The sequence below is a fragment of the Humulus lupulus genome, chromosome X, assembly GCF_963169125.1.
Source record: "Humulus lupulus chromosome X, drHumLupu1.1, whole genome shotgun sequence".
Taxonomy (NCBI): Eukaryota; Viridiplantae; Streptophyta; class Magnoliopsida; order Rosales; family Cannabaceae; genus Humulus; species Humulus lupulus.
The window spans coordinates 242634760-242706848 of record NC_084802.1 but is presented as its reverse complement, the minus strand read 5'-3'; the positions used below and the strand labels follow the sequence as shown (position 1 = coordinate 242706848).

General features: G+C 41.7%; 1 protein-coding gene and 1 non-coding gene across 2 annotated transcripts; one reads left to right on the top strand and one right to left on the bottom strand.

The window, feature by feature from the left end:
• Nucleotides 1-34264: 34264 nt before the first annotated feature.
• Nucleotides 34265-35275, bottom strand: LOC133806894 (uncharacterized). Its single transcript, XM_062244991.1, has 2 exons — nt 34789-35275; nt 34265-34482 (listed from the first exon to the last, which is right to left on the bottom strand). The coding sequence occupies exons 1-2, from the start codon at nt 35273-35275 to the stop codon at nt 34265-34267; spliced, it is 705 nt and encodes a 234-aa protein (XP_062100975.1).
• A 1014-nt stretch (nt 35276-36289) lies between these two features.
• LOC133807758 (small nucleolar RNA R71) lies at nt 36290-36396 on the top strand. The gene has a single exon (XR_009879654.1). It is a non-coding gene; the product is annotated as a small nucleolar RNA R71 (small nucleolar RNA).
• Nucleotides 36397-72089: the final 35693 nt, after the last annotated feature.

Sequence of the window (72089 nt, the reverse complement as noted above, 5' to 3'; positions counted from 1 at the left end):
ATGGGAAATGTTCGTGAAGGAATTCTACGAGCAGTTCTATGCTGGTCGTGTTCACCCAACTGAAGCTAACCAGCTGGTCGAAATACACCAGAAGGAGGGAGAATCCTTAAAGGAGTACGTCCAACGTTTTATGCGAGAAGCAGCTAGATCTAAAATAGTTGGCGATGAAGGGAAAATGATGGCCCTTACTGCTGGAGTGAAGCGCCACTTTCCCCTCTGGAACAGTTTAAGGAAGAATGGGGTAAAGAGTACCCAGGAATTCATTGATCCAGCAGATCAGTACATTAAGCTCGAAGAGGCAATTTCCAACGAAGGGAAGTCGCCTGCGAAAGACAAGGGACCAAAGAAAGATCCCGCTAAAGCTGCCAACGGGTCGGATAAACCCAATGGCAATGACAAAGGCAACAGGAATGATAAAAATGGTGGAAAGAGGGCAAACAATTAGCCATCGACATATGAGAATAAGCGCCCTAAGGGCAACAGATACGAGCCAAGATTCACCAACTATACGACCCTTGTCGAGAGTAGAGCAGAGGTGTACCAAGCGATCAGGTCTAATGTCCCTTACAAGCGACCAACGCCGATAAGGAAGGATATCTCTAAGAGGGACACAACAAATTTTTTTGTTTCCACAACGACTATGGTCATGACATCAATGAGTGTAACCAGTTGAAAGATGAGATTGAGTTCCTTATCAAATAGGGACACTTGAGGAGATACATATGAGCCACGGGAGGTTCTTAGCGAGAGGCTCAAGGAGGCAACGAGCAGGCGCCTGTACGCCAACGCTCCCACCTTTACAGCCAGCTCCCGTGGCAGGTACATTTTTAACCATTTGTGGCGGCCCACACCTTACAGGAGATAGTGGGAACGCAAGGGAATGATACGCTCGAACCTTACACCACGACCAGGATATCGAGATGCTAAATGTGGAGGAGCGAACTCCCAAAAAATCTCGAACAGATAACTTTCTCTGAGCTTGACGCTTAGCATGTTCGATTTCCTCATTTGGACCCTCTGGTCGTGGACGTCCAGATAGCCAACATGATGGTCAAAAAGGTGTTAGTTGACACAAGGAGCTCAGTAAATATCTTGTACAAGTCTTCATTAGAGAGAATGAAGTTGTCAGTGAAAGACCTGGAGCCATGCAACCAAACCATTTAGGGTTTTTCTGGCGAAGGGCTCGTGCCAATAGGGTCAATTAGGCTTCTGGTTACAGCAAGAACTGCACCTGTGAATAGGACATTACTCACTACTTTTATAGTAGTTGATTGTCCTTCCGCATACAATGCTGTAATTGGAAGACCTATTCTGGTCGACCTGCGAGCAGTAACCTCGGTTTGTCACCTTTCCATGAAATTTCCAACTGACACAGGGGTAGGATGTGTATTGGGAAACCAAAGAGAAGCGAGGGAATGCTATAATTCCTCAATTACTAAGGCAAATAGAGGTGGATCGAGGGAAGTCGCTGGAAAAGAGTTGCAGTTTGCCGATGAAACACCAGCCCGATCAGGTGAGCACGTCACCAAATAGGGTGTTGCCCAAAGTGAGGATAGGGATTTAGATCCTCGCTTTGGGGATTTTGATGAAGAAGTAGGACCAATCGAGGACCTCAAAGAGATCCAACTCGATGAGGCAGATCTGACCAGGGTTGTGAAAGTCGGTAAAAACTTAGAGACAACAATAAAGCAAAAATTGGTAGAATTTTTGAAAAAAACCAGGAGGTCTTTGCCTGGTTGCATAAAGACATGGTTGGAATTGACCCAGCAGTTATAAGCCATGTCCTGAACATAGATAAAAGCTTTCCACCAGTGCAACAGAAAAGAAGGCTACTCGACAAAGATAGATCGAAGGCTCTAAAGGAAGAAGTCGAGAAGCTAAAGGAGAACGGATTCATCAGGGTAGCGTTTTATCCATCGTGGGTCTCTAATCCCGTACTAGTACCCAAGCCAAATGGAAAATGGAGAACATGCATGGATTTCACAGACCTTAATAAAGCCTGCCCAAAAGATTTTTTCCCGCCCCCAAGGATCGACTAGCTCGTCGATGCCACTTCAGGGCATGAGATCCTATCATTCAAGGATGCATACTCTGGGAACAATCAGATCAGTATACACCCACCTGATGAGGATCACTCTAGCTTTCGAACTGATACATGGCTTTACTGTTACAAATTAATGCCCTTCGGTTTGAAAAACGCTGGTGCGACTAGTCAATCACATGTTCAAAGAACTGATCGGTACAAACATGGAAGTATATGTTGATTCCATGTTGGTTAAGTCAAAAAAGGCAGAAGAACACATAGGGGACCTGGAAGAGTGCTTCAACGTCTTGAACAAATATCAGATGAAGCTGAATCCCCTCAAGTGTTCCTTCAGAGTTGGATTAGGGAAATTTTTGGGATTTATAGTAAACTCACGAGGTATTGAAGCTAATCTTGAAAAGATCAAGGCCCTGGTCGATATGAAATCGCCAACAAAGATAAAAGATGTTCAAAGTTAGCCGAGAGGATCGCCACTCTAAGTAGGTTTATCTCCAAATCGATGGACAAGTGTGTCCCATTTTTTAATCTACTTAGGGGCAATAAGAAATTTGAATGGCCGGAGGAGTGCGAGCAGGATTTTTAGGCTTTAAAGTCTCATATGTCGCAGCCACCAATTCTATCTAAGCTGGTTGAAAGAGAAACTTTGTTAATCTATTTGGCGGTCACAGAATATGCTGCTAGTGCTGTTTTGGTAAGAGAGGAGGAAAATGCGCAAAAAGTTGTACATTATATAAGCAAAAGGCTAATAGGAGCAGAACTGTGGTATCCGCCCATTGAAAAATTAGCCTACTACTTGATCTTAGACTCCAGAAAACTGCGGCCATACTTTCAAGCTTACCCCATCACAGTGTTAACAAACCAGCCCCTATAGCAAGTTCTGCAAAAACCAAAAGCCGCTGGTTGATTATTAAAATAGGCAGTCGAGCTTGGGCAGTTTGAAATTTCTTACTCACCACAAGCAGTAGTAAAAGGACAAGCTCTAGCCGACTTTGTCGCAGAGCTCACTGGGCTTCCCGGCAGTGAACAGACAGAAGAGCCTGAGCCTCAAAGCCAAATTCTTGCTTGGAAGTTGTTTACATACGGCTCTTTCAATGAGCACCATGCGGGAGCCGAAGTAATTTTGATAATGCCTGAAGGACATCGATTCCACTACGCAATCAGATTTGACTTCACAGCATCCAATAACAAAGCTGAGTATGAAGCGCTGCTCGCAGGTTTACGATTAGCCAGGGACATGAACATAAAGTCAATTGAAATCTATAGCGAATCCTAGTTGGTGGTTAATCAAATTAATGGAGAATATCAAGCCAGGGGTCTGAAGATGGTTGCTTACTTGAACAAAGCAAAGGATTTGTTGGCACAGTTTGAAAGATATACTCTCCAGCAAGTACCTCGCTACCAGAACTCAAACGCTGGTGCTTTGGACAAATTAGCAAGTGCAAAGGATGCTGACACCCTGAATATAGTGCCTGTTGAGCGGTTGTCCGCACCAAGCATCAAAGCAGAAGAAGCCTCTCTGGTAATTTAGCCAGCAAATACATGGATGGCACCTTTCATTGAGTACTTGATGCACGGAGTGTTGCTGACGGACAGAAACAAAGCAAGATCCCTCCAGAGGCAGGCTGCTCAGTTTATTATGGTCGATGAAATTCTATATAGAAGAAGGTACTCAATGCCACTCTTAAGGTGTGTCTCAAAAGAAAAGGCCAAAGAATTAATGCGAGAAGTCCATGAAGGTTTCTGTGGAGATCACACTGGGGGGCAAAGTTTATCAAAGAAGATCCTAAGGCAAGGATACTTCTGGCCAACAATGAACAAAGATTATGTGGATTTTTTTGAAATGCGACAAGTGTCAAAGATTCTCCAAGATACCACGAGCATCACCTAATGAGCTAAAGCAGATGCAAAGCCCGTGGCCATTCGCAGTGTGGGGAATAGATTTAATTGGGTCTTTACCCACAGGAAAAGGCAACGTCAAATATGCCGTGGTCGCTGTTGATTACTTCATGAAGTGGGCCGAAGCTGAGCCACTTGCAACCATAATGACTAATAAAGTGTTGGATTTCGTGGTCAAGAACATAGTATGTTGATATGGATTGCCAAGAAAAATTATCTCAAACAACGGCACGCAGTTTGATAGTGATCTGTTCACAGATTTTTGCGAAAGGCATCCGCAGTTCGATAGTGGTCTGTTCACAGATTTTTGCGAAAAGCTTTTCTTCAGTAGCTCATCCGCAGGCAAACGACCAAGTTGAGGATGTCAACAAGACACTAAAGGATACTCTGAAGAAAAGGCTTGCAGAAGCAAAGGGGGCCTGGCCAGAACAATTGCATGAAGTCCTCTGGTTGTACAGAATGTCACATCGGACAGCAACAGGTCATACTCCATTTTCCTTGGCTTATGGATATGAGGCTATGTTGCCTGTTGAATTAGATCCGCCATCACATCGACGGATGGCATACAACCAAGACACTAATAGCCAGTTATTAATGGAATCTTTGGATTTGGTCGATGAAATGCACGAGCAAGCCCAACTCCGAGTAGCAGCTTACCAACAAAAGGTCGCCCGGTATTTCAACTCTAAAATACGTGAAAGAAAATTTAATGTGGGAGATCTGGTACTAAGAAGAGTTTTCCTTAACACTCGCGATCAAGCTGCTGGAGTACTTGGACCTAACTGGGAAGGACCATATCAAATCGAAGAAGTCCTCCATCCAGGCACTTATAAACTTGCTCGCTTAAATGGAGATCTCATTCCTCGCTATTGGAATGGAGAACACATGTGCAAGTACTATCAATAAAAAATTCTTCTTAAAGAATTGGCTTGTATTAAATTTACTTTTTACAAGTTTATGAACAAGGGTTAGTCAATCATGTGACTGATCGCTTATAAGTGTAAGATCATATTTTGATCACTCGTACAAACACGATTGTCCAGCTATTACGAGAAATAAAAGGGACTGTGCGCAACCAGTCAATCTTGCCAATTATTGTATTCATTACAAGTATTTTCTCATTACGTGTGTTTTTTTGCTATATTATTGTTTTTCATATATCTTTATTATGAGTAGTAATGTTCGAACAGGCCTAGGTCAAGGCAAGTGACCGAGGACCTAAAGCTCCTCAATCACTTAGGGAGCATATAAGGTATCTAGCAAGCAAAGCATATCGATAAGTATATGTAAACATACGAGCAAAATAAGTGAAAGCATGCTACGGTACTTAGAGTATTTTTCAAAATTTTGTTTAAATTTTGTTAAATCAAACCAAAGTGCTATGCTAAGTTCGGTCATGAAAACATATGTTATAATGAAAATATTATAATATCAAAAGAGAAATCCTTTACACCGCGAACAGTTACTGCTCGGATGTAATTGTCTGTTAAAAGGAAAAGCTGCCCGTGCAGCAATAAAAATATAAGTTGTCTTGACATCACGAACCGTAGTTCTTGTGTCTTAAATTACAAAGTTAAATAAAAAACATAAAAATTATGAAGCAGGAGGATCTTGAGGAGTTTGCTGGTCGACGGAGGCCCCAATTTCCTCTACTACGCCGTCGATGCTCGTAGCCAAGGAGATTTCAGGGGAACTTGGAACATTCGCTCTCTCCTCCTCTTCCAGGCGAGCAACACACTTTGCCAACTCAACCTCCCTTATAGGGTCAGGTAGATAAGTAAAGTCAGCCTTGGGGTTGCTTTTCCAGAACATGTAGAAGCACTGGAACGCCACTCCCTCGTACTTCTCCAAGTTGCACACGTTGGTCTCCTCAATGTCAGCAACCTCCTTGCGGTTGATTTCCAACTCCGATTGAAGTTTGTGGGCTTCTCGGTAGTTTATCAGCGAGGCTTCCTTGTACTTGTCTTTGGAGGCAGTAATTTTGGCAACAGAGTCCTCCTTCTTCTTCAATTCCTCCTCAAGCTTGGCGATCTTAGCCTCAGTTGCTCGCAACTCTTCAGCATGCTTGGCCTTAACCACCTTGTGCTGCTCGACTAGCCTAAAATCAGCTGCCTTGATCTCTTCAGCCTGCTTGGTGACCACCTCCTCCGAGTGACACCAACTGGTACTCACGGTCAGAATCCCCTGCGATCAGAAAATAAAAGTAAAAAGGCTATTAGTATTTATTGGAGAGATGAACAATCAAACCAAAATGGAAGCAACAACTTATAGTGAGTAGTTTGTTCAGCCCATGGCTGAGGAGCTGGTCGACCGGCATGATAGGAGCATTGCTGAAGGATTCCAAGCTACGCTGGTGTCTGGACAGTTTCTTCAGCCTGTCACTGGTCGAAGTGCAAGCGGAGTTCAAGATTGCTTCGACCAGAGTTTTATTTGGCTGGGTAGTAGGACTTGGGTTGGCAGAAGATGGAGGATTCTAGTCGGTGGTCGCTAGAGGAGTCTAGTCGGTAGGACCTAGAGGGGGATTTGTCTCTTTGGTAGGAGTTGGTGCAGGAGGGTCTTCCGTTCGAGCCCTCTTTATAGATGGGTCACTGCAGCCTTCTCCTGGCTAGCGCTTGTTCAATTTTTTCCTACTCACAGGAGTGGCGGTGGTAGGATTGGTGTATAGGTTGAAAGCTCTCTCGGTAGGCATATCTGCAAGGAAGGAAACATACGAACAATTAGGCAATATAATTATAGGTGTTGGCTAAATCAAAGAAATGAGAGCAAAGAAATTATAAGTAAAATACCCGAGCTACAACTACTGGTCGCTACATTATTTACTGTACTACTGCTACACTCACTCTCTGGCTTGAAGAAGTCTGAATTTAAATTAGGTGTGTATTTAAAGTTGCTGTCCTCGTCAAATAAATGATAGGGAATGGGTTGTCTAAGAGTGAGAAGTTAGTACTGTTCTCATCCGAAGACTCTAGAGTAGGCTTAGGATGCTCAGAAGCCTTTTGCTTGCCCTTTCCTGGTGGAGCAGGGATAGCAGCTACTCGTGGGGTGTTGGAAGGTTCCCTGATAGTCCCCCCCATTGTCATCCTCCTCAGAGGTTGTGACACATCTTGGTGCCACTCGAGAACTTCTTCACCGACAACACTCCTCGCAGTTGATTCCCTCACATCTTGGTGAGGCGCCAGAAGGCCAACCAGCCTTAGATTATTCTCCGTGACCAGCTCTTTGATGTTTTTTTTATATTGGTCATGTTGGCCAGGGATGTTGCTCGTATCTCCATCTCTGGAGTAGGAGCTAGTCGGTGCCATGGACTTAAATAACACTAAGGTTCAGTGTGCAGAAAAGTTGAAGGAAATGAATGACCAGTGAATAAATAACTTACCTCCTTCAGTGAAGGCCAGATTATTGGTGACCAGATCCAGTGTTAAAAAGTACTCCTGGAAGTACTTTCCCATGTTGGACTTGTGGGTGATCTCACTCAGGAAAGTGCGAGCAGATTCCTAGTGGTAAAAGTGGAAGAACCCCGTGTTGTTGTGATTGGGGTTGGACTTGAGATCAAAGAAATAATTGATCTTATGTGGCATAGGAATGGGCCACTTCTTATGGCTATACAAGATATAGAGACCAGAAAGCACTCTATATCCGTTTGGGGTAATTTGGAAGGGAGCGACCTCGAAATAGTTGGCCACCCCCTAAAAAAATGGATGAAGAGGCAAGGTTGCCCCTGCCTCAATGTGGTGTCTCAACCAGGCACTAAAGGTGCCCCCAGGTAGGTTTGCCTGTTGGTCAATTGTAGGCTTAATTAAGGTTATCCCAGGAAGTCCGTAATTCTTGAGATAATTCCCCACCATCCTAGCTGTAATGTTGCTAGGAGGTACCACGTACCATTCGACCTCTGATCGAAGGACATCCCGAGGTTGGGCTTTTGTTTGGATTCTTGGCTGTGAAGTATTTTCAGGTTGAGGGTTGGTCGAAGGATTTTCAGCCCGAGGAGCAGGCTGTTTGGCAGGAGGAGAGGTTGTTTTCTTTTTCTTTTGAGCAGTGGATTTTACTCGACCCATATCTGTTGGACTAGACGAAGGTTTATTTAAAGGGTTATGAGAAAAAGGAATTTCCGGGATTAGCAGCAAAGGCTGTTCTTGATCTTCAAGTAACTGTGCGAGGAAGTCATCGTCGATCGGCCTCTCACCTCCCCATGGGTCGTGCATGAAAATCTGTGAACAGAGAAGGGGAGATGAGAATCTACAGCCAAAAGACCAAGATAGTGGAAAAGTTGGAACATTCTAACAAAAACACTAAATTCTATGCGAACAGTTTGGAAAACGGATTAAAAAGCAGAAGTGAAAAGTTTTTCAGGAAAAACTTCTTGACTCTGAACGGGCGGGAAAAACCCAGTTTTTTCTGCATGCTTAAAAATCAAAATTTTACTTCGCTTTTACGCCCTAAATCAATAATCCTAACTCCAAAGCCAATTCTTGGGCCTCCTGTAGTGTTTTTTTCCTTATCTTATTGTGCTCATATCTACCTACCCATTTACCAAAATGTTTTTTTCCAAGAACATGCAAGAACTCAAAGGCCGAAACAGATATAAAACAAATATGGCATTTTAGCGACTGAAAAGTTTGAGAAGCTTACTTGAATAAAGATTGGAGCAAATGTCCAAGACGCTAAGTGGCTGGGCAGAAATTCTGTGAGTCATCAAGATCGTCTGAGTTTCTGGGTTTTTTTCGCTCTGTTCTTCAGTGTTCTTGAGGAGAAAGTGAAAGGTAAAAAGTAAAAAATGATTTTGAGGAGTTATTTATATTGGTCGTAGTGCAGTTACCAAGGTAATGATGAGAGGTTATTTTTCATGGCACGGGAAAATGTGATAGCCATCCAACACCTTTTTGGGAAATTGCAGAGATATGATTGGTTGCCTTTTTCGAGAAGGCATGGACGGCTCTGACAGATTTGACAAGGCATATGAAAAGTCGATTGTCTAAGTTTACTTTATGCTGGTCATAGTAAAATAAACTTGGGGGGGGGGGGGCAAATATTTACCCAAAAAATGGCCTCTGATGACGTGGCAGGATTGACCTACACACGGCAAGCACGTGGTGGCTTTAAGTAGATGCATCCTGCTTGGCCCTCGACCAGAAAGTTGTTGGTTTGTCAAGCGTCATACTTATATGCGACCAGCCTGATCGCATACTTCCTTTTACTTCCTTTATTCATGCAAATCTATAATTATGCATTAATTGTAATTTTTTTTATTACCCAGATACGCCAGTCTTAATGGTAATTAAGGCCCATCAACCCATGTAATCTTCTTGAGCCTATAAATAAGAATGAAAGGGCTCAAGGAAGGGGGACTTTTGGACTTTTGATCTTTGAATTCTGAGAGAAAAATATAGTGCGATTATTCACCAAAGTTGTAATTTCCCTGAAGGCTTGTGAAACTCGTGAACCCTTAGTTCATTGATCACAACATTGGAATTCTACATCAATAAGAACACTAAGTGGACGTAGGTCATTACCATCCAATTGGGGCCGAACAACTATAAATCGTTTGTGTTATTTATTTTTCCATTTGATTTTTCTTCTTGATTTCATCTCATTTCATATCGTTTATCTGACTTTGTGTCATTGACCAATTTGAGAGTCAACAATATAGATTGTAATTAGATTGTACTATCCATAAAGGTTTAAAGAATTTGAAACAAAGAAACCTATCTAATATATATAATTACTCTAATTATCAGATTTTTAGTAATAGAAACTCAACAATTGACCAAAATTTCATTGAACATAAACAAAATCAAATAAAAGACTTACCCACTCAATATTAAAAAATAAGAGAGACTTCAATCTGAATTTAGGAATTTCAAATTTATCCAAACCCTACACAAATACACAAATTAAAATTCAAGACAAATCAATATATTTTAGAGAAAGCATTTACATATTTACTAAATCAAAACCATTATTTATATAAAAAAAAAAGGAAATAAACAAGTATACATACCTACTGCATTGCTGCTACGGTACTGCCGTTGCGTTCTCTTCCCATTGCAGCAGGCGCTATTGTCTAAAACTCCAAGAGAAGGTGGCACTGTCACCGAGAACCCCAGGAGCAAGCGGTGCCGTCGCTGAGGACCCCAGGTCCAGTCGCCTTCATCGAGAACCCCAGTTGCTGTCGTGAGCCTTCTCCTTCGTCACTGACCACCATAACCTCCGTGGCCGACCCTGCCGTCGAGAGAATCGACTGCCCTTTGCACCTTCTCCTCCTTGTGCTTAGAAACCCTAAGCTCCAAATCTATTTCTTCCTTTCTTTAATTTTTATTGCTGAGAAAAAATGACTTCTCTCCCCCCCCCCCCCCCCCCCCCCCCAATTCGAACCCAATAAGTATTTCCCGCAATTTTACTTAATATGTTTTAGGGCACACTATGGGAGCCCTAAATACTCTTTTAGGATACCTAAAGTTAGCCCTTAAAAGTCACCATTGAAATCCACTATTAAATTTCTTTCTTAGGTTTTTTTAGGACACACATATTTTATTAGGACACTCATTGCGTGTCCTAAAATGTATTTTTTAAGGACTCTCAACGAGTGTCCTAAAATCTCTTGAAGTCTTTTTTAGAACTTGCATTTAGGTGCGTTTTCTAAAAAGGTGATCTGTAAAGGGTATTTTGTAGTAGTGATTCCACTAGAAATTCATAGTTGAACTCTCAAAACTACAATCTTATATTATTAGAAGCTATAACTATAAATTCGTCCATTGATTTAGTCATTTGCATGAGTTATGACCCTCTGCTAGTTGTTCATAATTAGAGCTAGGTCTTAATGTTCGTTAACCTCTCTAATTATGTTTTTATCAATTAGTTCCATTGATCCTCTAATGAACATATTCTATAAATTTAATTACAGAATGAAATTTCTTTTCTTTAACAGAAATTGAGCGCTCTATGTTCACGCCCCGAATCAACACTAAAAGGAACAACTAATCTACTTTCATTTAAGTAAGGGTCAGATTCCATATCCGTGAAGTATGTTCCCAGCCACTTGTAGATCTATGACTCCAAGATATCAGGAATTAAGTCGTAGGAATATTGAACCTTACTCGATAAGTCGAAAGTCATAAAAGCACAAATACGAGTTCATTACTTACTTTAGAATTGAGGTCAAGTAGCAAATGACCATCGAATGGTGAATGTTGAACTTCTATATTTTAATGGAGATTATCAGAAGTTCTTTCCTTCATCGTGCCCCAGTCTAATACAATCTATATTGTATGCGGTACCTCTATCTCTTTATGTCGCTACACTTAACTATTTGGATAAACTGCTCTGTCTTAAATAGAAGATAGACCGTACTCATAATCTTTATTAAATAAAGCTCCCACTTTATTTAGCGATTACAGACAATTTTTATATTATTAGCTTGAATTAAATCCTCTTGTATATATATCATTACACATATACTTAATCCAAGACCACATCAATAATATTGGATCATAATGATAAATGACATGTATAATTAAATACAAATATGAGTGCAAAATATTAACTTTATTTAATTAACAGTAATCGTTCATACAGAAATACGCTTTAAGGGCATAAATCCCAACAGATAATACTCCCAGCCACAACAAGAAAAACACCTATGAACAAGACAAACACCTATGAACAAGACAATTTTGGCGACATTCATGGTCATCGATTGTCCTTCGACTTATAATGCAGTGATTGGAAGACCCAAATTGGTAAATATCCAAGCGGTCATGTCAATATGGCATTTGGCCATGAAGTTCTCGACAGATTCAAGAGAAGGATGTGTGTTTGGGAACCAAAGGAGAGCTCGGGAGTGTTATAGCTCCTCCATTACAAAAGAAAAGAAAGGTGGTGAGTGCACCACCATGATTTTTTCGAGCAACCCCGGTATTGATGAATGAAAGTTGCAAGTATTCTGCAATACCAATGAGCTACACGCCCAATAAGGTGATCAAGTCACCAAATAGGGTGTTTCCCAAAACGAGGGAGAAGAGATAGATCCTCTGTAACGTCCCAAAAATGCTAATAAGGTTTAGTGCCTTGATTAGTGTGCTGGGAGGGCCTAATTGGATATATGTGTGTAACTAATTGATTAAATGTGTGATTACGTGGCGTACATGATTTACATGATAATATGGATATATATATATGTTGGGGTTTTATGCCCAAATTAAAACCCAATTTTTTTGTAATATCAGTTATTATCAATAAAAGAACAGAAATCATTTTTTGACTTGGTCAATCACTTTGCTCACATGTTTTATTTTCATGATTATTTGTTTAATATAAACATCTATTAAATCCCGAGCATATAGCTAATCGTATTTATAGTGACGTAATCATAGTGGAATATAAATATGATTATATGTTTAAAAATAAGTTAGTCCTAAGATTAGTCAGTGCACATGATTTACACTGACTTGCCAATCTACGATATGATCTATTTACACATTGCAGTGTTATGTTCTTTCTAGAACATTAGCAAAGTAAATAAGATTGGATGTATTTGTTACACCAGACTGGACCGATATTGACAGTTGATAGGATAAGTAAACATACCGTTATTATCTATTCTACTCATCTCAATTATGAGTGGTTAGTATTCTAACTGATTGTATTATTTGAGTTCTTTGACTTGTTCGTTATAAGCTCACCCTACGAACAAGCCCATACTTACATCTTGGGAACTCGGTAGTATAATTGAGTGGGAGTGTTAATCATTGATATGAACATCTATAGTTTCTGATGAAGAAGTGAAATGATGGTTTCCTTTTAGATTGGTTCAAGGTTCTGAATGATAGATATCTCATTTCAGTAATTAATATTAGTTTACTGAAATATCATTTACAAGGAACTAAGTGTTTTAAGGATAAACACAATGAGGGGTAAAACAGTATTTTAGCCCCATCTCATTATAGTCAGTCTATAAAGGGTTGAGTGACATTTATGGTTGTAACAATGGAAAATTAATAACGTATCTATATTGCTTATAGAGCATTCTATGAATCCAAGAGTGCAATTCTGAGTCTTTAGTGGAGTCACGAGGAATTAATAAGTTAGTAAATTTATTTGTTAAATTTATGATAACTTGTTGGAGCTTGATTTCATAGGCCCATGGTCGCCACTGTACATTGGATAAAACCATCTAGATAGTCTCAATTAATTAATTTAATTATCAATTAGAATTATCAAAGTTGATGAAGTCAATTTTGGATAGTTTCACAGAGTTATGTCATTTAGAGAAGAAAAGATAAATTATGGTAGATTTATTAATTAAGATAAATTGATATCTAAATTAAAAAATAAATTTAAATCAATGTTCAAATTTTAAATAATTAATTTGATAAAGGATTTAATTAATTATCAATAGAAAATAATACAAGCCTTGATTTTAAGTCCAATGGGCTTATAATTAAAAGGGAAATTTCACAGGCCTATGACCCATGATAATTTCGACCTAGGGCTGACTATTGACTATTATTTTATTGATTTTTTAATTAAATAAATGACCTAATTGAGTCTATAAAAGGAATGCTAAGTGAGAGTTGAAAATAGATTACAAAAAGACTACCTGACTGAAAATCAGAAGATTTAGTAGGTTTTAGATTCTCTCTACAACATAAGTCCTTTTCTAGGCCTTTTTTCTCTTCTTCTCTTTGTATCTATCTCATGTGTTGAGAATTTTCCACCATAGTCTAGGTGATTCTAAGGATAATTTGGAAGGCTATGAAGAAAATTGAAGAATAGTTCAGTTTCTTGGTGATACCCTACGATAGAAATGATACAAGGGTTAGAGAAACTGAAGGAATGACTCTATCATTCTGCTGCTTATAGTGTAAGTCTTCTTATCATTATTTCTGTTTGAATTCAATTTTAGAAACATGTTTTAGGTTTTCTTATATTAATTTGTTTACTATAAGATCTACATGAAAATAAACAAGATCCTGTATAAGTTTCCCAACAATATATGCATGTTTATGAGTATTAAAATATGCATGTGGTCCCGTTCTTGTTAATAAGGGCATATTTGTAATTTTGGCCTGTTGAGGGCATAAATGTGATTATAGGTATTAAATGATTGAGACCACATTATTATGCGGATGTATTTGCAGTATTCGGCTCGAGGCGATCCTAGTGAGCGGATTAGCGGAATAGTCACAACAGGGTCTAATACCCGACTCGGGGTGAGCCTACGGGAATTTTGGGGACATAGTGTGTAATTGGGAATTATTGGTGAACGGACAATTATTTGGTGATTAGTTGGGTATGTCGGGACTAATTTTGAATTTGTAGGACGACTCGAGGAATTAGCAGGGATCGGGGCTAATGGCCGTTTTGCCCTTAAGGGCAGTAAAGGACTGAAGTAATACTAGGGGTATTTTGATCTTTGTACCATGGGTTATGTCACGACCCGAGCCCTAGGCTGTGGAAGATTTGTAATATCCATAACTTGGGTGGTCAAAGGTCAAACTTTGACCCTCGTTGAAAAATAGTCTTTATAAATGATCATTTAATTTATATTAAATCGTACTATAATTATAAGTTAAAATAATGAAATAACTCCTATAAATAGACATAAAAATATTAGTAATAAAAGTATGATCATTTATCATTATACATAAAACAATAATATTCCCACAGTTATGTAATCACCAAATAGTTAAATTTAATAAGTCATAAACACCCAAAATAATACTTAGCATCCACCATTCCTCATCCCTAACTATTTCATAGCTCATTCAGATATACCGATCATTAGAGTCGAAGTCGAATACATATATAATGCTCAACAGATAAGACAATGACACAAAATAGAAATAGGCTAAACACATTGGCCCCATCGATAATTCATCTTTTCCACATTCGCGCCACTAGGCTCCTGGAATGGGAGAGATAGGGGTGAGCTTATAAAGCCCAGTAGGAAAACAACTAATAACATAGGACCTAAAAGTTTAATACAACCCCTGCATGGTTAGCTTTGAAAACAAAACATACATCATCATGTATAAACCAAAATAAAGAAACCACAAATAATCATAAGAGCACAGCTAAAAGTGCACATCACACCGTCCACTAGATCCCTAGTTCCCGATACCCGACATAGAAAATCCGACATCCTAAACCGGGTAGCCGGACCTGATAACCACCACAAGGGGGAGGCTCAGAACACTTCCTGTATATAGATGCTAGGTCTTTACACCTACAGGTGAGTGAACACCTGATCTACCTATGATGACACAGAGACTAGGTCGTGAAACAACAACGTGCACCAATCATGATCACTATGGCTCTCATCGGTATAACCAAATGCAGGTAAACATGAAAAGAAAGAAACATATTCCCTTTATATTTTAGAAAATTGGGCAGCATAACAGCTGCCTTTGAATAAACCCAAAAATCATAACTTGCATAAATAAGTGAACAAAAATATATATTTGGCACTCAGTGCCCTTAGAATAGATCAGAAAACATGCAGGTTAAGTTTTCAATTTTTCAAACATTTTATAAATCTCAAAATGGGAATATGTTGAATGTAATTTAATACGAGTAAAATAAGTCCAATAGTCCAGTTGAGTCCCTACCTCTTTAGATACCTCCTTAGAATTTAATCCGAGCCCAAAGCGACGCTCCTAAGCTTAACGATGATCTTAGAATGATTTAGTCCGATTTTAATATCACGTTTTTCCTACGTGCACCAAATGAGCAAACGATTATCATCATAGCATTCCTTATTCAAAATTGTGTCCAATGACATATAATATGACCATATTTAAAATTTCAAGTTCCGGAACCTCACCCAAGCGGTGCACAATAGCGGTTGGTGGCGGTTCCGGAAACGTCGATGAATATATGCATGGCATATATCAAAACGATCATCTCAATGAGTACATCACGAAAGTACAGCTCCTTCGCCCAAATGACCTCCGGTGTTGCCGGAAAATGCTTCCAAAGGGGCGGAGATACCCAAAATCTCGTCGGAGAAAAACAGCGAGTTGACTGGAATGGTTTAGTGGGTTTTGTTCCTCTCTTCACACTGGTTCCAAAGGTACCAACCACTTTCCAAGTGGTGGTCGGAGTTGGCCGGAAAACACAGTCAAAGTTGACGGACCAAAACTTTGACTGACTATTCCGAACAACTTACGGTGAGTTGGGCGGTGCCGCTTGGTGGTTGAGGTCGCTGGAGCAAGGCGAATCCAATGAGTCGCCGCATGTCAAAAATGGTGGTTGCCGGAGGTTGGGTCTTAGTGGTGGTGGTGGTGTGTTGCTATGGAGAGAAGAGAGAAAGAAGAGAAGAGAAAAGAAAGAGAAGAGAGAGAGGGCAGTCGGGGAAAGAGAAAGAAAAGAAAGAAAAGGAAAAGAAAAAAAAAAAAGGAAGAGTCCATTGACTCTTTTCACTTAAGTGGGTCCCACCCATTAAAATATATATATATCTTTTTTTTTTTCTCAGTCTTTACAGGTTATACTTAGGAAACTCTAGGAAACAGCGAGAACCACCAGGACAGTCTCTCTCTCCATCACTTTCACTCTCTCTCTCTCTCTCTAAGGCTTGGGGATTTGAAGAGAAATCTTAGAATTTGTGCTGGAAGTTGTGGATTCAGCTGGGATAAAGATTAAAACTTAGTGTTTGGAAAAATTGATTATTCATCGGTTTTTTAAAGCTAAAATTTTCAAAAGACTAAACGCGAACTAAGTTTGAGAAATCTCTAAAACCCTAGATATAACCAGGTCTGAGTCCTGATTCCTAACAAGTACAATGCTATTAAGCTTATAAAAAAAACCTGGACATAACCAGGCCCGATGTTTGATTCTTAACAGGTATGACGCAAATAAGCGAGAAACATCTTGGATACAACTAAGATATTGATAAAATCTATCTCGATCTAAAGTCAACCCCTAAGATTTTGAATGTATAAGAATCTAAGGATTCATAAACACGACCTAAGCCTGAAGGCAATTGTTTTGGTCCCAAGGGACTTAATTACAAAAGCTTGAAAATAAAAATGAAAGTAGTAAGTCACCGAGGCTCGTTAGCCCGCTCCAGAGAAGTCACCTCCTCGCCATCTCCCTCAACAACTTTAGAGGCTTCAGCGGTCTCCGAGGGTTCCTGTGAGAACCGACTCTTGAACCTCGCAAGATATGGTTCCCACAGCTCGGGTTGCATAAAGGAGAAGTTCCCATCCTATTTGAAAGCCCAAAAATGATAAAGCATCTCCTCCATTTGAGTTGATGACTTCGCAACTTCCTCATTGGCCTTGGCCTCAACCTCGTTCAGCTTCTTCTTGAGTTCTTCATTTTCGGCCTGAAGCTGGTCCACGCGACGGCTCACCTCCACGATCTGATTCTGGGAGGCAGACAGGGCGGCTTTTACAGATCGCTTGCGCTCCTAGGAGGAAACCAGGGCAGCTTTGGCGGTCTGCTCTCCCTCTTGAGAAGCACTCAGGGCATCTCGGAGCTCCTAATCCCTGGCTTTAACTCAAGAAATTCCTCGAAATTGAGCCAGGACAGATTGCAAAAGAATGAGGAAAGTCAAGAATAGTTTATAAAAAAAGCTAAGAAAGGAAAAGTTAGGAGAGTGAGAAGGACTCACAGTGAGGTTCATCCCCATGGTCGATTCGAGGACGTCTTCAGAAGTACGCTTTTCTATAGCCCTTAATTCTCTAGCATTGGCTCTGTAAGCATGGCCAACCATATGGCTTGCCATCTCGTACACAGTACCCCGAAACATCTCTGGGATCTTGTCCAGATCGAGTGGCTTGGCCGAGATTTGGATGGTGGGAGCCTCACCTTTTGATCACTTAAGGATTTGAGGGAGGTTCGTGTCGAGGAAGAGGAAGAGGAACTTGGTAAACCATGACTGTTGTTACCGGAGCTGGGGGAAGTTTCTTTTGTGGCTGCTCTCGGGTGGAGCTGGCACCTTTGTCTTTAGCTGGAGACTTGGTGGTACCCCCACTATTCGGAACTGTTTTCTTTGTCACTCTGGGCCTCTTCACCATGGGACCAGCTTCGGTCCCACCAGTTGTAACATCCCAAATTTCCTAATAGGGCTTAGTGCCTGGATTAGGGGGTTGGGAGGCAATAATTGAGTTATTATGTGAATTATATTATAATATAATCATGCTTGTATGTTAGAGATATTAAATATGTGTATGTGAGCCCGTTTCTTATAAGAAGGGTATTTTAGTAATTTGACCCGTTTCGGGTATAAATGCAAATATGTGTTTGTGTGATTGAGACCACATTATTATGTGGATATATTTGGGTTACTCGGCGAGAGGCGATCCCGATGAGCAAGTTAGCAGGAAAGTCACAACGGGGTCTTAATACTCGGTTCGGGGTGAGCTTACGGGTATTCTAGTAATTTAGTACATTACCGGGAATTAGTAGGTAATGGGAATTTATTGGTAACCGTGTGAGAATATTGGAAGTAGCAGGAATTATAGGATGCAAATTGTCGATAGCGGGATTTAAGGCAAAGGACAAAATTGCCCTTGTCAGCACTTATTGAATAGGCTAAGGGCAAGGGGAAAATTAGTCAATTCCACTTGGGGTTTAGGACTTAGTTGGCTGAATTATGTTGAGAAGGTTTGAGAAATTACAGGGAATTAAAAAGAAAAGACTTCAGCAACCCTCTCTTTCTCTCTCACGTTCTCTTTATGCTCCATGGGTGTTTGAGTAGTTTTTGGAAAATTGAATAGGAAAGCTTGGGAAATCAAGGTGTTAGGCTTGGGGAAAAATAGAGGCTAGGCTCAAGTGTTTCATCAAAGCTGAGGGAAGAATTATGAAATGAAATTGTATGGTTAGTTTTGCCGAATATTTAGAGTAAGGATGTCTATGCATGCTTGATAATTGAGAGGTTGGGTTTGGTAAGTTTGATGAGCTTTACTGTGATAATTAGTTGAGTTTTATTGGTGAGAATGAGTATATATGTTGTGGGAATTGAATTGGAGGTGTGGGACAGATTTGGTTAAGTTTTGGCTGGGTTCGGTTGAAGAAAAACCCAGAAATTTCTGGGTTAGTGGGGGCGCGCCGCGGCTCTTTTATGGTGAGTCGCGGCCTATGAAGGGAGTTTCGAGCTAGCAAGGCTCGGAGACAGGGGCGGGCCGCGGCTCGGGTGTGAGGGGTCGCGGCCCTTAAGGGGAATTTTGGCTTAAATGGGATTTTTAGATTGGGAACCTAACCATTTGGGCTCGGGATCGATTCTACTTCCCTGCTAAGTGGAATTCGATGTCCCAAAGGCTAAGAATTGGTCTGGAAGCTTTTATCTACCTGCTATTGATGGAACTTCCTCATTACGGTTGTGACTAGGTTTTCACTAAAGGCTTGAATCGGGGATCATACTCAAAGGGCCATCGTTAGTAACTCAAATACGGACCAAAGGTAAGAAAACTACACCTGTTATGTGAATGCGTGATTAGAGCTTGGTCAAGGTGATGAACATGATTATAATTATGCTTGTGAATATCAGATTAGGTACATTGTAACGTGCATAATTATGATTATGCTTATGACTGCTATGTGAATGTATTATAATGCATTGTGATTGTTGATAAGTATGCTATATGAAACATGTGACTGTCTGTTATGACTGTGAAGCTTAGTTTATAAACTAGGGTATTATTAGGGTGTTAAGTGGGGATCAACTTATTAGTTGAGAATATGATGGGCTCTAGGAGACCCGCCTTATTAGTTGAGAATCCCAACGCTTCAACTTATAAGTTAGAGGCACGTGGTGGCTTGACTTATAAGTCAAGGGCTTAAGGAACTTAGTTTATAAGCTAAGATTGGCATAATGCACGTGGAGTGCAGGCCACCATGGCTGGGCCACCCTGGGAGTGCGACATGCACTTGACTGGCTCGGATGCCAACAATTTGAAAGAAAGTGCAACATGCACTTGTGTGACTCTATGGTCTCCAATTGGGTTTGATGAATGTACTGGTTTCAGTTATTACTGTTTGATGGTTGTTTTATTCAATGAACTATTGATTATGTTTTCTTGCTGAGTCTTCTGGCTCACAGGTGCTTTGTGGTGTAGGTAAAGGTAAGGAGAAGCTCAACCAGCCATAAGTCGGAGGGCATTAGCAGTGGTATGTACATATGCAATCCGCTCGACCACCACAGCCGAGATGCTAAGAGGAACTAGGGTTAAACCCAACTTTTGCCGCCTAGGTCGGCTTATTATGTAATCTGAGTATTGTAATTAGTTTTTAACCTGATGTTTTTGGGATCCCATGTAAAGAACTTGTTTTTAACTTAATGGTAATGTTTGTGAGATGATCAAAAGTTTTAATACTCAAACCTTAGTGGCTTAATCGTATGTTTAGTCCAAATGACTTGCTAGCAAGTCCAGCACTGGTTTTAAAGCACACCTGGTAATGGATCCTAATTAGCAGGGCGTTACAACTTGGTATTAAAGCAGCCAAGGTTTAAGGGTTCCTAACGTTGGACTGGGCATGTACATGTTGGGGTTTTATGCCCTAATTAAAACCCAAATTCTTTGTAATCTCATTTTATTATCAATAAAAGAATAGAAATCATTTTTTGACTTGGTCAATCACTTTGCTCACATGTTTTATTTTCATGATTATTTGTTAATTATAAACTTCTATTAAATCCTGAGCATATAGCTAATCTTATTTATAGTGACGTAATCACAGTGGAATATAAATATGATTATATGTTCAAAATAAGTTAGTCTTAAGATTAGTCAGTGCACTGGATTTACACTGACTTGCCAATCTACGATATGATCTACTTACACATTACAGTGTTATGTTCTTTCCAGAACATTAGCAAAGTACATAAGATCGGATGTATATGTTACATTGGATAGGACCGATATTGACAGTTGATAAGATAAGTAAACATGCCGTTATTATCTATTCTAGTCATATCATATAGTTGACCATAGGTCAATTCAATCTCAATTCTGAGTGGTTAGTATTATAACTGATTGTATTATTTGAGTTCTTTGACTTGTTCGTTACCAGCTTACCCTACGGACTAGCCCATACTTACATCTTGGGAACTCGGTAGTATAATTGAGTGGGAGTGTTAATCATAGATATGAACATCTATAGCTTCTGATGAAGAAGTGAAACGATGGTTTCCTTTTAGTTTGGTTCAAGGTGATAAATGATAGAGATCTCATTTCAGTAATTAAATTAGTTTACTGAAATATCATTTACAAGGAACTAAGTGTTTTAAGGATAAAATACAATGAGGGGTAAAACGATATTTTAGTCCTATCTCATTGTAGACCGTCTATAGAGGATTGAGTGACAATTATGGTTGTAACAATGGATAATTAATAGCATATCTATATTTGTTATAGAGCGTTCTATGAATTCAAGAGTGCAATTCCAAGTCTATAGTGGAGTCACGATGAATTAATAAGTTAGTAAATTTATTTGTTAGATTTATGATAACTTATTGGAGCTTGATTTCATAGGCCCATGGTCCCCATTGTACCTTGGATAAAATCATCTAGATAGTCTCAATTAATTGATCTAATCATCAATTAGAATTATCAAAGTTGACCATGTCAATTTTTGATAGTTTCACAGAGTTGTGTAATTTTGAGAAGAAAAGAGAAATTATGGCATATTTATTAATTAAGATAAATTGGTATCTAAATTAATAAATAGGTTTAAATCAAGGTTCAAATTATAAATAATTAATTTGATAAAGGATTTAAATAATTATTTAATTAATTAAATCAATAGAAAATAATACAGGCCTTGATTTTAAGTCCAATGGGCTTATAATCAAATGGGAAATTTCACGGGCCTATAGCCCATGATAATTTTGACCTAGGGCTTCAAAATGGCTATTATTTTATTGATTTTTTAATTAAATTAAATGGCCTAATTGAGTCTATAAAATGAGTGCTTAGAGAGAAGTAAAAAAAAAGAAGTTTGATAAGTCACAAGTCAGATTTTCTAATAGTTTTAGATTCTCTCTAAACACAAGTCCTTTTCTAAGCCTCTTTGTTATTTTCTCTTCTTCTCTCTATATCTATCTCATGTGTTGAGAATTGCCCACACTAGTCTAGGTGGTTCTAAGGATACATTGGAAGATTGTGAAGAAAATAGAAGATCGGTTCAGTTTCTTGATAATACTCTGGACAGAGAGGATACAAGAGTTAGAGAAACTGAAGGAAGGACTCTTAATTCCGCTGCGTATACTGTAAGTATTATATTATTTGTTTCTCTTTGAATTCAATTTAGAAACATGTTTTAGGCTATCTCGTGTTAATTTGTTTAATATTAGATATACATGAAAATAAATAAAGATCCTGTATAAGCTAATCCAACAGTACATTCACTGCTAAAGACAAGCTTGACTCAGGGTTGGGTAACTATTAATATAGCTATGTGTATATCTGTTTAAATGAGTCATATGTGATTTATCTGCTAGTTTAAATAAGAAGCATGAGTTTTCCTGATAGGGCCTGGCCCTTGACTATTGTATGTAGGTTGAGAACATGTTTATTAGCACGATAGATATTTGTAAATGCTGTAGGATCGCTTATTAGCGTCATTGAATTCGCTGAATGCCAGAAATGCTTATTAGCGCTGTTGTATGCGTACCCTGGATAAAGGATGCTTATTAGCGCCATAGTGTGTTCAAGGAAAATGTTTATTAGCATTGTTAAGTGGCTATGCATGCCAAAGAATATGCTTATCAGCATCTTGTTTAGGTGTTACCATGAATTTCTCTGCTTATTAGCATGATTGTTGAATGTGAAATATTGGGGGATGCTTATTAGCATTGTCAATGCATGTGGATGCTTATTCGATCAGTTTTCAACCGTGGGTTGATGTGGGATACTGTTATTACTGCCTGATAAGCTGAGTCATTGATTGCAGATAGACTTGGAAGTATGCTTCCAGGGCAATCCAATGAGCCAGCCAGCGCTGGGAATCAGGCCGAACGTAATGATCAGGGTCAGAACCCTCTGCCAGCCCCTGAGAACTGGCAGTAGGTGCTTGCAGACTTGCAAGCTCAACTATAGAGGCAGAATGAAGAGATACTACGATTGAGGCAACAGCAGGTTCCGACTGGGAACGCTGCTTCAGGGGCTCCAACTGCTGTTTCAGTGCCGGTCGTACAGCAACAGACAGAGTTGGAGAACCGTTGGGAATTGGTATATGAGCGGTTTAGGAAGCAACACCCTTCGGTATTCGAGGGTGGCGCAGATCCACTTAAGGCAGAGCAGTGGATGGTTATGATTACATCCATCTTGGACTTCATGAGAGTTGTGGGCAATGAAAGGGTGGCCTGTGCCACGTACATGTTTCAGGAGGATGCTCGAATTTGGTGGGAGGTGGTGTCCCAGACTAGAAATGTAACTACAATGGGTTGGGAAGAGTTTAAAACCCCCTTCAATGAAAAGTATTACAATGAGGCCGTTAAAGCTGCAAAGGCCGAGGAATTTAGTAAACTTTTGTAAGGAAATATGTCAGTGACTGAGTATGCCCTGAAATTCAACAGGTTAGCCAAGTTTGCTCCAGACTTGGTGCCCATTGATGGGACAAGGAAGGAAAGATTCCTTCAGGGGCTACAACCTATGATAGCCCATGATGTCAGAATTACCACTGTACCTGGAGTGACAACTTATGCTCAGGTAGTGGAGAGAGCCCTTACTGCGGAGGGTACTGAGAATAAGATCTGGCGTGATAATGCAGCCATGAGGGATATAAGGAGGACGGGACCTCCCTTTTCAGGAGTCGGTAGGGGCGGAGGCCCCAGTGACCAGAAAAGAAAGACCCCGGATACTAGTTTGGCTCCTAGACCTGATAGGAGGCCACAGGGTGCACAGATTGGCCGCCAGGGCGGCAATGAGAACTAGAAGACATATCTAGAGTGTGCCAGATGCAGGAGACGTCATCTGGGTGAGTGTCGGGTGAAGGCCTGTTTTTTATGTGGACTTGTGGGGCATCTTAAGAAGGATTGCCCAAGACTGAAGAAAGAAGAACTTAAGAAGCCAGATAGCGCGACTCCGGCTTGAGTATTTGCATTGACACAAGCTGAGGCTGAGGCTAGGTCTTCAGTGGTCACAGGTCAGCTTTCTAGTGCTGGCATATCTTATTCTGTGTTGATTGATTCTGGTGCTACACAATCATATGTATCTAGTAGGATTGTTGATAGTTTGTGCAGGCCCTGTAAGTTTTATGCTATGGGATTTGGAACATTATTACCCACTGAGGAGTTGGTGGTTTCCAGGAGGTGGGTTAGGTCTTTACCAGTGATGGTAGATGGTAGGGAATTATCGGTTGACTTGATAGAGTTAGCCATGACTGATTTTGACATGATTTTGGGGATGGATTGGTTAACTAGATATGGAGCAACCATTGATTGTAAGAAGAAGATGGTAACTTTTGAACTTGAGGGTGAGGAACCTTTTGTACTTGTTGGCACTGTGCATGGACCCTGAATGCCTATGATTTCAATATTAAGGGCTAGAGACCTATTACAGAAAGGTTGCATAGGATTCCTAGCTAGTGTGGTGGATACCACGTAGGTCATGCCAGTGGGACCATCAGAGACTAGGTTGGTCTGTGAATTTCTGGACGTGTTTCCAGAAGATCTACCAGGATTGCCGCCGTATAGAGAGATTGACTTTGTTATTGAGTTGGCACCAGGAACAGAGCCAGTGTCTAGGGCACCTTACAGAATGGCCCCAGCTGAGTTGAGGGAACTCAAGGTACAGTTACAGGAGTTGTTGGATCTAGGTTTTATTAGACCCAGTTTCTCACCATGGGGTGCGCCGGTGTTATTTGTGAAGAAGAAGGGCAGTTCGCTAAGGATGTGTATAGACTATAGAGAACTAAATAAGTTGACCATCAAGAACAAGTATCCTCTACCAAGGATAGATGACTTATTTGATCAACTGCAAGGTAAAATGGTATTCTCAAAGATAGATCTTCGATCTGGTTATCACTAGTTGAGAATTAAGGATGAAGACATACTTAAGGCAGCTTTCCGTACTAGATACATGCACTATGAGTTTCTTGTTATGTCATTTGGTTTGACTAACGCTCCGGCAGCTTTTATGGACCTAATGAATAGAGTGTTCAAGGACTATCTAGATCAGTTTGTGATCGTTTTTATTGATGATATCTTGATTTACTCACAGTCAGAGGAGGAGCATGAGCAACATCTCAGGTTAGTCTTGCAGAGACTGAGAGAACACAAGTTATTTGCGAAGTTTAAAAAGTGTGAGTTCTGGTTATTGCAAGTGACATTCTTGGGTCATATTGTTAGTAGAGATGGGATCAAGGTGGACCCATCTAAGATTGAAGCTGTTAAGAATTGGCCAAGGCCAAGGAATGCCTTGGAGATTAGAAGCTTCCTTGGGTTGGCAGGCTATTATAGGAAATTCGTGGAAGGATTCTCCAGAATATCATCTCCATTGAAGGCATTAACACGTAAGAACTAGAATTTTACATGGTCAGATAAATGTGAGAATAACTTCTAGGAGTTGAAGCGACGTTTGATTACTGCTCCAGTCTTGAGTCTTCCGACTAGTCAGGGGAAATTTATGGTTTACTGTGATGCCTCAAGGCAAGGGCTAGGCTGTGTCCTTATGCAGGCAGAGAAGGCGATTGCCTATGCATCACGACAGTTAAAGGATTATGAGCAGAGGTATCCAACTCACGATTTGGAATTGGCCGCAGTGGTCTTTGCATTGAAGGTATGGAGGCATTACCTGTATGGGGAGAAGTGTGAGATATATACAGACCACAAGAGCCTCAAGTACTTCTTTACATAGAAGGATTTGAATATGAGACAGAGGTGGTGGTTGGAACTGGTGAAAGACTATGACTGCGATATTCTCTATCATCCAGGTAAAGCCAATGTGGTGGCTGATGCCCTAAGTCAGAGAGGTCTAGGGCAGTTGTATAGTGTGAGACAGATATCCAAGGAATTAGTAGAGGATATGACCAGATCAGGGATTGAGTTAGTAGTGGGCCAGTTAGCCAACACTACCCTGCAGTCTACTCTCCTAGACAGGATAAAGGAGAGTCAGTTACAAGAGCCACAGTTGGTGAAGGTTAGAGAGGATGTTCTAGCTGGAGCAGCTAGGGATTATCTATATCTGATATGGGCCTGCTAAGATACAAGGGTCGGATTTGTGTTCCGATGGATGTTGTTATTAGACGAGAGATTCTAGATGAATCTCATACCACCCCGTATTCCTTGCTTCCCGGTACCACCAAGATGTATCAAGACTTAAGAACTTTGTATTGGTGGCCGGGGATGAAGGGTGATGTAACTGAATATGTAGCCAAGTGTCTGACGTGTCAGCAGATCAAAGCTGAACATTAGAGACCTGTAGGATTATTACAACCCTTAGACATTCCAGAGTGGAAGTGGGAAGACATCGCAATGGATTTTGTGGTGGGATTGCCTAAGATAGTGGGTCAACATGATTCAGTATGGGTGATAGTGGACAGATACACCAAATCAACTCACTTTTTACCAGTGAGGACAACTTATACTGTTGACCAGTATGCGGATCTCTATGTTAAAGAGATAGTACGTCTTCATGGAGCTCCAAGGTCGATCGTGTCAGATCGAGATCCTACTTTTACTTCCAAGTTCTGGGGAAGTTTGCAGAAGGCAATGGGCACGCAACTAAAGTTCAGTACAACGTATCATCCTTAGACCGATGGTCAGTCTGAGAGGACTATCTAGATACTGGAGGACATGCTGAGAGCATGTGTACTGGATTTTGAGGGGTCTTGGAGTAAGTATTTACCCCTGATAGAGTTTTCCTACAACAACAGCTATCAGGCGACCATAGGAGTGGCTCCTTATGAGATGTTGTATGGTAGGAAGTACAGATCACCTATTCATTGGGATGAGTTGGGTGAGCACAGATACTTGGGTCCTGAGGCAGTTCAGAGGACCAATGAAGCTATAGAAAAGATCAGAGCTCGAATGCTCGCATCGCAAAGTAGACAGAGAAGTTATGCGAATCCAAAGCGTAGGAACGTGGAGTTCTAGGTGGGAGACTATGTCTTCCTTAGAGTCTCACCGTTCAAAGGGGTGAGAAGATTTGGCAAGAAGGGCAAGCTGAGCCCTAGATTCGTAGGACCATTTGAGATCCTGGAAAGGATCGGTCAGGTAGCCTATAGGTTGGCATTACCTCCGGCATTGTCAGCTGTGCACAACGTGTTTCATATCTCGATGCTACGGAAGTATTTTTCTGATGAGACTCATGTGCTGAGTTATGATGATCTGGAGCTGCAGTCAGATTTGTCCTTCGAGGAGCAGCCAGTCCATATATTAGACAGGAAGGACAAGGTCCTGAGGAATGAAGTTATACCTTTGGTGAAGGTATTATGGAGGAACAACAAGGTTGAGGAGGAGACCTGGGAGTTGGAGTCAACTATGTGGGATCAGTATCCCGAGCTGTTCAGGTAAAATTTCGAGGATGAAATTCCTATAAGGAGGGGATAGTTGTAACATCCCAAATTTCCTAATAGGGCTTAGTGCCTGGATTAGGGGGTCGGGAGGCAATAATTGAGATATTATGTGAATTATATTATAATATAATCATGCTTGTATGTTAGAGATATTAAATATGTGTATGTGGGCCCGTTTCTTATAAGAAGGGTATTTTAGTAATTTGACCTGTTTGGGTATAAATGCAAATATGTGTTTGTGTGATTGAGACCACATTATTATGTGGATATATTTGGGTTACTCGGCGAGAGGCGATCTCGACGAGCAAGTTAGTGGGAAAGTCACAACGGGGTCTTAATACTCGGTTCGGGGTGAGCTTACGGGTATTCTAGTAATTTAGTACATTACCGGGAATTAGTAGGTAATGGGAATTTATTGGTAACCGTGTGAGAATATTGGAAGTAGCGGGAATTATAGGATGCAAATTGTGGATAGTGGGATTTAAGGCAAAGGACAAAATTGCCCTTGTCAGCACTTGTTGAATAGGCTAAGGGCAAGGGGAAAATTAGTCAATTCCACTTGGGGTTTAGGACTTGGTTGGCTGAATTATGTTGAGAAGGTTTGAGAAATTATAGGGAATTAAAAAGAAAAGACTTCAGCATCCCTCTCTTTCTCTCTCACGTTCTCTTTATGCTCCATGGGTGTTTGAGTAGTTTTTGGAAAATTGAATAGGAAAGCTTGGGAAATCAAGGTGTTAGGCTTGGGGAAAAATAGAGGCTAGGCTCAAGTGTTTCATCACAGCTGAGGGAAGAATTCTGAACTGAAATTGTGTGGTTAGTTTTGCCGAATATTTAGAGTAAGGATGTCTATGCATGCTTGATAATTGAGAGGCTGGGTTTGGTAAGTTTGATGAGCTTTACTGTGATAATTAGTTGAGTTTTATTGGCGAGAATGAGTATATATGTTGTGGGAATTGAATTGGAGGTGTGGGACGGATTTGGTTAAGTTTTGGCTGGGTTCGGTTGAAGAAAAACCCAAAAATTTCTGGGTTAGTGGGGGTGCGCCGCGACTCTTTTATGGTGAGTCGCGACCTGGGAAGGGAGTTTCGAGCCAGCAGGGCTCGGAGACAGGGGCGGGCCGTGGCGCTTCAGGGGTGTGCCGCGGCGCGCATTGGATTCCAGGGAGGCCGAGCCTCTGGATTTAGAGGCGGGCTGCGGCTCGGGTGTGAGGGGTCGCGGACCTTAAGGGGAATTTTGGCTTAAATGGGATTTTTAGATTGGGAACCTAACCATTTGGGCTCGGGATCGATTCTACTTCCCTGCTAAGTGGAATTCGATGTCCCAAAGGCTAAGAATTGGTCTGGAAGCTTTTATCTACCTGCTGTTGATGGAACTTCCTCATTACGGTTGTGACTAGGTTTTCACTAAAGGCTTGAATCGGGGATCATACTCAAAGGGCCATCGTTAGTAACTCAAATACGGACCAAAGGTAAGAAAACTACACCTGTTATGTGAATGCGTGATTAGGGCTTGGTCAAGGTGATGAACATGATTATAATTATGCTTGTGAATATCAGATTAGGTACATTGTAACGTGCATAATTATGATTATGCTTATGACTGCTATGTGAATGTATTATAATGCATTGTGATTGTTGATAAGTATGCTATATGAAACATGTGACTGTCTGTTATGACTGTGAAGCTTAGTTTATAAACTAGGGTATTATTAGGGTGTTAAGTGGGGATCAACTTATTAGTTGAGAATATGATGGGCTCTAGGAGACTCGCCTTATTAGTTGAGAATCCCAAGGCTTCAACTTATAAGTTGGAGGCACGTGGTGGCTTGACTTATAAGTCAAGGGCTTAAGGAACTTAGTTTATAAGCTAAGATTGGCATAATGCACGTGGAGTGCAAGCCACCATGGCTAGGCCTCCCTGGGAGTGTGACATGCACTTGACTGGCTCGGATGCCAACAATTTGAAAGAAAGTACAACATGCACTTGTGTGACTCTATGGTCTCCAATTGGTTTTGATGAATGTACTGGTTTCAGTTATTACTGTTTGATGGTTGTTTTATTCAGTGAACTGTTGATTATGTTTTCTTGCTGAGTCTTCTGGTTCACAAGTGCTTTGTGGTGCAGGTAAAGGTAAGGAGAAGCTCAACCAGCCATGAGTCGGAGGGCATTAGCAATGGTATGTACATATGCAGTCTGCTCGACCACCACGACCGAGATGCTCAAAGGAACTAGGGTTAAACCCAACTTTTGCCTCCTAGGTCGGCTTATTATGTAATATGAGTATTGTAATTAGTTTTTAAACTGATGTTTTTAGGATCCCATGTAAAGAACTTGTTTTTAACTTTATGGTAATGTTTATGAGATGATCAAAAGTTTTAATATCCAAACCTTAGTGGCTTAATCGCATGTTTAGTCCAAATGACTTGCTAGCAAGTCCAGCATTGGCTTTAAAGCACACCTGGTAATGGACCCTAATTAGCAGGGCGTTACACCAGCCTTAAAAGCACCCCTCAAACCCGCGGCTTATGGCAGCTCCATCTCTTCACCTGAAAAAGAGCGAACAGAGGATTCAGATTCAAGAAGTAATTATTCAAAGTATAATAAACACATTAAAAATAGCAAGAACCCTACTATGATTAGCTCAGTGTTATTGACCGGGCTAGTCACAACCTCTAACTCTTGGATTAATGGAGGTGGGGGAGAATCTAAAATTATGACCTCCTGGGTCCTAGGGGGTTCAGGTCCTTCCTCGGGGATGGACACATCTTCATACTTCCTAAAATCAGGGGCATATGCACCCTGACACAGGGAAGGACATGTCCTATGGTTTGTCCCATACTCTTCAAAAATAGTGGGCCTAAAATTGAGAGTGTTGTCAACCACGATGGTACCTTTGGGGTAGCTGTGGTCATAGTGTACCACCAAATTTTCCACACACTGGAGGAGGGTTATGTTTAGATCTGGATCGGTAGGATGGCGACTAACGAGCTGGTTAGGGTTGAATCGAATTAGTCTATAACTGGCAGCAGCCCAATCTTACTCTCTGTATGGGTATGGGTTACCTTGGCCGAGGGTCGGCTGCTACCCCAGACGTAGCTTGTTCTGGGTCAAGCCCCTGATTATCCCCAAGAGCTCGCCTTTTTCGCACCAACGGTTCCACATATTCCTCCTCTTGGATGTCTTCATCGGCTGGCAAGGCTTCTTGAGGAGGGGGAGCTTGGGGATGATAGTATGAGGAACTTGGGTCCTGAGAGCCAGCGTTTGGACCTTGCTGATAAGGTTTCAGGTCACCATGGTGGCATCATTCACAACCTGACGATAGACTTTCTCCCTCGAAGGAAAACTAGATAAGGTCTCATATTGACCCCAAGGGTCTCAGATCGCCCTGTCCTCGCAAATATAGCTGCATAAGGAAAGAACTCAGTTAGAATAAAAAAATGTGTGAAAGTGATAAAAAGTTCACGTGCTGAATTCATAAAGATAGAAGACTTACGAGGACTGTTGAAGTATCGGTGTTCGCAATTCTTGAACCTGTTTGACATAAATAACAAGTCTTTATAGTCATTTGGGTGGTTTGGGAGGTTGATGGCGGATTTTGAGTTGGGAAAATGAGTGACGTAGTGAAAACTGTCACCTCACCCCTTCTGGCAGGGACTGGCTTTGGGGCAAAAGAACTACATGATGTCTGCCGGAGTGGGGACCTCCCACTAGTGCCTCAGAAACAAATACTTTAACCCTGCCAAAAGTCTGTATGAGTTTGGTGGGAGCTGGAATGGAACCAATTTGACGTAGTTCAAGAAGTCTGCAAAATACTGGTCCAAGGGGAGGAAGGTACCTGCCTTCAGGTGCTCATCACTCCAAGCTCCGTAGTCATCTTGGAAAGGGGCGCAGCTCCGCTCTCCTTCCAGCGCAGGTTGGGCATGGAGGTCTTCAGCTCCTATCTCAATCCCATGACTCAGAAGGATCTTGTTAACTTTCCCTTGAGTTGTGATTCGGGATAATATGTGGTCAGCCTCGAAGAATGCATTGGGGTCGACCATGATTTCCCTCTTCACCACAGGGCTGAAATGAGGGATGGGAGAGTCAGAGGCGACCTGCTTGCCCTTTTCTTTGCTCTGAGCAGAGGAGTTCACAATGTTTTTCTTTGCGGGGGCCATAATTTAGATCGCCTGATGACAAAGTGGCCTATTAGTGGTGACCTAAGATGATTACTAGCTATGGTTGTGGAGGTATGGAAGTCTGAGGGTTTAAGTGGTTTACTTTTGGGATTTGAAAATTTATACGAGCTAAGCTGTGTCCTAGCCTCAATGCGTGGTTCCATGCATGGTCCTAGGCCATGCACTTTGATTTCCTAAAATTCCTTGATACTTCGGGATTCACGTGTCAGACTCGTCAGACCCACTACTTTTCTTTTGAAAGTGGTCTAATGCAAAACTGCTTAAGGAATCGTAACCTTTAAGCTACCTAGGACCAAACCTAAAAGCCCTTTGGCTTATACACCCCAAAAAGCTATTCAAATCGATTTACTAGTAGAGTTTTCTTTGAAAAACCCATAAAATTTGCCTAGTTTTATGAAATCCTTATTTCTAAATAAGCCTGGTATCGTTCATTTAGCCTAAACCGATCCCTTTTTCCTATTTACAAATAGACGTAACCTAAACGACATTGAGCAAATAATGTTTTTCACTGTAAAAAAAAAAACTCACTGGAAAGCAAAGAATGGAAAAATTCAAACCAGGTGAGGAATACTTACAGTTGATATGATCGGTTCAAAGAAAGTGTCGAAACATCCACAAGAAATCCTTGAAAGCTTCTGAGAATCCGAACAGCGATGAAGGGTTTTTGAGAGAAGTTGGAGAAGAAAAAGGGAAATTTTTTATTTGAAAAGGAAACTTTTTGAATGCAAAGGTGGTGAGGGTTCACAGCTGATTACCTTATTTATGCGTAAACTACGAGAATTAATTCAAGCCATCTAATTGGGTTAGCTCGAGATTCAAAGGCCAAGATTAAATGAACCATACGATGACAAAAAGTTGCAGGAAAGTTGTCAAAGTCCTCGAAACCCGAATAGACGCCATTATAGGCAGCCACGTGTCCAATACTCGAGTAGTGGGCAGGCACAATTTTACATGGCAGAAGCCTAAAAGGCCCTACTGTGCATGTCATAAAGTGAAAACATCAAGCACAAGCAGGAGCTTTGGGGGAAAATGTTGTACCCTAAAATTAGCACGAGTTCAATTACTCAGCTCGGGTACAACTGGCTGATGAATATGTGGAAAAATAGCCAAGTAGGATATTTGGTTACCAATGATGTGAGCAGCTCGAGACTTAATCCAGTTCATACACGATGTATAGGTTATTATCAAACTGTCTCTCACGATAACTATTGAGTTCGAGACCTATAATGGCCAGATCCAAATTTTGGCGCTCTAAGCTTAATACGAGCTAAGGTTCATATAGTCTTTGAACACGAGCTAGGGTGAGATATTCAGCTCATGGAAACCTGGATAGAACACATACTGAAGGATGCCAAGAGATTTGGAGGCTCCTTATACGCTCATTAATGCTCAAGCTGTATTGCATATCTACCATTTATTATCCGAGATAGCAGGAGTATATTCTATATTGTTATCAAATCATATCCCAATGTAAATGAGAATAATCTGTATTAAATGTATACCTTATTTATTCACATTGTTACCCAAACCTGATCAGTGTACACTATTACCTTATTCCCAATGAGATATGGCCTAAACTTATCATAAGCGAACACAATGGCCAGGAGCTCATTTTCTGTAGTTGCATAATTAACCTGAGCATCATTCAAAGTACAACTCGCATAATAAATCGTTCTAAACACCTTGTCAATTCGTTGCCCCAACACTGCTCCTACTACATAGTCACTTGGATCACACATTAACTCAAATGGAAATTCCCAATTAGGTGCAACGACCATCGGCGTTGAAGTCACTTTCTCTTTAAGTGCCTTGAAATCATGACGACACTTCTCATCAAATTCAAAAGGTACTCCATTCATTAACAATGTAGATAGGGGTTTTTAAAACTTGGAGAAATCTTTAATGAATCTCCTATAAAACTCCGCATGACCAAGAAAACTTCTCACTCCTTTAACTAAGACCGGAGGTGGTAAATTCTCTATTGTTGATATCTTTGCCCGATCTACCTTAATTCCCTTACTTGAGATCTTATGTCCTAAAACAATTCCTTCATTTACCATAAAGTGGCACTTCTCCTAATTCAAGACTAAGTGTGATTCATCACATCTTTTCAGAACTAGCTTCAAATTGGCCAAACAGTTATCAAAAGAAGAACCATAAAAAAAAAAAAAAAAAAAAAATCATCCATAAAGATCTCAATACCCTTTTCAACCATGTCAGAAAAAATAGCCATCATACACCTTTGGAATGTTGTACGTGCATTACAAAGTCCAAATGACATTCTTCTAAACACAAAAGTACAATACGGGCATGTAAACATGGTCTTCTCTTGATCCTCAGGTGCAATGGAAATTTGGTGGTATCCTAAATACCCATCCAAGAAACAATAATAACTATAGCCCGCCAACCTATCCAACATTTGATCAATAAAAAACAAAGGAAAATGATCTTTTCTAGTGGCCTTATTCAATTTACGGTAATCTAAGCATATCCTCCAACCTGTCACAGTACGAGTCGTAATCAATTCATTATTCTCATTCTTAACAACTGTCATTCCTCCCTTCTTTGGAACTACTTGCACTGGACTCACCCATGCACTATCTGATATTTGGTAAATTACTCCAGCATATAACCACTTAAGAACTTCTTTCTTTACCACTTCCTTCATTGTTGGATTTAATCTTCTCTAAGCATTAATTGTCGGTTTAGCATCATCTTCCATCAAAATTCTATGCATCATAGTCGATGGGCTTATTCCCTTTATGTCAGCTAGAGTCCATCCAATAGCAGTCTTATGAACTCTTAATACCCTTAATAACTTCTCCACCTCTACCTCAGTAAGAGATGTAGATACTATAACTGGAAGGGTTTCCTTTTCTCCAAGATATACATAGCATAAATTCTCTGAAAAAGCATTCAATTATAGAATAGGAGGGTTCTCAATGGACAGTAGTGGTCTCTAAGGCCCTTGACCATGTTCTTCAAACCTGTTCTCTCTCAACAGTCCATATGATTGTATCCAATTCAAATAAATCACTGCCTCCTCACAATCCTCTTCATCTACATTATCGACTATAAGACTCAACTCAAGTGGATCTTCTACTTGCTTCTGACTTGCCACTGCTCCATCTATCACATCGATCGACTAGCAACTGTGACTAGCCTTGGGATAAATCATGGCCTTGAATACATTGAATACTACTTTATCACCTTGTACTCTCAAATGTAATTCTCCTTTTTTCACATCTATTAAAGCTTGCCTAGTTGCTACAAATTGTTTCCCCATAATAATTGAGACATTCTCATCCTCCTCCATATCAAGAACAATAAAATCTGCCAGAAAAATAAACATATCCACCTTTACCAACACATCTTCTATAATACCTCTTGGGTGCTTGACTGATCTATCTACCAGCTGTAATGTCATTGTCGTGGGCCTCGCTTCTCCCAATCCAAGTCTGCGAAATACTGACAATGGCATCAAATTTATACTTGCCCTCAAATCACACAACACATGCTTGCATTCAAACTCCCCAATGGTGCATGGTATAGTAAAACTACCAGGATCTCTTATCTTTTGTTGGAGCATTCTTTGCAAAATAGCACTACACTCTTCAGTCAATGCTGCAGTTTCATATTCTCCCATCTTCCTCTTGTTAGACAGAATCTCCTTCATAAACTTTACATATTTAGGCATCTATTCTAGTGCTTCAGCGAGATAATATGTAGCTTTTTGAACACCTCTAAAAACTTTGCAAAATGTTTATCTAAATTCTGCTTATGAAGTCTCTGTGGATACAGAATCTTTATATGATGCTCAATGCTCACTGGTGGTACCACTTCTTTCTCTGCTAAGCCTTTAGTAACCTTCTCTTCACTATAATTATTCTCTACTATGCCTTGTTCCTTTTTCTCCTGACTCATCTCCTCTCACTGATTTCTCTTTGGGTCCTCGTACTGTGTTCCACTTCTCAAGGTGATGACTTGGCATTGTTCTTTAGGATTCACCTCAGTAGTGCTAGGAAAATTTCTTTGTGCTCTATTTGTCATCAATGTAGCCAACTGCCCTATTTGAGTTTCCAAACTCCTTATAGATGCCCTTGTCTCTGTCATGGATTGGTTCAGTGCATCAAGTTGTGTTTCAGGTTGTTTCATGGGCATTGGCTGTTGTGGTGGTCTATTTTGTGGTTGATAAAAGCCTGATGGAGGTTGTTGATAAGATTGTGGAGTGGGTTGATTATTTTTCCAAGAAAAATTTGGGTGGTTCTTCCAACCTTAATTGTATGACATGGAAAAAGGGTTATTGTTTTGTCTTTGGTAATTTCCTATAGCTTGCACTTCTTCCATGGGCATGTTATTCATATCTAGGATAGAGCATTGCTTTAGTGGATGGCCACTACCACCTGCCTCGCATAAATTCAGTACTTGCATGGCTTGGGATGGAAGATTGGTCTGTTGTAATTGATTTGTTAAAGCTGCCACTTGTGTCGTAAACATGGAAATAACATCCAATTCAATCATACCAACCACCTTCTTTGGCTGTCCCCTTTCAGTTGGCCACTGGTAGTTATTCATTGCCATCTCCTCTAGCAATTCATAAGCTTCATTAGCACTTTTTCTCATGAACGCACCTCCTGCTGCAACATCTATTATGGTACGAGTAGTACCGTTCAACCCATTATAAAAGTTATGGACTAGCATCCACTTCTCTGTACCATGATGTGGGAAATTCCTTAACAACTCTTTAAATCTCTCCCATGCATCATATAACGATTCCCCTTCTGTCTGGTAGAAATTATTAATTTCCCCTCTCAATTTTGCAACTTTTGCTGGAGGGAAAAACTTTGCTAAGAACTTCTGGGATAACTCCTCCCATGTTGTGATTGAATTATCTTGCAGCAAAATTAGCCAACTCTTTGCTCAGTCTCGTAGAGAAAATGGCAATGATCTCAATCTGATTGCATCATCACTTACCCCATTCATCTTAAATGTTGCACATAGCTCAAGGAAATTGGCTATGTCCAAATTAGGATCTTCAGTAGGCAACCCCCCAAATTGAACAGTAGACTACACCATTTGTAGTATTGCTGGCTTGATCTCAAAATTATTCACAATAATAGTGGGGTGTCTGATGCATGAATGCACTCCCGTGACAGTAGGATGTACATAGTCTCTAAGCGTCCTTGGTCCTCGTTCCACTGGGACCTCTACAATATTTGGAATATTATTAATATTAGATACATTGTTTGCTACATTTCCTTGATTCTCAGCCATGGCAAAATCTAGCCTTCTCTTTATCTTTCGATTTTGTCTGCAAGTTCTTTCAATTTCAAGATCTACTGGTATTAATTCATTTTGTCTACTTCGTTGCATATACCAATGATTCCTAAAAACAAAATACATCCACAAACCAAGTACTAAAATAAAAACCAATTTAGAATAAAAATAAACTATATTGATATTAATAATACAGTCCCCGACAACGGCGCCAAAAACTTGTTGTGAAAATTATGTACTACACAAGTATACGTAACCGTAACAAAATAGTAAGTAGAGTATCATTCCCATGAGGACTGTTACTAATTAGCAAAATTTAATCTTTATTTCTAATTGACTGATGAATAATAAATTCCAAATTTATAAAACTAAAACAATAAAATAGAACAATAAAGAATTCAATACTAAATATTAATTCAATAAGCAATCTCCATTGTGATAACAGATTGCGATTGTAAATTATATTCTTACTAGGACTTATAATGCTCTACAATAAGCAATCTCCTACATCTTTGTGGTAAACTGATGTAACGCCCTACTACCTTAGAGCCGTTACTAAGTGAGTTTATAAAGTGCAATTAACTTGCTAAGCGAGGTTTTTAGAACAAAAGTGTGATTAAACAGGAAGTCAAGGCTGTAATCTTTAAAAGTACTCAATTTCATTAAAATTCAAGAGTTTAACATTCGGGATCCCAAAACGAGGTTTGTAAAATATTTACAATTCAAAATAGGTTTACAGATGACTAATTATCAAAAACATAGTTTAATACAGCCATTTCTCAAAATGCCCCCAACCAAAGCAGTCGGGCAGGCCAAACATGTACGCGCCGCCCCCACGCTCTCCGTACTCATGGCTGGTTGACTTTCTCTTTGCCCTTACCTGCAACACAAAGCACCCGTGAGCCGAAGCCCAGCAAGAAAACTCATACAGCACATAACATATGCATATCATGCAATCATTATAGCAGATAACTCATATCTACTCAAACAGTCCATAAGATTTAAACACACATACACGGCCATGCCGTCCCAGAAGCGTTACCAAAACCTGGGATCTCGGTCTACACCATAAGGATATCCCATGTATCCATTGGGATCTCACCCTACCACAAGCACTCCATGTGTAAGTGGTATTTCCGGCCCCACTGCCATTCTTGGCCCTTCACCGTTCCCGGCTCCTTTTCCGTTTATTCTGCTATAACCACATTTAGCATTCTCAAACAACAATCAAACATATAATATTTCATTTAAAGCTACATCTTAGCAATGATACATCTTAGGCCCGCGCCTTGCAACAATACTATAGGCCCAAGCCCTGCTCTACGGGTGCTACAGTTTTCTTACCTGTATCCCGAGCTTTTTGATGCACCAAGGTCACAAGCACGGTCCTCTATCACGAGCCTCTCCAAAATCCTAGTCACAACACATATAAAACACTTTTAATACTAACCAATCCCAAATCCACTTCCCGGAACCAATCCCGTACTCTCGGGACCTCTAATTCCCTAAAACAATGCATTGGGCCATCCCTCGAGTCCCCGGGCAAAAGCCCTAAAAATACAATATTTGGCTGTCAAAAATGGCCTAGGGCCGCGACACTCCCATCAAGGGACGCGGCGCCCAGAGGCTTCCCCCTAATCCTGATGCATGCCTGAGCTGCGGCACCAAAGAACAGGGCCGCGGCGCCCCCTACGCGAACCCAGATTTCTGGGTTTTCTCCTGCATTTTTCTCGAGCCAAAACAACTCCAATTCAACCCAAACAAGTACCTAAGCCCCAAAATCAATTTAAAACCCCAATTGAACCCTTTAACAACCTATAAACATAAAAAACAAACTCAATTACACAATCACACCCAAAATCAATTCTTGAGTTTCAAGTTCCTGAAACTTAAACCATGGCTTCCAAGACTTAAACCAGAGCTTGAAAACTATAAATCATGCCTCTAAAGCCTTAAACCACGTCAGATACGAAATTTAAACATGTTAGAACTCTTACCTCAATCAAGAATCTGGCTTGAACTCTTCTCAATTCCAGCCTCCAACTTCTTTCCTCTTGATTAACCTAACTGAATTTCCAAGTAAAACCAACCATATCTCTTTTAAATTCCCACACTCAATCTCTGAAAATTTAGACTTAAGTTTAACAAAAACAGAGCAAAATTCTTACCTTTGAACAATCCTAGCTTAAATCTGGTTTTGGTTGCCTCAAACTCCTTTGAGTTCCCTCCTAGGTTTCAAGTTCCAGCCCTCCTTCTTGCTTCCCTTCCTTTCTAGCCTTTTCTTCAAATTCAGTATAAACCAAAATGATAAGGTGTAGAACGTGAATCCTTTTTCCCTCAGTTGAACCTTATCTAACCCTTGCCTAATGACCACTTTACCCTTCCATAAGAATTCCTTCCTAACTAAACCTCAAGGGCACTCTTGTCCTTTCACCTATATTACAATTCTACCATTTTTCCATCTGAACTTGTTACTCTCAGCAGTTACTAATGGTTACTCAGGTTACTCAACCACCAATAACCATTAACCTCTAATTCTCAAATTTTCAAGATTCCCAAAGTACCCCCTAGGCTCCTCCCGAGCCAGGTATAAAATCCCGTTGTGACTTTTAAGTTAACTAGCTCTCTAGGACCGTTTCGGCACGTGTATCACATTAATATCACCACACTCACGTGGTACAATCACATAATACAATTATCACATTTATGCCCTCAGCGGGCTAAAATTACCAATTTACCCCTATCATGCAAACGGGGTCCACATGCATATTTATACCACCTAAACATGCATTCTAATCACATACTCATTTGAATTCATATATTGTCATGTTAATTCACTTATTGCCCTCCAGGCACGCTAATCAAGGTCCTAAACCTTATTGGCAACTTGGGGTGTTACAACTAACATATTGCATGCATTAAACATGTGCTACACAAATCATACAGGTACTCTCGTCCGATATAAATCTTGATTATTTGACTATAGCATATTTATCCTTCGCTTATCAGATCTCAGGTTAAAATCATATAAATCATGTAATTAGTGGCCAATTAATCACAAGCATTAAACACAAGACAAATAATTCACAATATTGATAAGAAATTCATACAATCTTCATTAGATAATCATAAGGTTTCAAGAGAATCCATTAACACCCTAAATAATAAAATTAGTTCATGCTAGACATAATTAAATCCATAAAACTAAATATAAACATCACTACACGAGAAAGTAAAAGAAAAAGAAGAAAAAGAATGTTAGAAATAGTTGATCTCCAATCTTTCGCCTCCATAGAGTGTTCCTTGAGTCTCTCCTTAGGGTTCCTCCTCCAGAAATCATCATAATATTGCTTAAATAGTAGTTTGTGCTTTGATCATGAAATTCCACTTTTGCCCCTGCTTAAAATGCCCTAATCTACACTTTAATTGCTCAGGCACCGTGACCCTCTAATGAAGCATTGCGACTAGTGTCCAAGAACCAAAGTTCGCCTCGTCTCTAACTCAACATTCCTCGCGGCTCAAATTCCTCAGGTAATAGCGTCGTGGCTCCAAAAGGTTGCATTGCAGCCCTTTTTTGCCCAGAACCATCAAGTCTCTATTTCATTGAAGCGTCGCACCTCTAATGCCGATTTTCTCCAGTTTACTTCTTTTTGGGGCCAAACACAGTCTTTTCATCAATTCTTCCACAAATCCTGAAATATTAACAAACAAAGGCAACGAAAGCGTCATACTGCACAAACATAACTAAATAAGCTCAAAAATTCCATAAAATAACCCTCTAAAATACTATAAGAATTACTCTATCTGTGGCACTCCCTCCAAAGGGTCGCGACACTCCAACTATTAGAGAGAATTTCCTAAAAAAAATTCCCATTTAGATCCGCGATGCCACGATGGTCTGAGGGCAAACCCACCCTCGAAGAAACTCATATGCGTCGTGGCACTCATCCAAGGAGTCGCGACGCTACTGCGACAACCGAGAAATTAGGTTTTTTTTCATGCATTTTCAAACAACCAATCCAACTCTAAGCCAATTTCCAGCCAAACTTTCACAACCAAATGACTATAGACTAATCCTATAACCTCAATATAGCATCAAAATACACTTAAAACAATTAAAACACACAAAATTCCAAAATTACCAATGAGCTAAAACCTTGAAAACTTACCCCAAAAATCCAAAAATCCAAGCCTACTTCAGAGTTTCGAGCTTAATTCCAAGCTGTAGAACAGTTGCTAGGACATTTCCACTATCAACAACAACACATAAATCCCCTAGAGGCACCAAACCCTCCATGGTTTAGCTTAACCACAAAACAACCAAAAACAGATCAAATAAAATTAAAAACAAAGCCAGTGAATTTTTTACCTCTTCTGAATTTCGAAAACTCAAGTGTGTGCAAGGTTGAGTAGCTCCTAATCCTCCAATCAGTCCCAATTTTCCTCTTGAAACTTCAGAAATCTTCAAAAATTGATTGCTCAATGTTTTTGGGTACAAGGCCCCTTGGGAGAAATTAGAGAAGGGAGAGAGAGAGTGTTTTACCCATGAATCACCTGCTGGTGCCTTCTAGACTTAGCCAATTTCACCACACAATGGGTCAAAAAGACCACTTTACCCCTTCCTTAAAAACTCCCATTAATTAACCCACAAGGGCATTTTGGTCATTTAGCTTAATTTCCAACTAAACCTCAAATTATACTCCCAGTCTCCAAATTAATCAACCAATTCATCAAATACAATTTATTTCCCATCAAATACTCTCATTTATCAATAAATCCCGATATGTGTAAAATTACTAAAATACCCCTTGGCTCACCCTAAGCAGGGTATTTATCCATGTTGTGACTTTTCCACTAAATTGCTCGAAAGGATCGACTCGTGCTGAATATTACAAATATATCCGCATAATAATGCGGTCTCAAGCACATAGCCTATAAAATTATAGTTATACCCTCAACGGGTCAAAATTACAAAAATACCCCTTTTTTAACAAAAGCATGTCTTTAAGTACATTTAATACACATAAACATGCATAAACAGTCATATCATATTATAACTAACATAATCATATATATATAATTATAATCACATAATTTTCAATTATGCCCTCCTGACACACTAATAATCCTTATTAGGATTCTTGAGACGCTACAGGCAGCTTAGAGATGAGATTGAGAATCTCATCAAGCTGGAGCATCTTCACCAGTATGCTAGAGCCAGAGCACGCCCAAGTCAGGCTCTGGCCATAGGTCTATGATTATTGGTTGAAAATGTCATTTTATTGATATTAAATATTAAAATAAATTAAGTTTTAATTAATATTTTCATGAATTTTATATGATATATTTAATTTTAATTAATATATTGAAAACATTTAATTTTAATTTAATTTATGTTATTTTGTAGGAAATAAAATGTGTTTTGGTATTTTGAAATGAAGAGAAAAGAAAATAATTGAATCTGAAAAAGAAGGAAAAATGGCAAAAGTGAAAGGAAAAGGCCCATTTCTTATTCAGTAAAGCCCAGGCCCATTTAGCTCTAATCCGGCCTGCCTGCTTCACCAGCAACTCCCCAGCGCGCACTTGGCATTGCCTCAGGCTGACACGCGGCACCTCCAGCTCCAGCCGTCCGACCTGCCAGCTCGACTCGCGCCCTGACTCCTTGACCTAGACCTGCATCCGCGACCCAATAGCTGCCCGTCCTATTTCCTTCCTTCTCTTCGGCCCAACAACCCAACCCACACGCATAGGCCTCATTCTTTTTCCTTTGCAACCTATCCCACCTACCAGTCAAGTCAAATGACTTTTCTCCTTTTTTTTTTGTCAAATTGAAATCCCATCATCTCTAATGCCCCAATTTTCTCACACTCAACCTTCATGCACAACAAAGGCCAAATAGAACAATTATCACAAGAGTAAAAAGTAATACTATTGATAATAAATATGATTTTAATATCAATATTATTATTATATTGTGTAACCCCAAACTTTTCTTTATTTATTTTTAGTCCTTTCTAGGCTCTATAAACAGGAGCTCTTTTTATTAGTTTGATATGTAATTTCTAGGTATCAAAACTCTACCAAATTTTAGTCTCATTTCTCATATTTTCACTCTAGAATTTTATGAGAATGTCTAGCATAATAGGCTAACCTTCTTAGGAAGGTTAGGATGATCCTATATGCACTATGGCTTTATTTTGTATTTTTTATTCACCATGTGCTTAAATTTTATATATTTGAGTGATTTATTTTCTTTCATCTCTATTTCTTTATCTTGTTATCTTTATTTATGTTTACTAATGGTATATGGATTTTGTCAAGAACTTTCTATGTATTATCAAATTAGTAAAAATAATATAGATAATATATTTATCATTTTCTCCATCCCATTCATATATGTTTGCTTTTGCTAAAATCTATATAGAATTACTCACACTCTTTCTATGTATTTTATAAATAGTAAAATTAATATTTGTGTTAGGTTTTATGTCCAATCTTTTATTGCGTTATTGCCAATGGTATAGTGTCATTTTTAGATTTCTCATAAGATTTATCTTATCCTTCCATGGTAAAGAATATTAATTACTTAAATACATTTTGTGAAATATATTTGTGCTTTGATGTTAAATCTTCCAAATGAATAGTTGGGATGTGAACTATTTATTTGTGTATTTTTTGTGAATTAAAGATCCAAATAAATAAGTATGCATATTTGTGATTCTTGCTCCTTCCTACTTATTACCTTTTGTTACATCAAATTTTCTCCTATCTTTATTTATAATCTTTAAATCTCAAAAACACAAAAATATCACTTGTTCTAATTTTCTCATATTATTTATGTCTAAACTTTATTTATTGATTAACTTTATTTCTTTGCCTCCTTGTGGAATCGTCCGCCTGATCTATACTACAACCACCGCTTAATGGATGCACGTTTTGGGCATTAATCAGTTTGCCTCCATAGTGGGTGGCAACTCCCCAGGCACCAGGCCAACTTCCTTTCAAACCAGAACAACAGATAGCCGAAGGACCTCCTTCGAATAACGGGTGAGTAGGGACTATCTTCGACGGACTCCATCTGGGGGAACATCGAGGGGCTCGTATAATCATTACGTGCGAGCCTTAAACAGTGATAATGAAGTGTTGGCATTACCCTAGCTGCTAGCACAGATGCCACAGATGACAAATCAGGTCATCACCTTCTCTGAGGAAGATGCTCATTGTTTACCGAGTTTTTCAGAAACGAATAACTAACGGAATAATAAAAAGATAAGAACTGTAGAAATGCTGAAATGTAACTAAACAAACAGTGTTTTTACGTGGTTCAGGCGTTAACAAGCCCTAGTCCACGAGTCGATGTTATTATACTTGGAAAAGGTTACAGTAAGATGGCTGGTGCACAAGAACTTCACACACTCACAGTGTTTCTCTCTGGTTCTCTTGAAGAAGATGAAGCTAGAGAGATTTTAGTAGAGTTTTTGCTATATCATTTGTTTGTCCCCCTTCTTGTAAAATGAAGGGGTCTTTATAGCTAGGGTTTTGGATTGGGGTTTTTCTCTACGTACATGAGTCTTAATTACACCAGCCATAAATAGGGATACAATTACTGTAGTAGCATGGCTACAAGACTCTATGTGGGTATATTTACGTGAAAGTATGGGGAACACACAAAGTCAGCCGTCTTTTCCAAGTTGTCAGCGGAACAGTGGGCGAAAAGGTACCCTTAGGCGTGCTGGGATGTGTGCGGCTTTGACCTGACGGGCGTGTCAGGCGGGATCCTGTGTCAGGCGGATATCATTCTAAATATGCCTCCTCCAGGACTCGACCGTTTGGCTTTGTTCCGTGCGAGGCACGGAACTGCTTCCGCGGAGATCACTCGAAGAGCTTCTCCTGGAAGGAGCTTCCCCGAAGGATACCCCTTCGGGAGTCCGGGAGAGTTGACGAGTTTCCGTATTGTATTTGCTTGGAAGAGTAATCCGGACACTAAGCGGGAGAGGCGAAGCCTTTCTGTTCATCCGCGAGCTCTGGTCACCTACCGTGAAAGACATCGATAATTCCGCTTCCCCGAGGTCATCAATCTAAACGCTATCCGGAAATCTGGATAACATTTACCCCCCAAGGTCACGGAGCTTTGAGAGATCCGGGAGCTTGTACAATCGGTTTCTTAGATTAGGCGAGGGGGCACCTTCTGTGTTCCCGGAAGGGTTCCTTTTTCCCGCCTGAGTGTTAGTATGAAAAAGAAAGGGAATTTCTTCTGTTTGAGATCAAGTACTCAAGTGCGGCAAGGACCACGTGTCATTCTGGGAATGGTTCTGCGACCAAGACGTGTGCGTGAGGCGACTGGTTGAGTATGCGTGCGTCAGTCATCTGACTAATGATTTGACGGTTTTTAATGGTACTCTGGGCCCGAGGTGGTGTAATGATGGGAAATAAATACTTTATTCCCATCCGAGGAGTCATAAATAGGATCGTCGCTTCCTCTCCAGCCGTTGGATCTGATGCACACGGAATGGGAAGATCGGGACCGTCCACTTGAGGAATTCGAAACGGCCTCTTCCCTGCTATAAAAACGAGGGAAAGGACCTTTCTTCCTCTTTACGCTTTCAGATTCTCCATCTTTAGGATTTTCAGATTCCCAAACCTTCGAACTCTCAGGCTTCCTAGCTTACGTTCCCCCGAACTTGCCATTTCTTTTGGTAAGTATCTGGAAACTTTTCTTTTTGATTTGGCAGTGGGTTTATTCCCCGAAGTTCCTGGTTTGAATCGCCGTTCGTCTTTGCAGCTTTTACCTCTCGCGATCGTGCTGTGCAGTGATCCAGTTACTCCTTCAACCTCCAACTACCTGAATATCAATAAGTATTTCTACTTTGCTCTTTTCTCCCAAACCTTAGGTTGTTGGTAGTTGTTAGAGTAGAGGTTTCTGCCATTATTGCTTATGTGCATGTGTGAATAGGGCTTTGGTAGGCATGTGATTGATTGTGAGTCGATAAGTAGCCTTTTCTGCATGCTTTGGCGATTTGCGTGTGGAAAGTCGTCCCTTGTTTTGCTGTTTTAGGGCATAAGCATGAACGCCTTTAGGGTGTCTTTCTCTGGGAACACACTTCTTTTGGTGGGCTTAGGCTCGGGGTCTGAGCCTGGTTCCTTGTTGCCCTTCGGGTGGCATGGTGCCAATCCCTCGGTAAGCTCGGTGGGAGCCTCTCCAAGCAGTTTTCGGGGAGGGTCTCCCCGACGCCTTTGATACCACTAGGGTATGACAAGGGTGCTGACTGCTTAGAGTGTTTTCTTCTTTCTTTTCTTTTGTCCAGTGACGAACATCTCAAAGGAACAACTCCTTGCTGCGGGGGAGGCAGATTCTGCCCAAGAGAAGGGCTCTCCTGTCGCTGGTGGAAAGGGGAAAGGAAAGGCGAAAGTGGTCGCGGCTAGCCCACCAACCTCCAATAGTTCCATCTGGGAGATGGACCAAAAACCGAACCTTTTCAGGAATTATGGCATGCTGGAGCTGTATTCCTCTGAGGCAGGCCTGAAGAACATCCCAGGTCTGATGTGGCACCGTCTGTCGGTGCTGGGCGAGTCAGCTAGCCAGAGTCACGAGGGCTTTGGTGCCTGGAGCTGGGCACACATAGTGTGTGGGGCGCACTTGCCCCTAAGGAGTTACTTCGCCAATTTCTGTGTGAAGGCGGGGATTGCCCCCTTCCAGTTAATTCCTCCCAGCTACAAGCTCTTAGCAGGGTGGTTCATCTTTTGCAAGTCCCGGAGACTGGAAGCTCCTACCCCGGAGGAGGTGCTGTACTTTTACGGGTTGAAGTCTCAGCCTATGAGGGGTCATTCAGACAAGGTGGGGTTTTACAGGCTAGAAAGGCACCCGGACGTGATGTGCCCCACTTGTCATACCGCGAGGGTTCCAGACCTCCGGGAATACTGGTTCCTGACGACTGGCTTCCCGCTGAAGAGGGTGCCAGCCCTATCTTTGGACTTCAAAATCCCTGGTAAGCGCTCCTTCCTCTCCTTTTCTACTTTGTTTCTTTGCGCTTGATTTGCCTTTTGGGAGGATCTCTAACGCTTGTATTTGATTTTTGCAGAAGTCGTTCCGCGGACACCTCGCTCCGCGGAGATGATAAGGAGGTCCAAGTTCTACGAAGGGCTTTCTGAGGAAGAGTTGAAAGTGGAGGGACTTGTGACCTCCGAATCGTTGAGGGAGTATGGGCTACTTGCCTCCTTCCAAAACATTGAGCCAGTGAGTGGCAGGGGGCAAACTCAGGTGTCAGCTGATATCCGGGAGCAGATTTCCCTGGAGCTGTCTAAGGTGATCACCCAAGCAGCTCGGGACGAAAATACTCTATCTCCTAGTTGGGCGGAGAGGTTCCCCGACCCCCAGCCGGAGGAAGAGGAGATCGAGGCTCGCCACGCCGCGGCTTACCCTAACGAAGGGGCTCCGGGGGCTAGTACCTCCGGGAGAGGTAAGACTAGTTTTCGATTGATCCACACCCCCAGCCTGTCTGAGGTTTCCCGGACCTCTCAGATGGGGTTTGATCCCCGTTTCCTTAGGCTAGATCCGCGTAGGATACCTTTCGACAGGTATTGCGATAGGGTAGATGAGCTCCTCTGGTGTCTGAGTGACGGTAGTCTGCCAGAAGGTGTCATCATGGTTGACCCTTCTTCTCTCAGCATGTCATTCCCGGACTTCAAGGAGTACGGGAGCTTCCTGGAGCAGGAAGCGATGTTTTGTTTTGCTCGGGGAAGGCCATCCATGTTTCTTGTGCATGGTCGTCCCTTTCAAACTTTTCTTTTTCTTGTTTCTTGTTCCCTGCTGGCGGGCTTGCTTGTGCTTTTATGTTGTTGATTGTCTTGTCTTCCGCTTATCTTCTTTCTCATTGCTTGTTGGTTCGTTAACCTTGCTTTGTACGTTTCTTGCAGAGTATCCCGAAGCCAAGATGTTGGGGAGGGTTACTTTGCTTATTAAGAAGGCTGCCACCAGCCAAGACCCGTCCACGGGGAAAGGACGGAAGACCAAGGCTGGTAGGGGAGGTAAAGCTGCCTCCCCCAAGAAGACAAGTGGCGAGGCGCAAGCGTCTCCGAGGGTAGAGAAGTCCCCTGCTGACGGGCCTTCCGAGACTATGATGGTCTCGAGTAGTAGCAGCGACGGGGAAGGGCTTGTGTTCCCCGTGAGGACAACTGGGGTGAGCAAGCGTCCCGGAGAAGATGCTGAGGGTGCTAAGAACAAACGCCTTAGACACTCTTCTCCCGGTCGAAGGCAACAACAACAGCAACGACAGCAACCACAACTACAACAATAGCAGCAACAGGAACAAGAGAGACAATCACCAACGCCGCAGCAGCAGCAACAACAACATCCAAACCAGCAGCAGCAACAAGGGCAATTACTTCTGCTGCCGCAGCAGCAAAAGCAACAGACCGGTGCTTTAATACCCCGGCTGCCTCCTCCTCCTGCCCAAAGGGGGTCCACCCTTCCGGGGTCTCCGTCTTCTCAGACAACCAATCTTCCCCTGCCTGGCCTGAAGTTCCACTTTCCGCGGAAGCCAACCAGTTTCCCCGCTGCTCTCCTGGAGGGTGTAAGACGGGCCGATAGTTTTTTGAAGAGGCGGTTAGAGGCGGAGAAGGCCGTTACTCAGGGAAGGGCAGATAACTTGTCTGCCGTGAAGAGAGCTGAGCTGGCCGAGGGGGTGAGATCTCTTCACCCGGCCGGAGCGGTTCTGGATGGTCCAGCCTTGGAGAAGAGGCTGGTGCCTAGGCTCGGACGTGCATTGGCGCCGTTCGGAGCTGAGATGATGGAGGACATGGCCCTGAGCTTATGCGAGCTCAATTCTGAGAAATGGGCCATCAGTAGCAGCAAGGATCCGCTGTTGCTGACACACGCTGTGAAGCAGAAACTGTCCGGGGTAAGCCGTCAGTTGTTATTTTTTGGGATCACCTGTCTTTTGGTCCGGCTTTAGCTCATTCTGTTGTCTTTCCTTGCAGGCCTCTATGATCGCGGAACGCTCGTTCCGGGAGGTTGGTGCAGCTCTGGTTCTGCTGGAGGAGAGCCAACTGGCTCGCCAGGCCTTGGAGGCGGAGAAACAGAAACTGACCCAACAGGCCTTGGGGGCTTCGGAGAAGATTGATCAGGCCCGGCGCACGGCTGAAGAAGAGGCGGAGAAGAAATATCTTGCCAAATACCAAGAGTACCGGGCCAAGGCAGAGAATGAGTTTAGACAGCGGTCGGATGGGATGAAGGTCGAAAACTCCAAGCTCCGGGAAGAGCTGTCCCAAGCCAAGGTGGAGAAGGATACCCTGGAAGCCCGCTTGCAATCAAAAAACGATCTCCTCCTTAAGCGGCAAGAGGAATATTCCACTCTTCAGAGTAAGCTGCACGAGGAGGAGCAACTCCATAAGAGGAGCAGGGATCTCGTGTCTATGCTGCAGTTGGGGCTCGCCGAGAAGGATAAAGAGATCGGGGCCTTGCAATTCACTGCCAGGGGGCATGTGACCGAGAAGCAATCCGTGCTGAACCAAAATAGGGAGCAGCGCAAGGAGATTGATTCTCTTAAGGGGGAGCGGGATGCCTCCAAGGCCGAAATGGAAAAATTGAGGGCCCAACTAACTGTCGCGGAAGCACAGCTGGCAACCTCCGAGGCGGAGCGCTTGAAGGAGAAGGAGGATGCTGAGGTGATACTGAACAGGACGATTAATATATCACATGTGGTCCTCATGCATCAACTCTGGAAAGTGAACCCGGAGGTATTAGGCTATCTGGGAGATGATGCCGAAGCCATGAGGGAGAAGCTACTCGTGTGGGATCAGGGCCCAGAGGCGTACATCCAAACTTACAACATTGACGAACGTGCTGAAGCTCCTGAGGCGGGAGATCCCGGAGAGGCGGAGACCTCTGAAACTTCTCATGACCAAGTTCCTCCTTCCAATGAGCCGACTCCGCCAGCCTCCGTTGAAACCGATGCCCCCGAAGCTGTAGTCGTGGAAGCTGTAGTTACCCCCAATGCTTGAAGGGGTTTTATCTTTAATTATTTTTCATTTTGAGTTTTTCATTGCGGACATTTTTTCCATAATCATAGCATTCTCCTTTCTTTTCTGCCGAGTTCTTTATTTATCTTTGCGCTTAGGGTAGACATTTATACGGTAGAAACTGTTGTAGGGGCGTATGGGGTTTTGGTTCCAACGGCCAAAACCTATGCACTTCCCACTTGAAGCTTTAACGGATGATGTCTTTTTCCCATGTAGTTTCTAGGTTACGAAGGTTTCCTGGTTCCAACGACCAGGCTCCTTTCACCGTACTTTAGCTTTCCTGAGGCAAATAGCCAACCCCGGGTCTTGTATTTATACTGTTCGCTGGGATTGCTAAGGTGAGTCGTTCCATCGTTTGGAACGGGAGTTCTTTTGGTGAGCGTCGCTAGACTTAAGGTTAGATCTTTGCGAAGCAAAACTAACTGTTGTTGCGAACCTCATGGTGGCTGACTTCAGGGACCTGGCACGGAGCCCTGCGAGGCAAGGCTCATTGTTGTCGGGGAAATCGCCACGCCCACCAGGTGTGATCCTGGAGCAGGGGCTTTGCGAAGCAAAGCCGGCTGTGAGTGGGGGGATCGAGCATGTCTGCTTCTGGAGCTGAAACTTGCAATGGCCATGGAGCTTGCCATGCATTATTTTGTGAGATCCGGAGTTGGAGCCTGCGAAGCAAGGCTTACAACGGTCGCGGATCTTGCCATCTTTCGCCTTGCTGGACCCGGAGCTGGAGCTTGCGATGCAGAGCTTTACAGCGATCACGGGTCTAGCCATCTTTCGTCTTGCGGGACCCGGGGCTGGAGCTTGCGAAGCTAAGCTCTACAGCGCTCGCGGATCTTGCCATCTTTCGCCTTGCGGGACCCGGAGCTGGAGCTTGCGAAGCAAAGCTCTACAGCGCTCGCGGATCTTGCCATCTTTCGCCTTGCGGGATCCGGAGCTGGAGCTTGCGAAGCAAAGCTCTACAGCGCTCGCGGATCTTGCCATCTTTCGCCTTGCGGGACCCGGACTGGAGCTTGCGAAGCAAAGCTCTACAGCGCTCGCGGATTTTGCCATCTTTTGCCTTCCGAGACCCGGAGCTGGAGTTTGCGAAGAAAAGATCTACAGCGCTCGCGGAGAATTCTGCAAAGGACTTGTCAGGGAGTTGGGGGTGTTTTGGTGTAGCTCTATGAACGTGCCTCAACCCCCAGTCCCGTCCATCGCTGGGCTACACAGGAGATAATTCTCATGATAAATAATGGCAGGCATTTCCATGGCAATTTTCACATAAGCACATTATGCACATATGACACGTAATGCAAGCATGTTCATGGCAACAAAATAAACCTAAGCTTAACAACTTAAACATTTCAAACAATTTAAAAATTTCAAACACAATGCTAGCACATAAGTGGTGTTCTGTGTACGTTTTGTTCAAGGGGCGTATGGCTATGCCTTAGCCATGTATACCCCCCAAGTGAGTGTGGGGTCCGGACGTCTCCGGACCGCGTGGTCACTTGTTAAAACGCAGCTTTGAACACAGGGATAAAAAGTGCAGTAAAAGCGGAGTGAATCTCTCCGTGTTTCATTAAATTAGCCTGCTAGGCGTGAGTTTTACAACAGGGAGGATTATTTCCACATTTTTCACTTTTGCTATTTTCACCAAGGACTTCCGACTGGATGGTCCGGGGCCTACTGGTAGTAACGGCGGAGGTGCTCCGCGTTCCAGGCGCGCGGGACTTTAGATTCGTCGAGTCTCTTTAAGTGATACGTCCCATGGCCCACTTTTTCTTGGACTTCGTAGGGGCCTTCCCAGTTGGGTCCGAGGACTCCTACTCCCGGATCCTGCGTAGCAGGAAATACTCTCCGTAGGACAAGATCCCCAACTTCGAATGTACGGCTCTGGACTCTCATGTTAAAGTGTCGGGCTATCTTGCCTTGGGTACATTTTTAGTTGGACCTGCGACTGCTCCCGGAGCTCTTCGATCATGTCCAAGGACTCCTGGAGGAGGGCATGGTTCCGGGTAGGATCGTAGGTGTCTTGCCTGTGAGAGGGGATCATCGCTTCTACTGGGATGACGGCCTCACAACCGAAGGTCATGGAATAAGGCGTGTGCCCCGTCGAAGTTCTCTCTGTTGTGCGATAGGCCCAAAGTACTCGCGGAAGTTCTTCCGGCCAGTGAGCCTTGCAGGCTTGGAGTTTTTTCTTCAACGTGGTCTTTAATATTTTGTTTACAGCTTCCACTTGCCCATTAGCCTGGGGTCTGGCGACTGCGGAAAAGCTTTTGATAATTCCATGCGAAGCACAGAAGTTCGTGAAGTGTTCACTGTCAAACTGCTTTCCGTTGTTGGACACAATTTTCCGTGGAAGCCCAAAACGACACACTATATTCCTGATGACAAAATCCAGTGCTTTTTTAGATGTGACCGTGTTCATAGGTTCAGCTTCAGCCCATTTGGTGAAGTAGTCTACCGCGACTATGGCGTACTTCACTCCACCCTTTCCAGTGGGGAGGGAACCTACTAGGTCGATGCCCCAAACGGCGAACGGCCAGGGGCTGGTCATTAGGGTAATTTCCGTAGGCGGCGCTCGCGGAACCTTGGCGTACCTCTGGCACTGCTCACACTTCCTGACATAATCCACACAATCCTTCTTCATGGTGGGCCAGAAGTATCCTTGTCGAAGGATCTTTTTGGAGAGGCTCAGCCCGGAGGTATGATCGCCACAGAAGCCTCCGTGAATCTCATGGATGATGGTGCTGACTTCGGTTCCGGCAACACACCTAAGGAAGGGTATGGACAACCCCCTGCGGTAAAGCTTTCCATCCATAACCACGTATCGGGGAGCTTGATATTGGAGCTTCCTTGCGTCAGCTTTATCAGTGGGGAGCTCTCCGGTGGTGAGAAATCTGAGGATGGGTCCTATCCAGGAGTGGGAATGGTCGATGATGGCGTTTATCCTTCGTGTCTCAGTACTGGGGGCTTCTAAGTGCCCGATGGGGACTAAGCCATACTGTTCAATCTCCGGGTCCGTTGCAAGCTTGGCCAGCGTGTCCGCGAGTGAGTTCTGGTCCCGGGGGACCTGGCGGATTTGGTAGCCTTTGAAATGCTGCAGTAGGTCGCGGGAGAGAGACACGTAGGCAGCCATCCTTTCGCCTTTCGTCTGGTATTCCCCGGATATTTGGTTTACCACAAGTAGGGAGTCGCTGTATACTTCGATTTTTTGGGCTCCGACTTCTCTGGCCAGTCGTAACCCAGCTAACATGGCTTCGTGTTCTGCCTCGTTGTTGGATGCTGAGAACGCGAAACGGATGGCGCTCTGGAGCTGATGCCCTTGGGGAGATATTAGGATGACCCCCGCTCCAGCTCCTTTTTCATTTGAGGCTCCGTCTACGTAGACCTTCCAGGTGGGAAGTTCCGGGATAGGATCTTCCGGGAGGTCATTCATTCCCGAGCATTCCACAATAAAGTCCGCGAGAGCTTGACCTTTTATGGAAACACGTGGTTGGTAGTGGACGTCGAACTGGCTCAGTTCCATGGCCCACTTAAGCAATCTGCCAGAAGACTCGGGCTTCTGCAGGACTTGTCGGAGAGGGTGGTTGGTGAGTACTTTGATGGTGTGCGCCTGGAAATATGGCCTCAGCTTCCGTGAAGCGATCAGCAAGCAGAGGGAGAGTTTCTCAATCATCGAATATCTGGACTCGGCGTCCAATAACCTCTTGCTTACGTAATACACAGGGAGCTGGATACGGCCATCTTCCCGGACGAGAGCGGCACTTACTGCGTGCTCAGTCACAGCTAAGTATAAGAACAACGCCTCTCCTTCAACAGGTTTGGACAGAATGGGAGCTCGGGTTAAATGTTCTTTGAGGTGTTGGAAGGCTGCTTCGCATTCGGGGGTCCACTCGAACTTCTTGTTTCCTCGCAACACATTGAAGAAGGGGATACACTTGTCAGTGGCCTTGGATACGAAGCGGCTAAGAGCAGCTATCCTTCCGGTAACGCTCTGGACATCCTTATGTTTCCGGGGGGAAGGCATATCTATGAACGCCTTTATCTTCTCAGGGTTGGCTTCCACTCCGCGGGAGCTGACAATGAAACCGAGGAACTTCCCAGACGAGACCCCGAAAGTACATTTCTTTGGATTTAGTTTCATCCCGTACTTTCGGATCACGGCGAAAGCTTCCTCAAGGTCGTCACTGTGGTCCCCGGAGGTCTTGGACTTTACCAACATGTCGTCCACGTACACCTCCATGTTCCTCCCCAGTTGGTCCTTGAACATTCTGTTTACCAGACGCTGGTACGTCGCCCCAGCATTCTTCAAACCGAAAGGCATGACCACGTAACAGTAGACACCCTTGTCCGTGAGGAAGCTGGTGTGTTCCTGGTCCGCGACATGCATCTTGATCTGGTTGTATCCGGAGTACGCATCCATGAAGGATAAGAGTTCGTACCCGGAAGTAGCGTCTACCATCTGATCGATTCGCGGGAGAGGGAAACAATCTTTCGGGCAGGCCTTGTTTAGGTCCGTGAAGTCAATGCACATTCTCCAGGACCCATCGGGTTTCGGGACCAGAACTGGGTTGGCCAACCACACGGGATAGTGCGACTCCTGGAGAAAGCCTATGGACATCAATTTGTCCACTTCAGCTTTGACGGCTTCGGCTCTCACTGGGTCCAGCGGCCTCCTCTTTTGGCGAATTGGAGTTGCAGATGGGTCTATGTTGAGTGCGTGGCACGCAACATTGGGATTAATCCCCGTCATATCAGCGTGGCACCACGCCAGGATATCCTGATTATCCTTCACAGTGGCTACGATCTTATCTCGAACGGCCGACGGCAGGTTTTTCCCCACCTGAATGACCTTGGTGGGTTCTCCTGGGTTGAGGATCACCTCTTCGACTTCCTCCATCGGCTCTATTGCTTTCTCGATTCCCACTCTTGGGTCGAGTTCGTCAAAGTATGCCTCCTGAGCACCCCCAGTTTCTGGCAATTCTTCCGCCAAAGGAATGGCAGCAAACGTCTCTTGGACTGTGTAGACAGATCGGACGGAGACGTTATAACAGCTCCGTGCACTTCTTTGGTCTCCTCGGAGGGTGCCAATACGCCCATCGTCGCATGGAAACTTCAAACATAAGTGGCGTATCGAGGTTATGGCCCCACAATCGATCAGGACCGGTCGGCCTAAGATGGCATTGTACGCCGTGGGGCAGTCGACCACCACGAATGTGCTATGCTTGAAGGCACAAGCGTCGCTTTCTCCTCTGAGGGTGACTGGCAGTTGAATTTTCCCTAATGGCATGAGTGCGTCCCCATTGAAACCTTGAAGCTGGATGGGGCATGGGGCCAGGTCTGTCTCGGTCAATCCGATCGCGTGGAAGGCCGTTTTGAAGAGGATGTTCACGGAGCTTCCGTTATCGACCAAGATCCGTGAGACCTTCTTATTGGCAATCTGGGCTTCCACCACGAGGGGATCGTTGTGCAGGAAGTGCACATGTCGAGCATCGTCCTCCGTGAAGGTGATGGGAAGATCCATCATTCGGGGACGTTGAGCAGGTGATTGAACCAAGGCGCACATCTCCTCGGCGTGCCCTAACTCCCTCAAGTACCTCTTCTGGGAGTTGTGGGTGCTTCCGGCAAGGTGTGGTCCTCCGGAAATGGTGGCGACGTGTCCGTCAACGGGTGGCGGAGCAAGGCCGGGCGGATATGGGTTGCCAGGTCCTGGAGCCAACAAGGCAATGGGCGCCGGAGCGGGTGGAGCAGGAAGTGCGGGGAACTGAGACTCGGGAGTTTGGGGATGACCGGCTCCAGGAGCGCTAGCGGCCCCCCTCTGTCCCGGGGAATATGCAGCTCTGTGAACTATCCCCTATCCGGGATAGATAATGGGTATCCTCACCCACTGACCGAGGTGTCTCGCTCTTGCCAGGGACTCGATCTCATCCTTCAGCTGAAGGCACTCGTTCGTGGTGTGCCCCACGTCTCCGTGGAACTCACACCTCTTATTGGAGTCTCGCGGACGCCTTCCTCCGTGAGACACTTTCGGGGGCTTCCTGTAGTTGACCATATTACAGGTCACCCGATAGACATTCTCTCGCGAGTCTATCAAACTGGTATATTCCGTGAACTTGGGCTCATAGTCCTTCCGGGGTTTCTTTGAATGATCTCCCCGGTTGGAGTTTCTTCCGCTTCGTTTGCTCCGCGATTGGCTCAAATTTCGTTCTGGGGCTTCCGCTTGCGGCTGCGGCATGCCAGGAGCGATACTACATCCGGTTTGTACTGCTCCGTACCCAGAGAAATGGGTTTGACTCGGCGTCTGAGCAGACGCGGAAGGCCCATACACACTTGGAGTGAATCGGGCTCCTGGGAGCGTGAGGGCTGGTGCGGGAGCTTGCGAAGCAAAGCTCGGCGCAGTCACGGAAGGCGTTGGAGCCGGGGGAACTCCAAAGGCCTGCTGGTAGGCATCCTCAAGGTTGATGATTCCCTGAGCTTTTGACATGAATTCGGACAGCGTTTCTGCTCGTCTCCTTTGCATTTCCCCCCATAGCAGGGAGCCGACAGTAAGGCCCGATTGAAGGGCGATCAGCTTCATGTCATCGCTGACCTTGGTTTTCGCAGCAGCTTCCATCATTCTCTGAATGAAAGCTTTGAGGTTCTCAGTGGGTTGCTGCTTGATGTTGGTTAAGGAACCAACCTCCATGTCGTGGTCGCGGGCAGCAATAAACTGCCTCCTAAACGCGGACTGTAGCTCCTTCCAACTGTGGATTGATCCGGGAGCTAATCTTTTCCACCAGTCCTCCGCGGACTTGGTAAGGGTGAGTGAGAAGCACATGCATTTGGCGTCCTCACTGACACGCGCCACTTGAATCATTTTATTGTATTTAGCTAGGTGGGTACGCGGGTTTGTCCTCCCATCATATAATTCTATGTGAGGCATTTTGAAGTTATCCGGGAGGGACGTTTCCGCGATCCTCCTAATACATGGTTCCGGGTCTTCCTCCTCAGAGTCTGACAGGGCCCCACTTTGCTTCCGGACCAGCTTGGTCAAGGCAGCAATCTGTTCCTCGAGCCTCTTCGTATCACTTTCCGGGAGGTCACGTCCCCGGAGCTTGTCATTAATATGATTTCGGAGGTCATCTCCGCGAGGCCGGGCCTTTTCTCCTTTGGCCTTTTCATACTTGGCCTCCAACCTTCTTCTTAGGTCCACCGTGGACCAGCTATCTTCGGAGTGCGAGTTCGCAGCCCGACCGTCCTGATTGACGGAATCACTGGGGCGGTTGTTCCTTCCCCTAGGCCTGGGTGCCTTAGCACCGGGCCCTTTAGGCACAGAGTGCCCCCTTGGGGCTGAAGGACGTCTGGGCTTAGGAGCGCCAGAGACCTTCTGCGCGCGGGGGGGGGGGGGGGGGCAGTCGGCCTGGTGATTCACGCCTTTAGGAGGTGCAGGGGCGTCAGCGCGCACAGGCTCTCCAACTTTTTCTTTGCCCTTGTTAGGGGCGGCTTTGGATGGTCCAGCAGTGGCTGGATCCGGCATGGGGGCATCAGCACCACCTAGAACAGAGGCATCCTCGTCCGAGTCACCTAGATCTCCGAACTTACTTTGGAGGCATTCCATCATGCGTTGCATTCTTTCGGAGACGCGCTCCTGCTCAGCAAGCTTGGCCTTAGTGGCCACCAGTTCTTCGGCTACTTGGACCAGTTCTGGGTCCTTCTCATAGTAGCAGCCGTCCTTGTAATAACCGTCTTGGATATACTCTTCTTCGTCTTCTAAGTATGTTGTATCTTCGGTACTGACCCGATCCTGGCGGGATGTCGGGTCTTCACCTTGGTAGTCTAAGGGTTCGCTTTGCACCACATCTTCCATCACGGTATCGGGGTTGACCGTAGCATTTTTGTCAACAGCGGATTTTCTCGTAGTCACCATCTCTTTAGCACGAAGTGAATACAAAAAACGTACACAGAAAAAGAGCTGACTAACAACTTCCTACAGCTCTCAATGAAAGCACCAAAATGTTTACCGAGTTTTTCGGAAACGAATAACTAACGGAATAATAAAAAGATAAGAACTGTAGAAATGCTGAAATGTAACTAAACAAACAGTATTTTTACGTGGTTCAGGCGTTAACAAGCCCTAGTCCACGAGTCGATGTTATTATACTTGGAAAAGGTTACAGTAAGATGGCTGGTGCACAAGAACTTCACACACTCACAGTGTTTCTCTCGGGTTCTCTTGAAGAAGATGAAGCTAGAGAGATTTTAGTAGAGTTTTTGCTATATCATTTGTTTGTCCCCCTTCTTGTAAAATGAAGGGGTCTTTATAGCTAGGGTTTTGGATTAGGGTTTTTCTCTACGTACATGAGTCTTAATTACACCAGCCATAAATAGGGATACAATTACTGTAGTAGCATGGCTACAAGACTCTATGTGGGTATATTTACGTGAAAGTATGGGGAACACACAAAGTCAGCCGTCTTTTCCAAGTTGTCAGCGGAACAGTGGGCGAAAAGGTACCCTTAGGCGTGCTGGGATGTGTGCGACTTTGACCTGACGGGCGTGTCAGGCGGGATCCTGTGTCAGGCGGATATCATTCTAAATATGCCTCCTCTAGGACTCGACCGTTTGGCTTTGTTCCGTGCGAGGCACGGAACTGCTTCCGCGGAGATCACTCGAAGAGCTTCTCCTGGAAGGAGCTTCCCCGAAGGATACCCCTTCGGGAGTCCGGGAGTGTTGACGAGTTTCCGTATTGTATTTGCTTGGAAGAGTAATCCGGACACTAAGCGGGAGAGGCGAAGCCTTTCTGTTCATCCGCGAGCTCTGGTCACCTACCGTGAAAGACATCGATAATTCCGCTTCCCCGAGGTCATCAATCTAAACGCTATCCGGAAATCTGGATAACACTCATAGAGTGCATTTTCCCACACCACGATCCTTTGGTGTTCGAGAGCCAAATTTCCAATAAAATGGTGGCTTGGATCTTGGTGGATAGTGGGAGTTCAATGAACATCCTATTCAAGTTAGCCTTTGAGAAGAATGGGCTGACTACCAATGATCTACACCCATGCACCTCTACTCTCTATGGGTTCTCAGAGGAGGGTCATATTTCAATGTGGCAGATCAAGCTGCTAGTGACACTAGGAGAAGTGCCTCGTTAGGCCTTCAAGTATTGCACTTTTGTGGTTGTAGACTACTCCTCCACTTATAACGCCATCCTGGGACGTCCGGTCCTGGTGGAGTTTGGAGCAGTCACCTCTATATGCCACTTGTGCATGAAGTTTCCCACCGAGGTTGGAATAGATACTGTCTGTGGGGACCAGAAAGAGGCCTGAAAGTTCTACAATGTGTCGCTTAAGCATCTAGTTATTGTTGTTTAGGTGGTAGGCCCCGAGCAACCTCATCTCGAGGAGATGGAGGTCTAGGCTGTTCAAGAAAGGGAGTCTAACAAATTAGACCCTAGGGATGGAGAAGAAAGGGTTGTTGAGCCCATTGAAGAAGGTGAGGAAGTTATCCTTGACTCCAATCCTGAATGAAAAACTAAGGCTGGGAAGAACCTTAAGGTGGAGGTTTGAAAGGCTCTGGTGAGCTTTCTCAAGGAAAAATCGAACATCTTTGCCTGGTCCCACCCTCACATGATGGGCATTGACTCGAATATCATATGCCACACCTTGAATATAGATCTAAATGTTGCCTTGGTGCAATAGAAGAGGAGGACCATTGGCCCGACTAAGGCGGAGACCTTGAAGCCAAAAGTCGACAAGCTTCTCACGAATTGTTTCATCTAAGATGTTAAGTACCTGAAGTTGTTGTCAAATTCGGTCATGGTGCCTAAGCCTAACGACACCTGGAGAACATGCATCGACTTCTCCGACCTCAATAAGGCATGCCCAAAGGATTGCTTCCCTTTGCCGAAGATTAGTAAGATGGTCGATGCTACCTCTGGGTATGAGCTCATGTCCTTCATGGCTGCATACTCGGGGTACAATTAAATATCAATGCATGTCACAGACTATGAACACACCAGCTTCCGAATAGACAAAGTTGTCTACTGCTACAAGGTGATGCCTTTCGATCTCAAGAAAGTTGGTGCCACGTTTCCGAGATTAGTAAACTGGATGTTCAAAAATTAGCTTGGACGGAACATGGGGGTTTATGTAGACGACATGCAGGTAAAGTTGATAATAGCTCACGACCATGTGAAAGATTTGGTGGAGGCATTCTCAGTCCTTCACAGTTTGAGATGAAGTTAAATCCTCATAAATGACCTGGGAAGTTCTTGGGATTCATTGTCAGCGCCCTAGAAATAAAGGCTAATCTTGAGAAGATAAGAGCCCTGACAGAGATTTGAATGGACAGCGGAGTGCGAATAGGCATTTCAGCAACTAAAGGCCCACATGGCGAACCCTCCTATTTTTTCGAAGCCTGTAGATGGATAACTCTCCTCATCTACATGGTTGTCTCCGAGAATGACATAAGTGTGGCCTTAGTCCTCGAAGAAGGTTTTGTTCAACACCTCGTTTACTACTTGAGCAAATGACTCCTCAGAGGGGAGTCCAGGTATCGGCTCATGGAGAAGCTGGCATTTTCCTGATGATAGCTTCACAGAAGCTATGGCCCTACTTTTAGGCGCATCTGGTTAGGGTCCTCACCAACCATCCCTTAAAGCAAGTCCTCCAGAAGCCAAAGTCCTCTGGGAGACTCCTCAAGTGGGTTGTAGAACTGAGTTAGTTCGGAATTACTTACCACAGGAGGCCCAGATGGTCATGCCCGAGTGGAAGCTATTTGTAGATGGGTCTTCCAAGTCAGAGAATGACTTATCATGGTATCCCCCGAGGGGCACATGGTTCACAATGCTTTGAGATTTAGGTTCGCACCTCAAACAAAGAAGCTGAGTACGAAACACTCATTGCCGGACTCCAAGTCGCCTTAGAACTCAAAGCTGAAGGTCTCAAAATTTTCAGCGACTCTTAGCTTGTAGTGAATCAGGTCCTCAGAGAGTATCAGGCCCGGGGGACAAATATTTAGTAGAATTATTATTTTTTACTGTTTAAATGCTTAATAAGATTAGTAATTATTTGAATATCATTTGGTAAATTAATTGGATTAATTTAATAATTAAAAATCATAGGATGTTTTGAGAAAACACATATTCTAACATAGTGAGTGGGAGAAGGAGATGTAATAATAACTCTCCATTGTTAGTTAACACCGATGTTTCATGGAATGGGCCTCAAGTCGCCTTTGTTTGCGTCCCCCTAAGGAATGTTTCTGACTGTGTTATTATTGAAGGTTAACTTCTTTTATTTTAAAAATATGATTGAATGATGTGTTTCAAATTTGACTGACCCTAAGGCACACTTTTGAGTTAAGTCATTAATCTAAAATAATGGGTTACACTCACAAAGGTTGACTTGGCTTTCGAGTGGACTAGTCAATCTTGACCAAACAAGCAATTGTTCGTAAGTCAAATGAGAAAATAGCTGATTTTATGTTTTCACTTATGAATTTTAGAAGTGTCTCAAAATAAATTTGAGATTAGTCTAACCTACCCTAAGGCTGGTCCATTAATTGTCAAAATAATTTATCACGGAATTAGTAATAATTGCTTTATGTGTTATTTAAATTGTTGCATTCATGCATCATATTTACTATTCCGAAAATATTGATGTACATTATATGTGTTAAATTTATTTTTGTTTTATTTATTTATTTTAGCAATAATGTCTAGCTTAAACCCTGTTACTGCTTTACTTGCAAATGAGAAACTTACTAGTGATAATTTTATGTAATGGAAATCAAGTATGAACATTGTGTTGATTTGTGAGACAACAAGTTTATCTTTACTGAAGAATTTCTGGAGGTCCCTGCTGCCACTGCTCCCAAAACTGCTATGGAGAAGTATGATGCTTGGATTTTATCCAACAATAAGGCGAAATGCTACATGCTTGCTAGTGTGAGCGATATACTCAGAAAGAAGCATGAAGACATGGAGACTGCATGTGAGATATGGGAGTCTCTTTAAGCCATGTTTGGACAGGAATTCGATCAATGCAGACATGAGGCTACTAGAGCCTATATGAACATGAAAATGAAGAAATGAGTTTCTATCAGAGAACATGTTCTAAACATGATCAATATCATGCATGATGCGGATGTTCATGGAGCAAGCAGTGATAAGAGGACTCAAGCTAGCCTGATACATGAATAAATCACACTAGCTTTTTCCACATTTATCACCAACTATATTATGAACAAGTTGGAGTATAATATGACTCAGCTGTTAAATGAGTTGCAGATTTTTGAATCACTCAATAAGAGTAATACAAAAGTAAAAGTAGCAAATGATACTGATTATAAACCTTCCTCTTCAAAAGGGAAAAATAAGAAGATAGAAGTCCAATCAAAAGGACAATGACAAACAGGAAAAGAAGCCTAAAATGTCATCTAAAGGAAACGAGTACAAAGAGAATAATGATAACAAAACTTCCAAGAAAAAGCAACCCAAAGGGACATGCTTTCATTGTGGAGTTGAGGGTCATTGGAAGAGAAACTGTCCTAAGTATCTCTCAAACCTAAAAGAGAAGAAGAAAGGTAAATATGATTTACTTGTTTTAGAAGCCTGTTTAGTGCAAGATGATACATCATCATGGATTGTTGATTCTGGTGCCAGTAACCATGTTTTATTTTCTTTACAGATTCTTAGTTCTTTGAGTGAGCTTGCTGATGAGGAGGTGACTATGATAGTTGGCAGTGAACAGGTCGTCTCTGCCAAAGCAGTTGGAACAAAATGTTTAGAATTTGATAAAAATAAATTCTCATTTTGGAAATATTTATTTTATTCATGGATTCACTAGAAACATAGAGAGTGTTTGACTCTTTAACTAAAAAATGTTTTTTGTTTTTAAAACCTAAAAACTGTTTTCTAAAATCAAGTAAGGGCATTTGATATTGTTTTCAGAAAACAATTTTTATAAACAAAGTTACAAAAAAACAGAAAATTTTGAGAACAACAAAAAGTTGTTTTTAGTTGTTCTAAAAAAAATTGTCAATTTTTTTTCTCACATAACCTATTTAATTATTATTATCTCACATCACTTTCTCTCTCCTCACTTTCTCTCACATCACTTTCTCTTTCATCACTTTTGATCTCCTTATTTTCTCTCTCATTACTTATTATCTCATTATTTTCTCTCTCATCACTTTCTATATCCTCATTTACTCTCTCCTCATTTTTTCTATCTCACCATTTTCTCTCTCATTTTTTTTCTTGCATCAATTTCTCTCTTCTCAATTTTTCTTCCTCAAAATTTCTCTCCTTACTTTCTCTCTCCTTATTTTTCATCACTTTTTCTTTCACATTACTTTATCTCATTATTTATTACAAACTTTTAAAATATTTTTCTCTTTATAAATATATTTATTTAATTTTTTTTTCAATAAAACTAAAAAATAAATTTTTAGGAAACATTAACCAAACAAACTGTTGCTTTTTGAAAACTACAAAACTGTTTTTTGTTCTCATTTTTCAAAACATAAATTTGAAAACAAAAAACAGAAAATAGTGCCAAACAGGCCCTTAATTTATGTTTCTATGTTGCATGAACAAAATTTGGTATTTTTTTCAATAATAATTCGTTTGTTATCTCAAGACCTGGTATTGAAATCTAATATGCAAAATCCAATGATGGGCTGTACAAACTAATGGCTAAACAACAATCAATCTACAATTCTGAAACGTTTAAAGTTGCAAATCCAAAATCAATTAAACGTCAAAAGAATGATTTCAAGAGTGAAACATATCTATGGCACTTGAGATTGGGGCATATTGGTTTGGATAAGATAAATAGGTTAGTAAAGGAATATCATTTAAGAGAATTAACTGTATGTTCTTTTCTAATTTGTGTAACGCCCTACTACCTTAGAACCGTTATTATGTGAGTTAAAAATGCATCATTAGCTCCCTAATCAAGGTTTTAGGTTAAAAGTGTGACTAAACTGAAATAAAATTCGTTTAATGATATTAATTATAAAAATTTGGACATTCGTTGGACTCATAAAAAGTTATACAGTTGGGATCCCAAAATATTGTTTAGTAAATACATCAAAACTCAAAAATACAATTAGGGTCGACCTAAGCGACAAAATGGTTCACTACAATACATTCTCCAAAATAACCCTGGCCGTGGCAGCCAAGTAGGTCGAACATGTACCCGTCCCTCCACGTTCTTCGTACTCATGGTTGGTCTACCTTTCCTTTGCCATTACTTGCACCATAGAGCAACCGTGAACCAAAGCCCAGCAAGAAAACTCAACATATAACATAACACTCAACAGTATATAGCAAAGCAGCCAATGGGCTAAACACATAGCGGCCTGTTCCGTCCCAGTCGCTTTACCAGACCCTGGGATCGTGGTCTTCATCGAGCGGGTGGATACAACACCCTAAGAGGGTCTCACCCTAGCAGCCTGCACGCAGCATGCTCAACGTCGATCTCGGTCCCTTGTCGTACCCGGCTTCTTGTCGTTCTTGGCCTTCGCTGTTCCCGGTCCTCACCGTTCTCAGCCTTTGCCATTCTCAGCCTTCGCCATTCTCGGCCCTCGCCATTCATTCATAAACATACATAATATTCACATATATTTAAATGCATGTTAAACATAAACATTAGGGTCACGCCCTGCAACACAAACAATAGGGCCATGCACTGCTCTTCGGGTATAGCAATTTTCTTACCTGTGTCTCGAGCTGATAAGCCAATGAGATCCCGAGCATAGTCCTCTAATATGATCCTCATTGAAAATATAGTCACAACGCATACATAATAACCATCCATTAAGTCTTAAACCAATAAATAACTTTGGAATATTAATCTAGCCTCTGAGGCCTTGGATTATACTAAACCGGGTAGTAGAACCCTTCCCGAGCCTTAACATTTGGGTTCCTGAGCTTAAAACCCTCAAATAGCTAGCATTTCACATTTGAGCCGCGGCCCAGCCCCTTAAGGGCCGCGGCATGCCCAAGTCAGAGGCAAAACCGACCTATGCTGAAGGACACGGGCCCCGACGCTCCAGACCCTGCGCCACAGCGTCTGGGAAATTTTTCGAGGCCCCCTAGCCTAAATGTTCAAGCGGGCTGCGGTACCTGAAGAACAGGCCTGCGACTTGAGCCTCTAAACCCAGAATTCCCCATGCATTTCACGAGTCAACCTCCCTAAAACTCACCATTTTTGAGCCCTAATCCTAGAATTCAATCTAGGATTCATATCCAAACAACAAAACTAATACAAACACAAAAAAAAAAAAACTCCAACAAAACCTCATCATAACCTAAATTCAATTACCCAAGTTCCAACCCCCAAGGCTCTAACAAAACAGATAAATTTAAACAGAAAACTTGCTTAAATCCTTACCTCTGTGTTAGCTTCGGCCTGAGCAAATTCCTAAACACCTTAAGCCTCCAACCCTTCAGTTCTTTAGTCTAAATCTTCAAAAAGATCTTCCAAGCCTTCAAACACCAATGAGAGATAGAGGGAGCCATGAGAGAGAGAGAGTACAGGCTTTGGGGGTTCTGCTTTTTCCTTCCAAAATGGTTCTCGAGTTTCAGTTGCTTAAGGCTTAAGCCTATCCTTTTGCCAAAAGTCCAAAATACCCTTAAGCCTATCTTAATCCTCAAGTTCCACCAAGGGCAATCCCGTCATTCACCACATCCCATTAATTCCTCAAATACTCCTATAAATCCCCAATTAAATCTCGACATGCAAAAATAATTGCTAAATTACTACTTGTCACCCGGTAATTCCTGAGCATATATTATATTCCCATAATACCCGAGGCTCCTCCCTAGCCGGGTATTCAACCCCGTTGCGACTATTTAGCTAAACTACTCCCTAGGATCGTCTAGGATCGTGCATCACAAATACATCACCACTCACTCGTTGTATCAATCACAATATACACACATATCACATTAATGCCCTCAACGGGCTAAAATTACAAATATGCCCTTGATAACCAAATGGGGCCCACATGCATATTTAATTCACCTAAACATGCATTTCTAATCACATAATCATTAAATTCATATATTAACATAATTATATCAATTGTGTCAAAAAAAAAAACATAATTATATCAATTATTGCCCTCCCGGAATGCTAATCAAGGCCTTAAGTCTTATTAGCAAATTTGGGATGCAACAGTTTGTGAATCCTATCTAGAAGGCAAAATGACCAAAAGACCTTTCTCTATAAAAGATTCAAGAGCCAAAAAACCACTCCAACTTTTACACACTGACGTGTGTGATCCACTTAATGTACAAGCAAGATGAGGGTTTGAATACTTCGTCACATTTATTGATGATTATTCAAGATATGATTACCTATATTTAATGCAAAATAAATCTGAAACTTTTGGAAAGTTTAAGGAATTCCAAGCAGAAGTTGAAAAGAAATTAGGTAAATCATTAAAAGTTCTTTGATTTGAACGAGGAGGAGAGTACTTGGATTGTGGATTCGAGGACCACTTGTGTGAGCATGGAATTCAATGCCAAATCAATGCATTTGGAAGGCCACAACAAAATGGTGTTTCAGAAAGAAGGAACAAGTCATTATTAGATATGGTTAGATGTTCTGGGGCTATGCAATTCAATGTGCAATGTACATATTGAATGTTGTTCCATCCAATTCAATCTAGAAGATACTGTTAGAACTATGGAATGGTACTAAACCTATATTACACCATTTTTGTATTTGAGGGTGTCTAGCACACGTGCTAAAAGGAAAGACTAGAATGTTAGACTCACACACTAAATTGTGCATGTTTGTAGGGTATTCCAAAGAGACTAGATGTGGTACATTTTATAGTCTAAAACAAAACAAAACATTTGTATCAACAAATGCTACTTTGCTTGAATATGACTATATTAATAACCATAAGCCTCTCAGTAAGGTTGTACTGGAGGAAATGGTCTCAGATCAAGTAAATAGATCACCAACTATTCACAATGAACAACAACATGAAGAAGCCACAAGTTCTACTCAGAATAATATGGAGATTCTTTGTAGTGGGAGGGTTGTCAAACAACCAATTCTTTATGAACACGAAGTTCAAATGCTTGTGTCTGACACAAACAAAGATGATCCATTGACATATAGAGATGCAATGAGAGATTCTGACAAAGAAAAATGGCAAGACATCATGAACCTGGAAATGGAAACAATGTATTCCAATTCCCTCTTGATTCTTGAAGATCTACCAGAAAATGTTAAACCTATCGATTACAAATGGGTATTCAAGAAAAAAGAGGAGTGGATGGGAAAGTGGAGACTTTCAAAGCTAGGCATGTAGCCAAAGGCTATACTCAAAGAGAAGGGGTTGATTATGAAAAAACCTTTTCCCTTGTGGCTATGCTAAAATATATTCGCATACTCTTGTCCATAGCTACTTGCATGGATTACGAGATATGGCAAATGGACATTAAGACAACATTTTCTGAATGGCTATCTTGACAAGACCATCTATATGTCTCAACTAGAAGGGTTTGAAGTCAAAGGTCAAGAGAAAAAAGTTTGCAAGCTTCTTAGGTCCATTTATGGACTCAAACAAGCTTCAAGATCTCGGAATCTGAGATTTGATGATACAAATAAAATGAATGGTTTTGTACAAAATGTTGATGAACCTTGTGTCTATAAAAAAATCAAAGATGACATTGTGGTCTTCTTAGTTCTTTACATTGATGATATTCTACTGATTGGAAATGATGTAGAAACATTAACAAATGTAAAGAAATGGCTAGCTGAGCAATTCCAAATGAAAGATTTGGGAGATGCAAACTATGTTCTAGGTATCAGGATCCTTCAGGATGACATAACAAAATTTTGGCCGCTGTCTTAAACGACTTATAATTATAAGGTATTGGAACAATTCAGTATGCAAAATTCCAAGAAGAGTGATATGCCGATTGGTCATGAAATTATCCTTTCGAAAGAACAGTTTCCTAAGAAACCTCAAAAAGAAAAGGATATGAGACAGTATCCTTATGCCTCTGTACTAAGAAGTCTAATGTATGCCATGTTATGTACAAGACCTGACATTAGTTGTGCAGTAGGGATACTCAGTCGTTATCAATCCAATCTAGGATTGAGTCATTGGGTTGCACTAAAGAATATTCTCAAGTATCTTTGGAAACCTAGAGAATATATGCTTGTATATTCAGGTGGTGACCGGAACCCCACTAGTTACTCTGATTATAACTTCCAATCAGACAGTGATACTCAAAAATTGACTTTTAGATCAGTGTTCATACTTGGTGGAGGAGCTGTAGTCTAGCATAGTATCAAACAAACTAGTATTGTAGATTCTACCATGGTAGCCAGATACATAGCGACTTGGCTGTGTGGCTCAAAAAGTTCTATTTTGATCTAGAAGTTGTTCTAGACATGAATAAGCCACTAGTCCTATACTATGACAATAGTGGGGCGGTAGCTAACTCAAAGGAACCGAGGAGTCACAAGAGGGGAAAGCATTTCAAGAGGAAGTACCACTTGATCAGGGATATAGTTCATAGAGGAGATGTAGCGGTTATGAAGATAACTTCAAAACATAACCTTGTAGATCCTTTTACTAAGACTTTAGCTACTAAGTCTTTTAAGGATCACATTAGAAATATGGGTTTGAGAGAGATGCCTCATTTGCTTTAGGGAAAGTGGGAGATTGTTAGGAATTGTGCCATTGAAAGCATATGTGTTTGACAATGTTTTATGAAATAAATAATTAAGATTAATTTGTGCATAATTTGATTATTTATTATTATTAGTTGAATAATATTATATGAATATTAGAAAATTCTCAAATTCATTATTATTAGTACAAGATGATTGAGATTGTAGGGAACAATTTTAAATAGTTCACTGTAAAACAAAGTTATATATGTTTATCTTTGGATTAAATACCGTAAATACGGTTCACTAGTATTATGAATAAATGTAATCTAGATCTGGATTACTGATGTAGTAGGACATCTTAGTGGAGGTACTTTGTATAATGTGGTTATAGATGTTTAAATCGATGGACGCTTTTTATCTTTAAAAAGTACTCAATAAATAAATGTCTATAATTGCAAGAATGCAGTCTCATATTTTTAGTGGAATAATATTTAGATTAATAAATTAAGGTTATTACAATAAATTGTTTTGATTAATAATCTAAATTTATTGGAGCTTGAAATTATAGGTCCATAGGTCCCCGAGATGACTCTATCAACACAATTCAAGGTAAGAGTTGAAACCAAGAAAAATTAGGGAAATGTCATATTTGGAAGAAATTTGTTCTTCATGGTCAAATATGTAATTAAGATAAATTAATTAATTAATTCAATTTTCAAAATTAATTTTTTAAAATAAAATTGTTATTTTTTAAAGTGCCATTTAAATAATTAGAATGATTAATTTTGAATTAATTAGTTTTATTTATTTAAATTATAATGTGAAAAGATAATTCAAAATTGCTTTGAATTAATTTGAAATTTATTTATTAATTAAACTGATGAGATTTATTATCATGATTATAAATAAATAAAATTGGTTAAGACACATGCCCTGAAAAAGCATGTGTTACACGTGATTGGCGTGTAACAGAGTCCAAGACTAGGTCTTGGATATTTTTATTCATTTAATTAATTAATAATTGGTTTATAATTTGAATTTTGAAATTTATTATTCTTTTATAAATCTATTTGATAAAAAAATTGTTTTCACAATAGCAAGAATACAATTCATGATTATTCTGGAGAATTCTAAGCATTTTATAGAGAGAAAAATTATATAGTATTATTTTTCTCTATTCCTGAAAATTGTCTCAGACCAGAAAAATTCCAAGATCTCATGTGTTGAGAATATCTTGTGAATCAAAAAATTCCCACCATAACTCTACATTCCCACACACGTCTTGAGGTGTAGAGATACATCTTGGAAGATCTTGGTCTGAGTATTTTGGAGGCTGCTTTGGATTGAATGTTCGTAGGAGATACAAAAAGACAGCGAGGAATCTTGATAGTTCTACAATTGGTAAATTCCTTATCTTTATTTATCTCATTGATTAATGTACGCATGTTAATGGATCTCGTTATTTAAAGATTGTTTAACTAATTTTTTTTGAAATCCCTGGGCCCAACACCCCGTGCATTCCACCACGCACATGGTAAATCAGTTACCAATAGTCAATTCCCAAACCATGTGAGTTAAAACATCTAACTGTGCTCTTGTGGCTGGTGCAACCATGGCTGGAGCAGGCGGTATCACGACATGTATTGCTGCTGCTTCATTTCGTGTTACTGGAGGTACCAACGGTGCAGCAGGTTCAACAGTGTTTGGCCCATTGTCTTCTATAAGTTTTGTCGATGACATTCCTCAAGTCCTCTCGCCTTCTGTTTCCAAGTCTGTTGAAGATGTTGTTTCATCTTGTTGCCCCCAGCATTTTGGCGATCTGCTTGAAGAGCTATTGGGGGTGGATGATTATGTTGTTCAGGTTGCCTTGGTGGGCCAAACGGTCATGAACTCACGTGATGCCTTGGTGGCTCAAACAGTCCTTCGACATGCACGCTATCTCGAGAAAGGACATTTTGGGGCCCAGGTGGCCTAAATGGAACATCATATTACTTATTATCCCTCGTATTGTAATATCCACTATCTCCCTCACCATCGTTGTAACTATAATGCCCTGATTTCCTGAGTCATTACTTAGGGAGTGTTTAAAATAATTAACAATAAATACTTTAAGACACTAAAGAAAATATTTATTTAAAATTTAAACAGACAATGAGATCTCATTATTTAAAAATAAAAATGTTGGATGTTAGGTTTAATAATAACAACATAAAGAAAATAACCGTTTAAGTCTGAAAATTTAAAACATGACATTTATTTCTAAAATCATAAAATAACTGGAGCCCAACCTCTAACATGTTCCGTCCATGCCTTGAGCCCGCACCACTCACTACTTCGCTTTGCCTTTACCTGCATACAAAGTACCCATGAGCTAACACCCAGTAAGAAGAGCTATGTAGGACATAACTCCCTAAACCAGAAAACATAAACTTTCAACCAAACATAAATAAACATCATCAACATAATATTCATCGTGCAATATATAAACACAATATCACACTAACATAATGTGTGTTATACTAACACACATAAATACTAACAAGTTATGTTGATCGGATATGAAATGTAATTGTCTTGCCTGCGCTGTACTCACACTCGAAATTCCCATGGTGGCACCTAGTCTAGCCTGCACTGTACTCACACTCGGTTGTTCCCTCGAGACATCGTTGCCCTGCCTGCACTGTACTCACACTCGGCAGTTCTGTGGTGACATCCGATCATCCTGAGTTATACACACCTAAGATAACTCCTGCAAGTGCTATACCCACACAGGTAGCTAGAATCTAGTAGCACGCCTACTCTATCATCTAAGCATGTCTACTAACTAAAATACCTAGCACTATCCTCATGCTAGTCAATCTAATGCAACAATTTAGCTCACAAATATAATTATATATCTGAACAAATAAGAAAACAAGGTTGTACGCATAACGTATACCCTGTGCGCAGATGTCCACTCTTCTTACCTTAAGCAGTGCGTTGTCCGTTGACGTGTCCTGAACCACTTGCCGTGTCACCTCGACGACCGCTGACTCCTAGACTTACAATTACACAGCGACAATTCAGAAAAAAAAGTAAAAAATAGGCGTTAGGGATTTATTTCAAAACCTTAATTATCGAAATAATTTAACTATAAAATTTTAACGTACATGGCACGTAAATTAAAATCATTTTTCACAAAGGTTCGTACCATAATGTTACATGCACAAACAATGATGTTTCTAACGTAAAACATGAATTCATAAAAATACTTTTTACGTGAAAAATTATCAAAATGCCATCAATATCATAATTACATAAAGGACCCAATAACTTTCTAAAAATTATCATATGACAACAAAATTTATCAAACAACTTTCCAAAACTCTAAATAATCAACAAAGGCTCATATAAGATTAGAAAAATAATTTTTAACATTTATATATTATTTTTCCTCAACTTCCCAAATAAAACCCAAATAATTCAAATAATTCAAAATAAATATACAATCAGCCCAAAATTCAAAGTATTCATACAGAACTGTTCAAAAATCCAAAATAAACTGATAAAAGTTATTTTAGAATTTTCTAGACAAAATAATTATTTTTCATAATTAATTTA

What these genes read in the sequence shown, in the direction of transcription:
- LOC133806894 (XM_062244991.1), bottom strand. Translation starts at nt 35,275, where the DNA reads ATGCCTAAATATGTAAAGTTTATGAAGGAGATTCTGTCTAACAAGAGG. An exon ending in ATTACATTTGAGAGTACAAG is followed by an intron (nt 34,483 to 34,788) that starts GTGATAAAGTAG and finishes ATGCTTTTTCAG; the next exon opens with AGAATTTATGCTATGTATAT.